The sequence below is a fragment of the Equus caballus genome, chromosome 8 (assembly GCF_041296265.1).
Source record: "Equus caballus isolate H_3958 breed thoroughbred chromosome 8, TB-T2T, whole genome shotgun sequence".
Lineage (NCBI taxonomy): Eukaryota > Metazoa > Chordata > Mammalia > Perissodactyla > Equidae > Equus > Equus caballus.
In genome coordinates, this window is record NC_091691.1 from 91835572 (window position 1) to 91907660 (window position 72089).

Genomic DNA, 72089 nt, shown 5'->3' on the forward strand with positions numbered 1-72089 from the left:
GAACAACTGAATCAAAAGTGTCAACTCAATCAGGAACCACAGAGTCCAACCAATTACGTGTTTTGTTTTGTTTTTCATTTGGAGAGGGTGCCATTCTCATGAAAGAGTCTTTCAGGCAGCACCATAAATTCTTAAAACTACTCAACTAGAGAGGTCTTATTCAGCCTTTACTAGTCTATATAGTATAATGTAGAGTGTAAAATGTAGATTACTTATAATCAAGAAAAATATTCAATTACCACTTCTGTTTTTTCCTTAGGTTTGAGAATAAACATTTAAAAGTTATTTCCCTATAGGATACACCTACTCTGAACAAAAATGCACATATAATAGATTTTTCCTTTTCTGTGTCCCATTTGATTAGCAAAACAAATGAAAAATGCTCATTAACTTCAAAGACATTGATAACATTATCTGTGTTTTAAAGGACAATGTACTTTGACAGATGAAATAACTCCAAGTTTATTTTACTCTATTTATGTCCTGTCCAGTGAATAAACAAGAGCATTTTGCAGAACTTATGCTCCAGATACAATTTAAAATACACAGTATAGACTTGCTGTGTCACAATCCTTACCTCGCTTCAAAGGTTCTAAATTAGACTCCCCATAGCTTTCCTTTGAGCCTCTTCTATTAACAAGATCCCCAAGTAATTCTGCTGAGCCCTAGTTAAAAATCACCCATACAAAATGAGTTTGGCTGCCATTCTCATTTTACAGATGAGAAAACGGAGACCCAGAGAGCAGAAATGACTTGTGCAAGGTCACCTAGCAATTAACAGCAGAATCATAAAAATCCAAGCCTCCAGGGCACACAGTCTAGTTCTGTTGCTAATACACTGATTTTACTATGTTGATTTGGGTTAAAAATAAGATCTGTGACACCAACTCCTGACATCATTAATACAGTACCCGCAAGTGAGCACAGTTTTTGAAAATAAAAGGGAGTCCTTGGTAGCCAGCAAAGCTTAAAGTGCTGAAAGAAAGTAGCACTGCTTTAGAATTGCATGTGGCAAATTAACACATTTTTCTGAACCACAGCCTTCAACTTTTCTGGGTCTCTGAAGAAAAACAGGAAAGGAAAAAAAATCACTTTTTCTTACTTTCTTTGCTGAACAATAATTCTCTGTAATATCTGGATTTGCCAGGTGCAGGGGTAAGATTATAATAAAGGCAGTCACAGATCTCCTCCTCTCAGTGATCAAAACAGAGTCTTTTGTTTCTTTGAGATCAGCACATCCTACCCTCCAGCCAGCTCTGCTGGGCGGATTGACAGGTTGCCTCATTCAGACACCCTGTTCAAAAGATAGCCTAATAGCAGTGTATATTGAACCATCTTCAGACAGCGAAAGAGACTGCAAGAGTGAGATTGTTGGCCCCATCGCAATTTGCATTCATCCCATACACTGAGGTGCTTAGGAGACAGAAGTCGGTAAATGAACAAAGATCTGGATATTTAAGGTCAGAAGTCATTGCTGGCTGAAGTATTTTGATAGGAAAGACCAGAAAAATTTATGTTGATATGTTATTTTACTCTATATCATCTGCTGGATGAATGGTAATGTATTTAAATGTTTTTAGTATGCACCAGAGTTACTTGGATTAGATTCTTCTCACGAAGGAACACTTTTGACATAGGAAGATAAACAAACCAACAAAACTGTAATTATCTAACCAGAGAGAAGGAGAAACAGCATTTCGGCTAAGTTTAATTAATTGTTTTGTCTAAATGACTGCCAGAGAGATTCTATTTGGAGCCAAAAGACTGGATTCTGGCTCAGGTCTACCAAAAGTAGCTCAGTAACTTTTTCTGGTTTATACCAATTTTCTCATAAAAAAATTTCAAAGTTAGACTATATAATCATTTCCACCACAAATACTGTACTTTTTGTTAATTACTGATTGATAATTTATATTAGTTATGAGATGTACAATTTACTTAGGAAGTCTTAAATGCAATAAAGCGGGGTATTCTTGCTTTTATGACAGAATTCCTGAAATATGAAAGAGTATAATGAGTCAGTGTGTGACTCAAAGGCTTTATTCATAAAATAAAAATAAAGAAACTGTATTTAGAAATGTATATATGTATAAAAATAGCCAGAAGAAATAAATAAGATGGTTAACTGAAAATATCTACATTACTGTTATAAAATTGAGTTGGGTTATTGAAGCAGTTAATTAAAAAATAGAAAAAAAAACTCTCCTTATTAAACATATCTAAAAGGCTGCCATCTAAAAAATTAAGATATTTTCCCTTGAGAATTCAGTGTCACTGTAACTGAGCAAAAGCGAGGCCATCTTATTTCACTAAATGGCCCCAGCCCCTCTTCTGTGTGACTACTCACTGTTGCTTTGCACGTACTCTCAAAAAAGCCACATGCTCTCCTATTTATGGCCTCTGCTTACGTAAGTACTCCCTGATAGCTTGATAAATTAAAACTTTGTTCTATGAGTTTCTCTCCCGGAGCATGCTGACCACAGGTGGGAAACACACCTACAAGGTATCCATCACAGCTGACAGAAGACTGGAACATTGTGATGCCTGGAGCCCCATCACACCTGGAGCCCAACATCCATGGACCCCCTCCTCACTGCCCATTTTCCCTTATATAACTGTCTCCAGATTCTGTCATCCTTGAAGATGGGTTTTTGAGACATTAGTCACCCATCTTCTGAGTTGCAGACTAATCTAATTAAATTCCTTTCTCCACTTGTTTTATTTAATTGGCTCAGATTGTGGTGAGCAGAGTGAGCCCATTGCTCAGTGTCATTGTTAGCTACGTACCAGGGGAAAAAAGCAAATAAACAAATTCAAGGCTTTAAGGAGCTAGGACCTATATTGCCCCTGTCTTGAATTTTTTCCTTGAAGCAGTAAAAGTTACGAATCTGTAATGAGACAGGAAAAATTTTTCCACTTTTGACTCACTATATTTTATTTATTTATTTATTTATTTATTTATTTTTGGTGAGGAAGTTGGCCCTGAACTAACATCTCTTGCCAGTCTTCCTCTATTTTGTATGTGGGGTGCTGCCACAGCATGGCTTGATGAGCAGTGTATAGGTCTGTGCCTGGGATCCCAACCTGAGAACCTAAGGCCGCTAAAGCAGAGCACATGAACTTAACTGCTATGCCACCGGGCCAGCCCAAGATCCATTATATTTTAGAATTTGAATTTAGATACACAAAAGAGAAAACATAAGATTTTAATATTTTGATAATTTCCAAAATAGTTTATCAATTTATATTTTGCCCAAGAAGTGCTAATCATTATGAAATCTGCAAAATTTAATAGAGACAAAGAAGAAATGGGTACTACTGAGATCATATGTATATATCAACTGTTATTAAACTATGCTGTATTAACAAAAATAACAAAGATTCTTATTCTAGAATGGGATGAAGCCAGCCAATCCTACCTCACCACCCCCACATCACCTTCCAAGTGAATTAGAGGCTCACTTTGGGAAGATTTTTCAAACTACACTGTTCTTCTCACCTCAAAGATCACATGCCTCTGCTCTTTTCCTCTCTCCCTCAGCGGTCATTGCGTAAGGAGAGATCTTTGGATGGTAGGTGTATGTATGTGAATGGATTAGGGCAGAAAATGATGGGGAGTTTAACTGAATTCCTCAAAGACTGCTCCCCAGAGTCTTTGGGATTTGAAAGCAATGTTAAATTTAGGTTGGGCTATAAGTGTTTGAATAGTGCATTTCTGATGAATTGTCAAGTGACAAGAAGTTTCCTTTATGTCCCTGCAAGAAGAGACTCTAAGGTAGAGCCCAACATGAAGAAGGTAGCTTGGACAAGTGCACCATAATCCAGCGATGCAGTGTCATACTGCCTTCTGCCCTAAATTTAACAAGACACCCTCAGAGTCAAAGAAGTTTTCAGTATTTATGATTTGTATGCAGTTGTTAGAGGATGCATTTTTTTAATTTGCCTTGAAGATAATAAGAATAATAGTAATATTAATAAGTGGTAATTGAAAACAACCTCTCAGAGACTATGGAACTCATAGGCACTGAGATTCAGAACTTTCATAAATAACAAACCGCAAAACACATGAAGGTCTGGTCAATATCTTCACTAGTTTCCAAGGAAAGAGTCAAAAGAGCTCTAAAGCACTTCAGTTTTATTAGTCCAAAGTCTATGTGGAAAACTGAGATTTATCAGGCAAAAAATGCATTTGACCTTAGTAGAGCAGCTAGACAGAGGCAGATTATAAAGTTGTCTTTAAATTGGCTCTTTTTCTGACCATTTTGAGACTGTAAATGCAGACTCAACTGGTTGAGATCTGCTTACAGAAACAGGAAAATAGAAAAATTAGCTGAGACTTGAAAGTAATTTCTTATGTATTTTGTGACTGTCCTCTGGTCAAGAAATTACCATTGCAAAAGGTAAAAATCTGGAATTTTCACAGCATCTGTTTCTGGATATAAAATGCAGAAATCACCTTAGAAAAGCAACAGAGTAGTGAATATAGTACCTACAAGGTACAAGGCCAATAAAACATACTTTAATATATGATAAGAGTATTTTAATCTATGTTTAGCACAGTTTGTCTCAGTCTTTCTTTATCCTGTGTTGATTATTACTACACTTTACTTAACAAATGAAAACCATAGTATGTATTCTCAAATGTTCCTGTTAGGTGGTTCACATTGAATCCAACATCAAATGAGCTCTTGTAATCTCATCTTTTCCATTGTTACCGACAAAGAGCATGTGCCTAGCCCTGGTTAGTAGAACCTGAATGAATCAGATGATAATATTCTTCCGAATTATCTCTCTCCAGAAATTAGACCATTGGGTATTTCTGCTTTCATAAACTAATCATATGCCTATGTCAAGGGAACCTGTATTGTGAAAACAAGATGGGGTTGAAAGGAAAACAAGCTTGCTTTGAATCCTAGTTCTGCCTGTTACTGACTGTAAAACTTCCCATGCTCACTTTTTGCCTTCAACTTTAGTTTTTTCAGTGTAAACAGAAATTCTACCATTACCACAAAAAATTCTTAGTGAGCTATGATTATGCACCATACTACGCCCTGGGCTACCTTAAAAAGCAGAAGAGTTTAGGCCTCTGCCTTCCTAGAATTAGGATTAGAGGAAGATTCAGACAGCCAAATAAGTAATACCACGGAAATTTAGAAAGTAATGTGGGAGCTTAGAGCAGGGACAAGTGACCTAGTTTATTGAGGAAAAGGAAGATTTCCACAAAAAAAATATATTAAAGCTAAGACTTCAAAGGAGGAAAATTGGAAGTTTGAGTAGGAGATAATGTCTCAGTCTGAGGAATCTAAGAGTGGGAGCTTGGAGGCATAGGAAGGACTAAAAATATTCAATTTAGCTGGTGTACAGAATTTTTTAAAAAGATGGGACTATATCACAGTGAAGAAAAATACCTTCCCTTTATAGTTCTTATGAGGATTAGATGTAATGTATAAAAAAATCTACCATATAACATTATGAATTAATTAACATGGTCATAATAAAATCTATTTCTAGGAAATCAGGATTTAAACTAGAACTTTTAGTATAATTTTGGAAAATCTAACTAACAACCATTTAAACTCACTTTAATTTAGTACCATGACTATAAATACCAACACAAATCTACTTAACATCCTTCATCTGTAATTAATTAAAATAACAATGTAAACTCATATTCCAACTTGGACTCACATTTCTCCAAAAAAAAAGAAAGGATGAGTGAATTAAAAGCCTATGTAAAACTGAAGAATTCATGTCACTCATTTTACTAATATGGGACTACAATAATTTGTTTTCATGAACTTAGAATAAATGTCATTACAATTTTCATTTATATAAAAAAGAATGATTAGAGCTGTAATCAATGCCATTTAAGCAAACAAACAAATATGCAATTCCCACTGGAATTATATAACAGGGCTAATCTGAAATTTTTGAGTTCATATTTTTAAGAATCTGATATAAATGAACAAAACCACAAGCTCCTCTTGTAGACAATTGATTCCAGTTTCTCGTCTGTCTCCCTTTTTGTGGCATAGCACAGGGGGCACAACTGTAGACTGATCTCCTTATTTTCAAGAAGTACTTGCACTGACTGTCGTTTGAAACAAATTTAACAATTCCCTTTTGCATTGTAACATCCCTTCTGTTTTTCTCTTTCCCAGCCCAACTATTAAAAAACACTCCTCACAGTTCTCTAACATTTTGGAGGTGTTTATAAAGCTATTAACAATCCTTTCAAGTTTCTCCCTCCAAAGTGATTCACTTTTATGCTTCCTTTGGAAAAAAATATTTTACATTCAACTTTATTGCCAACAAAACATCAACACTAGCTTAGGCTTTTATAATAATTAGAACCAAGATTACTTAAAATGTTGTCAAATTGAAGAAGTTGAGAAAAACGGGATTATTAAGCCAGAATCTATTTTTAATTCCAAACCCAAAACAATATGATTAAATCTAAGATGGCATTTAAGATAAAATTACTGTCAACGGATGATTTGACATTTCGAAAATTTTAGTTGGCTTATTTTTACATTGAAAGTAGTATAAGAAAAAGAAAGTGAAATAAATGAAGAGATTGTTTTCTTATTTACATCATAAAATATCAAAGTAACAGGCATTGAAAAGATCAAAAATAGGCAGAATAATAATGCTTTGTAAAAACTGTATCTTGTACACATGAGTAAATTACGACTTTAAGAAATTAACCTGCTTCCCGAAACATCATCACTAATAACTGTCAACATGTCCTAGGGAAGGAGGAAATTGGGGCAAAACTCTTTCTAGAAGAGCAACACTGATTAAAATCTAAACTAAATCAGTTGCTCCCTGCATGAAATATTGCTAACAGTAAATAGAACAATTTAATATAGGAAACTGTTTTTACTCTACAAAAGTAAACCTAAGCATATATAGATGTGTGTATATATATATATATATATATATATATATATATATACGTACGTACGTATATACACATACATATGTATATACACACATATATTTAAGAAATGCAGAATCAGATGATGAATAATTTGAGTCAATAGAAATGGTTTTGGGTTGTGATTATGTAAATTTGTTCTTTTCCATCCCTTTTTAAAACTTTTTGTTTGGAAATAATTTCAAACTTACTGAACAATTGCTAAAATAAGACCAGCCTAATCACTTGGAATTTACATGACCCAGAGGGAGTAAGTCGACAGGACCTTCAAAGTAAGGAAACGTAGGGAAAGAAAGTAGCAGGGAGGAGGAGAGAGAGAGCCTAGGAGAGAGAATAAGAATCTACAGAGAGAGATCATGAGAGGCATTTTCTGCAAGTGTGAGGTCATGTGTTTTGTTTTGAATTAGAAAACTACTAAGTTACTGAAAATTTTAACTTTTTTCCTTTTACTCTCACTGAAATTTTAACTTTTTTCCTTTTACTCTATACTCCACTTTTGGGATTTGGTTGCTCCTTCAATGAAGATTTTTATCTTGATACACTTGGAATGGAGACAATAGCCTCCCTTATGGGGTCTCCTACAGAGGCTCCAGCTGCAGTGGCATTGGGCCAATTTGTTTATTATAAACTTACCCCTCCTACTCGAGACAGAAAATTCCTGGAGCCTCCATCCTCAAGCTTTCCCACGGACAGCTGGCATTGGCATCTTCTTGGATTTTGCTGGAATGAAGTCATTTGACTCTTCCTTAGACAAAGGTGGGTCAGAACCTGCATTATAACAACATCTTCAGGTGATGCACGTTCGGGATGGAGAAGCATTGCTTTGGGAAAGCCAGGTGTTGCCTGCGGGAAAAGCTGGTACTGCTTTCAGGGCAGGTAAGGTATCATTTTGTTGTCCACATTGTGCTTTGTTCAGAATGGGAGGTTAACCAGAGGTTGAGTCCTAACTACTATAATCTGATTCTAAGGTCCCCGGTGTGAGGCCCTGCATAGCTGACCACAGGAAGTTGAGGGGTTTTCCTAACCTTAAGAACAGTTATTATTTATCATATGATTCGAGTTAGTGATCAGTTTTCTTTTATAGCCTCTGAGCTGGAGTATAATTACAATCTTCTATATCACAAACAAAACAGATTATGGAGGTTTCTTCTTTTTCCCCTTCTGTGGAATTTTTCAGCTTTTTTACTTGTTTGTTTTGCTTTCTTTATCGATCTATCTATTGATTGATTTACTGGTATCAATGAAATAGGAATGTGAGGAATAATCTGGGAAGAACTGATTGTCTTATTAGATACACAGTGATGAATACACATACACACACATGTGTGTGTAGATATATTTTCCTAATCTCAATTTCACACATTCGTTATTAAACATTCTTACTAATCAATTACTTTTTAAACCTTCCTTTGGGTGTAACAGGCTTGTCACCTTTACTCTGGCCATATGGATCTACAAAGTTGACATGCACAATTAGCAAAGCGGAAGTAGTTCCCTCAGAGGGAATTAATTCTCCACTCTTTCCCTACCTCCTCCACCTAATGTGGGTTTTTAACCAAGTAGTGTTGGTGTGTTCAGTAACTCCAGCTAGACAAGGGGTTTCTTGAGGAGAGAGACTTTGCTCTGTACTTCTGTGTGTGTGTGTGCTTGCTATAACAAGAGTCTTCTCTACAGTGTGTAGAACCTGGAAAAACTGATACCGTATGCTTTCTCACTTCACTACTCCTGATATTTTTGTAAAGATTATACTGGACTAAAACAGGTGTTAAAGACAGCTTTGAAGACAAACAAAGCCAGTTAAAAACAATTGGGAATTGGGGCATTAGGAAAAGGCCAACTGTTAAATCCATGGGCACCTTGCCTTTGTCAGTTGGTGGGATGATGTTTGTGGTACAGAGGAAATCCAAGCTTAATAAGAAGAAAAATACAGATATAAGTATTTCCTCCCTTTTCTCAAATGCCGGTAACTCAAGATCCCACAAAATTGGAGGAACAGAATGATAGACCTGATTTATCATATTTCAGTGTCCTTAATACCTGCTGCATTAGAGCCAATAATTGTGGTTTGAAGAGACATTGTGTGTGTGTGTGTGAGTGTTTAGCACTTCCAGTAGTTTATTTTTACTTAACATAATTTCTCTTAAGATGCAAACATGGGCAAAAAGAATTGACATAAGTGTTCAGAATTAATTGTGGATTTATGAAATAAATCAAATCTCTATAAAGCAATTCAATATACTCATTTGTACTGAAAGACAGGTAATTTTTCATTTGATGTGTTTGTTGGGATGTTGCTTACTTGTGCTCAGGGCGTACATTTATCATCACAGATAGTATGAATAGTAATCCCTGGATTAGTGTAACATGGCAGCTCTGGGGTTTTCAGTGGCGTCAACAAATAGCACTTCTTTTCTCTGAGTTATGCACTAACTGCTAAATAAGATCAAACTAAATAGTCAATAGATAGAGAATGAAAATTATCCTCTCATAACTTCTAAAGGCTGAGATAGAGAACGTAGCTTAGGGCAGCATTGATATGCAACATATTTTTGACAACTACCAAGCAAAGGCTTAGATCATTCAGAATGGTGGCATCCAAGCATAATGACTGCAACGCCATAAGAGACACACCTGCTGATCAGCTCTAGGAGGCTTGATCAGAATGACCTTGCTTTCTCCAACCCACTAGAAAAGTCAAGTAAAGGCAAACCCTCTGAAGAAAGTTTCCAAAGCAGTTACATCTTACCCAGTTACATCTTGGTCTCTGTAGAACAAGATGGAGAAACAGATCAAACAGTTTCCTCCGGGTTGCTCAGGACTATGGAGAAATAACTCCACCCACTCAAGAAGGAGGACCGCTGCTTTGATCAAGCAACCAGGTAACATGTGCTACATCTGTGAGAAGAATAAAGGCTAAGAAATGAGTTTAAAAAGGCTTGAGAAACATCCCTCCTGAAGAAAGAAATATCAAGAGAGGAGAGAAAAGTGTTCTTTTCCACAAATATCCAAATATCCCATCTTTAATGCTATGAGATATCTATAGCATGAATAAAATAAATAGAAAACCTAGAGGAAAACTAAGTCAAAGGAATGGAATATTGACCCATAGCTACACCTGCATGTTTAGTTGATCGGACGTTAATTTAATATAAAACAAAAATATTCTAAAAGTAAGGGTTAAATTCATTACTCCCCCAAATATAGCAATTCTATCAATTACTAAAATACCTGAAAATGTTGTACAAATATAGATATATAGCTAGGTATAGATAAACAGAGATACATATACAATTTTGTAACTAACATGTAAAATATACAATATTCTTTTATAAATAAGCTCTTGCTTTCTTTTACATCAACTTTGAAAGGCCTTTTTGTATTGTTCACATTTTTAACAATAATGATAACTCATATCTTTAAAACGTTTTAATGATTTAGTCAATGTCACCGAGCTAATATGCATCAGAGTCAGGGGTAGAAGACACAAATGATATTTAATAGTAACAAAGCAACAATTGCCAATAACCAAAGGGCTCTTGATATGTGATAGTTGCCGTACTGAATAATTTACATATGTTTATCCTTTAACACTTACAATTACCTATGAGGTACATATGGTTGTTATTCCATCTTGCAGAGGAGGAAACTGAGGCACAGAATAAATTTCTGTAGGTTATACAGAAGGTTGACTTACAAAGTTGGTCAAAGTTGGCAAAGTTGTTTCCTACTGTGGCATGGATAGCACTTCTTGAACCACTACGCACGTGTTCTGGAGTTGAACAATCATGTAAATGGATGGAGCATGGTGGGAGCCAGCTTTCTCAGTACTGGAATGGAAGATCACAGCGAAGACAGGGGGGAGGCTGGAATGATCCCTGTGGTTAAGGATTAGAGTTTGATACATCAGGATGAGCTCATGTTTAGCTTAATATACATACAGATGGTTACAGATACACACATTTATAGATAATGGCATATACACAGGTCAATATACAAACATATTTCTTTTCTCTGAGATCACCCAGCTCTCGGCTTGTCATCCATTCTGCCAGAATAGGAATCAGGACTCTTTGGATATGTGACTGATTCTAGGACTGGGACAAGGAATATCCAAAATAAACCTGGAGCAGAGAGTAGTGCCAAAAAGCTAGGATGTGCTAAAACCCACCCACCCACACACACACACACACGCACACATATCGTTGAGGCACGGGAGACAAAGAAAAGATTTACCAATGGCCAAAACTGGAACAATCTGAGCCCAAAAATAAAGTATAATTGGCTTGTAACTCAAAGTGTGCAATAAACATCCATGAATCAACACTGATACTACAAAGAAAGAAATTTTTGGTTGAAACTGTGAGGATGACAGGTGTTGTTCCTCCCTTGAGTCTAACCAGAAAGAAAACAAAAATATAACAATGCCCTCTCTGTCTCTTGCCTATGTTCCCCTCCCACCCTGTTGTCTTCAGTGTCTCAAACCGGCTTCGTTAGGAGGGAGAGCTTCGGGCTGCCAGGGTGTTTTCACTTTTAATGACTGTTTTCTTTTTGAAGAGAAAGCCAAAATCATCTACTGAGAGTGAGGTGATTTAAGAAATACAAGTGGGTTAACAGGACTAGTGTTAAGAATAGTTGTTGTGGGGAAAATTATCTCGATGTGACTGAGCTCATAAATATTTTTGAATGCTACTGAGGGTTGAGCTGAGGTTAGCGGCAGTTATTTATAATACTGCCCATTTTCACTGTAATATGAATATTTGCAATTGTGTTCCTAAATTGTTCAAAAATAATCTCAAAAGCCTACACTTAAAATGTAAGATTTATCATATTTCCTCCATTATGAAGTGCTCTCAACTGTAAAATGCACTGTCATTTTAACACCTGTTTTTCATTCATTCATCCAATGAATGTTCTACGACCTCGTGGAGCTTATGTTTTATTAAGGTGAGAGCGTTGCTAATAAAGTAAATAAATAATTATATTTATACATATTTCAGGTGACGATAATTTCTATTGAAAATATAGGAAGCAGGAAGGAATATAGAAAGTGCAGAGGCTGTGTTTTTCCATTGTAAATAGGTTGGTAAATTAGGTTTCGTTGAACTGGTAGCTTGTGGGCAAAGACCTAACGAAGGTGTAGGAGCAGCTATGCAGATTTCCTGGGGGACAAGTATCCAGGCACAAAAGAGCCAAGAATCCTGTGTAGCTGGAGCGGAGTGAGCAAGGGGTGAAGAGTAGCAGATGAGTCAGAGAGATTGTGGAGGTTCAGATATGTAGGGCTTTATGAGCCATCACAAGACTTGACTTTTACTCTTAATGAGATGAAAAACAATGGGAGGTTTTTGAGCAGAGCAGCAACATAGTCTGACATGTTTTAAAAAGATCATTCTAGCTCCATGTTAAGAATAGACTGCAGGCAAGTAAAGAAGGAAGCAGAGATATTAGCTAGAAAACTATTAACATAAAATAGGCAAGAAATATTTGCAGCTTGATCCATGGTAGAAGCAGTGGTGGGGGTTAGAGGTGCATTATTATTACAGTTTGATGACAGAGGTAAGAGAATGCAATTACCTTTGGCCTTGGACTAAGAATCTAGTATAGAGATGCTATTAACTGGGGAAACAGAGCATTGGGGTGATTAGTTCATTTTTTAAAATTTTGAGATGCCTGTTATACCTTCCAAGGAGAGATGTTGAGTACACTATTGCATATTTGAACCTGGAGTCCAAGGGAGAAACTCAGTCACTACACGTAAATTTGGGAGTCGCTGGCATGTAAATCGAAGCCATGAGATTGAATCAGATAAACAACACAGTAAGTGTATATGGGAAAGTAAATAGACCCGGGATAGTCCAATTTTTAATGGATAGAAACAGAGGAGGGACAAGCAAAGAAGTCTTAGAAGGATCAATTGAAGTATAGGAGCAAAATCAGTAGAGTGTAGTATTTTGGAATGCAATTTAAAAAAGTTTCTGACTGGACTGAGGGGTTCATGGCTTCAAATGATACTCTGGGTTCCGTTAGTATGAGGACTCAGAACATAACCTTTGAGTTAGCAGGGTGGAAGTCCTAAGATCTTTTCATAAGTTTTGGTGGAATGGTAGGAGCAAACGTTGGTTAAAGTAGATTAAAGAGAAAATGAGAGGAGAGGAATTGGAGACAGTGAGTCTAGTTCACCCCTTTTAGAAGTTTTTCAGTGAATGGGAGTGGAGAATTGGGGCAGTTTCTGGAGGCAGATGGGATCAAAAGAGGTTTTATAAAGATTGGAGATCTTCCATTGCTGAAGATAATGATTCAGTTCACAGAAGATCTGATGATGCACAAGATAGTGAGGGAAGTTCTGGAATTTTATGCTTGGAAGAGTGGGAGGGAATGGTATCTGGTGTAGCATTGCCACAAGCTAGATTGTAGACAGTGGCAGAAAATGCATCCAGATTAGCAGGACTGAGGGCAAAGATCAGGGATGGAGTGCATGGGAGGTGGATATTGTGACACTGGGAGCCTATAGATGTCCTCTTCTGATTGTTACTATTTTCTCAGTGAAGCAGAAGGCAGTCATATGTGAGAATAAGCTTAAGTTAGGAGATGTTAGATATTTGAACAGAGAAGACAAAATACAATATCACCATCCAGGAGCCTGGAGAACAAATGGATTAGGAAAATGTAGAAGGAATGGTGAAAACTTTAGTAGCTTTTGGAAAATTAAAAGAAAAGTTCTCTCCTATTAAATGTACTCATCAAACATGAAATTTTAGAATTATGTGAAGAAAGGACTTAGAATCGTGTGAATATGGCAATGCATATTCTTGAATATTCAGACTTCTCTATTTTACATCCTTCTGGTCTCATAGAGGCCACACTGAACTCTTCAATCAGAAGTCTGATGGAAGCCCATAAAGCAAGCTCTGAAAAACTTGGGCTTTGAGTCTGGTACGGCACTTTGGAGGGCCCTGTCACATTCTTCTAGCTTGGTAGTATTGTCTTATTGAATAGTTCATATTTGTGATTTAAACACAATTTCAAGGGTTTACAAGAACCCTGAATTCCAAAGGGGTGAGTCGCTATTGATTCTCATTTGTGCCAAAGAGATTTTGGGTATGCACAGGTGAACAAGCAGCATTTTAGTGAGGTCCAGGGAGCTCAGTGGGATCATTTAGCAAATGACAATGATTAAGGCAGATTAAGACCAGAATTAGGCAGAATTGATGCAGGTTAATATTTATGTTGCAAGCAAGTTATTATAACTCCAAGAAAAAATATATATAAAAAAGAGGGTTGGTCTTCATGCCTTTTTGCATTTTTCCCCTTAATGCTAAGATTTTAGAAAAATATTTTAGGGTCTATATAGAACTATACTATTTAAAAATGATCTCTAAGAATGATCTATTCTAAAAGGAATATGTTCTTGAAGTCACTTTAAGGTATCTTTTCAAAAAGTTATGCAAATTTATTATAGAGTTTGTCTTCCTGGACATTTTTAGTATTATTTTTATCAATTTCATGTATTTTCTGCTTAAATAAGGACACATTTCTATGACTCACCTATGTTTTCCGATTGACCAGTGTAGTTATCACAATTTATTTTTCATTTGTTTTAACGGTCTTTTGGAAGTTAAAATAAGTTGATCTCACATCTTTTAACATTTAATTTTAATACATAATAAAAAATGAAACAGGGGCCAGCCACGTGGCCAAGTGGTTAAGTTCGCACACTCTGCTACAGTGGCTCAGGGTTTTGCTGGTTCGGATCCTGGGTGCGGACATGGCACCACTCATTAGGCCACATTGAGGTGGCGTCCCACATGCCACAACTAGAAGGACCTACAACTAAAATATACAGCTATGTGCTGGGGGGATTTGGGGAGAAAAAGCAGGAAGAAAAGAAAACAACAAAAAGAAGATATGCAACAGTTGTTAGCTCAGGCGCCAACCTTAAAAAAAAAAAAATGAAACAAACATGGAATATATATGTCTTAGTCCATTTGGGTTGCTATAACAAAATGCCATAGACTGGATGGCTTAAACAGCAAACATTTGTTTCTTGTAGCTCTGGAGGCTGAAAAGCCCAAGATCAAGGTGCCAGCCAATTTGATGTCTGTTAAGGGTCTGCTTCCTGGTTCATAGACAGCTGTCTTCCAGCAGCTGCGACCCCACATGGCGGAAAAAGCAAGAGACTCTCTGAGGTCTCTTTTATAAAGGCACTAATCTCATTTATGAGGACTCCACCCTCATGACCTAATCACCTCCCAAAGGCCCCACCTCCTGTTACCATCACAATGGCAGGAGGTACATTCAGTCCATAACAATGCATATGCATATTTATATACATACATGTACATATATACAAACATATATTTTCACTCAAACACATATGCATGTCTATGTAGATATGTGTGTATGATATAGTATATATGTATGTGTATATATATGTACACACACAGTAGGCATGTTACAAATATAAGTATGACTAGTTTCCATAAATCTATTGATTGATATTTGAAATCCTTTCTTCTGGATAAGCATAAACTTAATCTTCATTCCCCTTTGCTTAGGGTTTTAAATAAGTCCTGAGGCTGCTGAAGCACCGCCATTGCACAGCAGGCACGGAGGTTATAGACATCCGGGGTAGCAGTCATCCGGCAACTGTTCACCCAGCACCTTGTCAAGACTCCTCCATGACTGCTCCACACAGGCCTCCACAGAATCCATTTAAGCCTCCACTTCCAGCCTGGTGGCTCCTTCTGCTACTTCCGTGGCACTTTTGTGCACTCACGAATCATCCGGCTGCTCCTAGGCCAGGGAGGTTGAGGACATTCAGTGTGGCTGTGGAAGGTCCTGTCTACCTAGACACAATGAGCAGTGCGTTTCTTCACTGGACTTTTCTAGGAAGTAAACGCAAGCCCCTTCTACTTTTCTCTCTTTCCTTTTCTTATTTTAAAATCTCATGGGCAATATGAAATGTGTAACTATTTAGATATTTCTTCTAAAACAGCAATTAGAAATATTAGCATAAAATATGCAACCCTCCTATGTAAAGTGAATGTCACTCTATAGTATGGAATTTAATATCAGTTTAATCCCCAGCTTCTCTTTAAAATACCTATCAGGGGTGTGTGTATGTGTGTGTGTGAGTGTGTGTGTGTGTGTGTGTGTGAAAAAGAGAGAGAGAAAGAACAAGTACATAGTGAGCAAGCACTGGTAACTGTGGTTGTGGCTTTTTAATTTTTGTTTTTTTCCCTACATCTTGAGGGTGTTTTTTTTTAAATGGAAGCCTCTAAACCTAATTAGACTCTCTATTTTTTTTTGCTGAGGAAGATTCACCCTGAGCTAACATCTGTGCCAGTCTTTCTCTATTTTGTATGTAGGACGCTGCCACAGCATAGCTGATGAGTGGTGTACGTCCGTGCCCAGGATCTGAACCCGTGAATCTGGGCTGGAACAGAGCACAGAAAACTTAACCACTATACCACAGGGCTGGCCTCATCTCTATTTTAAAATTTGAGATCTAATGCAACACATAGTAAAATTGCAAAGTAATCAAATGAATATTCAAGACATGAGACCTTTAGAATTTGTCTTTTTATCAAAGCTATATATGCATATATTTTATTGAGTTAAAAAACTGTTTTTTTCATTTATACTGTTTTACACTAAAAAACGCTTTTCCTGTGTCTCTCTTCTCATATATTTTATCACTTTTCTGGACATATTTTAAAAATAGCGTGCTTATATTGAAGTATCTTAATTTTCCACTTTTAGACAATGTCTGTTAACCAATTTGAAAGATGAGGATTAGCTCTCCTTCACTACACACCTCTCCCATGCCTACTGGACGTGCCTGTATGTTCCCATGTCTGTCCCACATTTTCCTCTATTGTACATTCAGAGCTGATGGCCAAAATACTTAATCACAGGTACAGCTCATATTCCTGCCAATCAGAGTGCACACAGCCCTGAATAACTGCATTGGCTATATCACTGCATACTGGTAATTATCATCTCTCACTCTATCTTAAATAGTGTTGTATCAATATGCAGTGTTTATATTAATATGATTATGTAAATGCTATTTTGTTGAGCCATGAAGTAATCATTGATGGCTTTTCCTTTCCTGCACAATCATGTGTTTTGACTGGAACAAATTATTGCCATGTTTTGTTATGGGTGTAGTATGTTCGGATATATAGTTTTCTATTTAGTTATTGCTAATTCAGGATAATTTCTTTTCATTTGTGAAAATCTCCTCTTAATTTGTTCATGAATTAAACATTCCACTTTCTTTTTTGTAAGAAACCTCTCCCAGATCCTCTGTGTCAGCTCCAACCCTTACTGGCCTGTTGCATAACTTTAGCTGGAAATAATTTGCCCTTGGATTTCTGTTTTCCACTGTTAATATTTTGAAGATTGAGTTCATTATGATTCTTTAAACTTTTCATCAATCTTTTTTCTTTTCTTCTCTGAGGAAGCTTGCAAATTCTTTTCATTGCTCACAGCATTCTAAAATTGTATAATGTGATATGGCTCTATTTTCAACTGTTGTACCAAATGCTTAGAAGGCCCTGCTAGTGGAGACACACAGGACACCAGGCCCCGATTCCAGCAAACATGGCTAAAGCCATAGGCTTGGGATATTCTCCTGTCAGAGGAAATATTTCATCATTTCTCATCATGGACTCATATCCATCAAAGCTATCCACCATTCTGAAAACTTGAAAGTTGTGATATCAGGGTAATTTAACTGCAGCAGAACAGTCAGAAAATCTTAATATTTGTGTAGAACAGACCAGATGAATAAGGCAAAACAGAGACAGGAAACAGTTCTGTTGAGCTTTGGAAGAAATGATCAACAGGCAGGCTGACTCCAGACGGATTACTTCCTGGACAAGCAGGGATGTCCCAGAGTCCTGCAGCCTTGTAAGTGTTCTCCACTTGATTCATTCTGGGGGAACTGATTTACACATTTCTCCACAGGAGGTTGGAGAATATGAAAGAGAATAACCTGAGAGTGTGTGTTTGGAGTATTTCTTTCTTGCATAAGGATGACCACAAAGCTTAATTAATGATAATAAGGGTCTTAGCAGACTGAGGTCTGAGACAAGAATGGTGGATAGTTTTGATAGACACTAAAACGTAGAAAGTAGTCCTTTTCCAGACTGTTGAAATGAGTCCTGATGAAGGAAGCGCAATGAGTCACCTGCCCAGGTGAGAACAGGTTGCATTCCGGAGGCTTCCTGTAAGGCACATCCTTCAGCTAGCGTAGTAGTGAGGGTTCTTGATGGGCAGCATCTTAAGCCAAATCTCACTTACTTAGGGAAGAAATGATTTGTCAGGATTTTGCATAGTTCACAGAATCTGGGAGGGTAGGAGATCTAAGCCTCAAGGGAACAGAGTGAGAAACAGTGTCCCATGGCATGGCACAGAGTGGGTCTCTTATTGCTGCTGTGACGAAATGGCACAGTCCTGGGGGCTGGCCCGGAGCACTCTCGCAGCTTAGGGAGCTTGGTGCCCCTGTGAGAATTGCTATCCTTGCTGCCTCTAGAAGGAGCCATCACTGCTGCAACCTCCAGTGCCCTGGCCAGCGTATGGGAACTGCACCACCCCTCCTCACCACCAGGCTCCTTTTTGCCAAGTCAGGCAGTGGTTTCAGAGCTACAGAACCACATCTCATGCTGGCAGCCTGGGGATAAGGAGGGCTGGGGAGCAAGACTTGACATGTTCAAATTCTCTTCATATTCTACAAGGCTAGAGTGCCTTGAAGAGGAGGGTCTCCAACATAGGAGAGGTGGACAGAAGCTGAGTGACCAAAGAGAAAACCTTTGATTACCCAGTTACAAGAATTTTGAATGTGATCGTTAATAGATGTCCTGTCAGTTCAAATCTATACTGTACTTAGCCATATGGGAAGGGTTCATTAACAAAAGAATCTTGAAGACTTTCACAGGACTTGTTGAGAATGCCTAAAACCACAATGAGCAATAAACTATTTATATTTTATTAAGTGGGTAACATAAACGTTAATATAAACAGCAACAGTGTGTAACAGATAGAGTAGATTTAACAGTAACACCCAGTTCATCCTCATGGAAGTCATTCTATGATAGGACCCAAGATCACAAAGCCTGCGTGTCTATAGAAATCCCAGGCTTAGAAGTTTTAAACATGCAACAATATGTAAATAGAAAATAAGAATTTCTTAAGAAATTTTTTAAAACTGGGGGAAAATAATATCAGTTTTATTTCTAAAGTATCTTGAAAATTGATATTTCTTTCCCTGTAATTAGAGGCAAAACTACCAGTTTATGTAAAAACACTATCTTTAGATCAGAAGAAGTTAGCTTAACTGGTTTACATGAATTTATTTAAAAACATCTGAAAGCTATAAAACTTAATTTGTTTTATAAACCTTTATTAGGCAAACAAAAACATGATAATTTTCCAAAATTTTCCAGTGAAAGTGACTACAGGAAAAAGATGAACCAGGTTACTTAATTCTAGTTTTCTAATCATTGCTACATTATTACCACTAATAATTTACACTCATATCTCATGACCCTAAATCATCACCATGTGCCTACTGTATGTTTACTATGTGCCAAACACCGTTCTTAGTGTTTTATAAATATTAGCTCATTAACACAGCAGTGCATGAGGTAGGTGCTATAATTGTCATTGTTTATGCCATGTGGAAATTGAGACAGAGAGTCTTTGAGCAACTTGCGAGTAAGTTGTTGAGCTGAGGCTTGAAGCCAGGCAGTCTGGCTCTAGGCTCATTCTTCTAAGCACCATACCATACTGCTGAATTTATGCTACAAGGTCATGATTTGCCATCCTGGCTTACACATCAGTGCTTTATAAGTCTGAAATGTGTGTGTCAACAATCTCAGAGTCAGAGCACATCAATAGGGGATAACCTTTGAGTTTCTGAGATTTGTAGTAGTTTACCTTTTTCTGGGAATGAAGAGAATTCACTGAAAGGCAGAAACCAAAGCCAAATTTGTAGAAGAATTTCAGAATCCTACATCAGTGCTATTAGTATCCAGTGACTCCACCCGCATTTGACAGCGGAAGTCAACCCCCTGGGGACAGGACATGGAGGAAAGCCCAAGCAGATGTTTTTCATTCAAATATCCCGTCTTCTTAGCTGCAATCATTTTCTCTTGCTGCATTTAGATGTTGTGAGTCTAAATTTGTCCTTTAAACAGAGTAGACACTGATTAATATTTCAACACAGCTTATAGTTTAAATATGGCAGAATTCATACTTACACAATCTCGTTCAATCTGAGCCCGAGTCCTTGTTCTTTCTTGCCTTAGAGTTTAGTGTGCTATTTGTTCTGAGGTAGCTTTGGTCTTCCTATAACCCTGGATGGTACAGGATCTTTTGTGATATCATGATAAATTTGGTAAAGTGTTTGAAGTGTTGAAGCTTCTCAGTGTTTCACTATTAAACTGTAGCCCCTATGTTTTCAGGATAACTGGAAGATCTCTGGCTTCATAAGGACTCTTTATGTAACAACCTCCTTGATTCTCCTGGCAGAGTTATGATTTCCTTTCTGTCTCTAAATACTTATCACAATGTTATAATTTTTTATTTTTAAGTTTCTATTACAAAATGATGAGCTCTTTTATTGCACAGATTTGTTTGAGAATACAAAGAAGAAGACAATATAAGGATCTATAAAATTTAGGAGAAAAAAGGGCTTTTGGATACTAAATAATACAAGTATTGGTATGATTTATAGTTATAGTCACTTAAGTGTGCACTGCATTTTGCCAGAGTAGACAAAACCTGAGCTTTTCTACACAGACTTAATAGGAGACTGATTCAAAATGGTTATTATTTAACTTCTCTTACATTCCATTTATAAGTATGTTTTCTTATGATAGCCATCTTTCCAAATATAAGGTACACAGTTCTAAATAAATCATTAAATGAATGTGTAAAATATTATAGCTAATATGAACATGACTTTTAAGCTTTTTTGCCAGGACCATTTCTTTTTCTGTTAGGTGTAATGGTGAAGAAGCTTTCTACTAGAGAATCCTTGGAGTAAGATTTCTTTCCTCATTTTCTTTTAAATCTGTGTGTGTGTGTGTGTACCTGCTATAGAAGGGAGCTAGAAATCAGGAAAATTGTCATTACCACTATTATTTTGAATTTTTTTTGACAGTTTTCTAGTATGATTCAGTTCAACAAGTATTTATCGAGAAACTATTATACATAAATAATTATATTTAATAATATATGGTCTTATGTCTGAATTGTATCTTCCCAAAATTCATATGTTGAAGCTCCAATCCCCAGTGAGATGGTGTTTGGAGATGGCACCTTTGGAAGGTAATTAGGTTTAGATGGAGTCACGAAGGTAGGGCCTTTGTGAGGAGATTAGTGCCTTTATAAGAAGAGACAGTGGAGACATTTCTTGCTCTCTCTCTTTACCATGAGAGGACACAGGGAGAAGGTAGCCATCTGCAGCCAGGCAGAGTCTTTACTGGGGAACCAATTGCCTGGCACCTTGATATCGGACTTCCAAGAACTTTCTTCCAAAACTTGGAGAAATAAATGTCTACTGTTTAGGCCACCTGGTCTATGGTGTTTCATTACGGCGGCCCAAGCAAATTAATATGCATGGGATGCAAGATTAGGCATAATTTATCTCTCTTCTCAAGGAGCTCGTTGGGGCTATAAGTGGAGAAATAACTATGATACAACAGAATAGATAGGATTTGTAAAAGAAATATGGATAAGATGTTGCTAGAATTTATGAATTAAGTTGGCATTAGCAAAAGACTTTGAAAGTGAGTAGGATTTCTCAGAAGATATGGAGTAAATATACTTCAGAGAGAAATGGATGAGCAAAACCATTCCAATAAGAGAGTAAATAGATTGTTTAAATAAAAGTAAATAATACAATCTGAGAGGACAGTGAGGAGAGAAAAGGCAGTATGTGGGTTTTAAGACAAGAAGACGACACATTGAGGAGAATTCTAAATAAGAATGATTTGTATTTAATTCTGCATAAGATAAATGTTATTGGAGGCTTATGCATGTGGATATGATATGATTCAACATGCAGTATTCACACCTGAATTAGGCAAAATGTAATTGGAAAGAAGGGGAAGAAACAGAGGCAACAGTGAGAGTGAAAAATGAGGATCTGGGTTGTGTTGGTGATGGTGAAAAAGCAAAGGAAGGAGCACATTAATAAGAAGTATCAAGAAAATTAAATATGTAAGATGACAAAAAATACAAAAATAAATGTAAAGGAGTGATATGAGCAACATGGAGGAGTCAGCTGTTCCCTTTGTCTCTCCCCGCTTTGAACTATAACTAAATGGACATTCATTGATCAACAGAAGAAACCCACTCAGCACAAAAGGACGTCTGAGAGACATAGCTGTACATCTGAGAGTAAATTGACTGGCCCTCCAGGAATTAGTGGAGATGGGTGACCATTCCCTGCCCTGCCCCAGCAGCCCCGTGCACATGCGGGAACAATTTCCAGCCTAGCACGAGCACCCCAAAGGTGGGAACACCCACTGGCTGACTCTAGGAAGAGGCACTAGTAGCCCTTAGCCCACTCGTGATCACTTTCCTGGTGGGGGGAGGGAGCCCACTGTGCCCCTGCCGCCCCAAGGAGAGACCCTAGCCTGGTCAGGTGAGGAAACCCCACCCATGAAACACAGCGGACCACAGAAGTGTGAGCAGAGATGGCAGCAGGTTTGCATGTAGGGACAAGTGCACTCCAGGCCCTTGCGAGCACACATGGTACTGCTGAGCCCCGCAAGAGGGAGCATGCCCTGTGGGGACTGTAGGAAGAGGTGGCAGCAGCCCTTAGCCCTCTCGTGACTGCTTCCCTGGCAGAGAGGAGCCCACAATGCCCCTGCTGCCCCAAGGAGTGGCCCTAGTTTGGTCTCAGAGGAAGCCCAGCCCACCAAGCACAGTCTACACAAGCACCTGAATGCTCCCCAGGCCAACACAAGCACCATAATATCCCCACAGCTCCCAGCATCACAATCCCTAACTTCAAAATATACTACAAAGCTATAGTAATCAAAACAGAATGGTGCTGGCAAAAGAAAAAGACACACAGATCAGTGGAACACAATTGAAAGCCCAGAAATAAAACCACACATCTATGGATAGCAAATCTCTGCCAAAGAAACCAAGAAAATACAATGGAGAAAGGAAAGTGTCTTCAATAAATGATGTTGGGAAAACTGGACAGCAACATGCAAAAGAATGAAAGTAGACCATTATCTTGCACCATACCCCAAAATTAAGTCAAAATGGATTAAAGACTTGAATGCAAGACCTGAAACCATAAAACTCCTAGAAGAAAATACAGGCAGTACTCTATTTGACATTGATCTTAGCAACATCTTTTCAAATATCATGTCTACTCAGGCAAGGGAAACAACATAAAAAGTTAACAGATGTGACTACATCAGACTAAAAAGCTTCTGCAAAGCAAAGGAAGCCAGAGCAAAATGAAAAGACACCCCTCAACTGGGAGAAAATATTTGCAAACCATTTATCCGACAAGGGGTTGATCTCCAAAATATATGAAGAACTCACACAACTCAACAACAATAAAACAAACAACCTGACCAAAAAATGGACAGAGGATGTGAAAAGACAATTTTCCAAAGAAGATATACAGATGGCCATCAGACATATGAAACGGTGTTCAACATCACTAATTATTAGGGAAATGCAAATAAAAACTACAGTGAAATATCACCATACACTGGTCAGAATGGCTATAAATACCAAGACAAAAGCAACAAATGTTGGAGAGGATGTGGAGAAAAGGGAACACACATACACTGCTGGTGGGAATGCAAACTAGTGCAGGCACTATGGAAAACAGTATGGAGATTTCTCACAAAATTAAAAACAGAAATACCATACTATCCAGCTGTGTCACTATTGAGTATTTATCTGAAGAGCTTGAAATCAATGATCCAAAGAGATTTTGCACCCCTATGTTGATTGCAGCATTATTCACATTAGCCAAGAAATGGAAGCAACCCAAGTGCTCTTCTGCAGAGATGAGTGGATAAGTAAGATGTGGTATATACATAAAATGGAATACTACTCAGCTGTAAAAAAGACAAAATCATCCCATTTGCAACAACGTGGATGGACCTTGAGGATGTGATGTTAAGGGAAATAAGCCAGACAGAGAAAGACAAATAATACACGATGTTGCTCATATGTGGAAGATAACAAGTACATGGATAAAGAGAACAGATTAGTGGTTATCAGAGGGGAAGAGGGTTGAGAGGTGAGTGAAATGGGTAAAGGGGCACATAGGTACCATGATGGACAAAAATTAGACTACCGATGGTGAGCACAACAAAGTCTATTCAGAAATTCATAACTAATAATATACATCCAAAATTACACTATGTTGTATACCATTATGATCTCAATAAAACTACTGGAAAAAAAATAAATGTAAGAAACAGCAGGATGTAAAGCTAATTCTCTGTTTCAAGCCATTATGTATCCATGATGTCACCATTCCTGTACTATCAGGACCGACCATGCACTACATGCCCAAATGCTCTCTCTGTCTGTCTGTCTCTCTCTCAGACACACACACACACTGCCCTCCCTAGAATGTCAGGATAATAATGGGAAGGCATAGGAAAGATTTAACAAAAGAAACTTTGGAAATTTAATGACATCATAAGACTTGGTAAAGGAAGCTGAGGTAGCATGCCAAGTCCAGCTATAGTTAATAAACTAATCTATGAAGCTTATGTGAGTCAGCCCATTCTTTCACGATATCCTTATTATATCATTATTTTTTCTCTAAAACCACTCATTCTCTGCTTACCTATCAATATGGCTAAATAAAAAAAATTACTGATGAAACCAAATGCTGGTGAGGATGCAGAGAAACTGGATCACTCATACATTGCTGGTGGAATGTAAGATGGTACAGCCACTCTGGAAAAGCATATAGAATTTTCTTACAAAACTAAACATGTTCTATCCATACAGCACAGCAAATGTACACTTGCGTATTTATTCCTGAGAAGTGAAACCATATGTTCTCACAAGAACCTTATGCAAATGTTCAGAGCAGCTTTATTTGTAATAGCCCCAAATTAGAACCACCTCAAATTTCTTTCCACATGATAGTGGTTGACAAATTGTAGTACATCATACTGTGGAATACTACTTAGCAATAAAAAAGCATCAAACTAATGATGCACATAACAACTGGGAGGGATCTCAAAGGAATTATGCGAGTGATAAAAGCCAATCTCAAAAACTTACCTACTATATGCTTACTTTATACAACATTCTTAAAACGATAGAAATGGAGAGCAGATTAGTTGTTGCCACGTATTAGGGAAGGGTGGAGAGAGAGATAATTGTGGCTATAAAAGGGTATCCTGGGAGAACCTTGTGATGAAATTGTTCTGTATTTTGTTGTGGCGGTGGTCCCATGAGTCTATGCATGTAATAAAATTGCATAGAACTAAATATATACACAAATAAGTTCATGAAGAATTGATCAAACTTGAATAACTTTGGTGAATTGTATCAATGTTAATATCCTGTTTGTGATACTGTACTGTGGTTTCAGAAGATGTTACCATTGTGGAAACCTGGCTAAAGGATACACTAGATTGCTCTATATTATTTCTTACAACAGCATGTGAATCCACAATTATCTTAAAAATAAAAGGTAAAAAAATATATGTATATATGTGTACGTACACACACACACACCCTTCCCACAAACAGACGGCAATAACAATAGCAAACTCTGCCACCTGGCCATGGTAACTATAAACCTCTGCTGCAGCCTGGAAAGGTTGACATCTTTTACAATGTGAAAAATAGATACCTACCTATTTATGGGCTAGCACATGGGCTCTATAACAATGTTGGATCAAAAATGAATACTAGAAATTTTAGATTGTCCTTTTTCTTATATAAAGGAAAGGAATTGTTAGAGAAAGGGGAGAAGAAGAAAATAGTGGAGTGGTAGATTTAAGAATCCTCTGTCTCTTGCAATTAGCTCACGTCATCTCATACCGATATTACTGAGCCACTATTTTATGCCAGAGACTATTTGGTTGAGGCCATAGACACATGAGTAAGATAATTTCTTGGTCTTCAGTAGAGTTATAATCTAGTGTGAAGTAATGGTTATGTGGACATATGTGTGAAATGCTACAACTGAGGCTTGAGAAATGTGATATAAGGACTTACAGAAAATATTCCTTATGGCTTTGGGGGATTGGGAGAAGTTATCAAAGAAATATACTTGTTATGTATACAGTTAGCATTTTTTCATGCAGTTGAAACTGGCAATAAATGAAATGAGAATTCAACTCAAAAGAGTAAAGGGGGAAAAAGAACATAACAGTCCTATGAAGCGAAAATAAATGGATAAACCATACATTGTTAAATTAAAAGACAGAAGATACAGTTAGAACTGAACAAGCCATTCAGGATCACTATTTTTGAAAAAAGTTTAAGCAAACACATTGAAACTCATGACTACTATGTTGAATAATGCTGCTTGGCAATTGTGTCGTATTTCCTTTCTCAGATCCTGTGGTCTTCCAATGAGTGATGCATGCCCCTCAGTAATAGGAAATTTTGCAAAGAGACACTTGATCTTGGGTAGTCTTCAAATCCTCTACTTCCACATCCACTTTTTCTTAGAATTGATCTGCTCTAAGACCCTTGCAGTTATGCCAATTCTTCTCTCCCTTTCACAAGCACTCTTTTCCCAACTGACAAAAGAAAATGCATACCTCTCACAAATCATAACTGTTAGTAGAGCATGAAAACCTCCGGGAATCAGAACAAATTTATAATTCAACAATTGGTGTCAGGAGAGCCTTATTTAACAAAAGGACTGCATTTAATAAAAACCGCTTGATAAATATTCCTGTTAAAGGCAACTCACAGCTTTGGAAATTGAGCGTTTTAGCCCATTTGAATAACGTTCTGAGTTTAGTCTTATTACAGAACTGGGTGAAACGAGTGACACGATTTTATTTAGTGATCTTGCCTCTTCCGTCTGCCATTCATGGTAAAGGGTTGACATGGTTACTGGAAGGCAAGTCCTGAGAGAGGACGCAAAGGGGACATCCAGAGAAACAGTGAAGGCAGCCATACTGTAGTTCACTTCAACTCACAGCCAGGCATCAAGCTTCGTTTTCTGTCTCAGAATTAGAACATTCAAGAATTGCAAAAATGATGTTTAGAAATATCAGTCTGTTGAGAAGTTTCCTTCCTGCAGCTCAGTAATTGGAAAGGGCTTGGAGAGTGTGTTCACTCAACCCATGATTAATTCTGTGTTGCAACTGCACATTTTTCATGACTTAAACGAGCAAGAGGGGAAAACATTCAGCTTTCCTTCCAATAAGTCAATGCTGCAATTTTCAAAAATTGGATATGTGCTAGTCATGTCATCATTTTATAGGTTCTAGAACATTTATTCAGATGTGAGAAGAAACAGTTTCCGTTAATTTTTTAAATTGCTTGTATCATGGAATTCCAGGTATAAATGCCCTATCTTCCCATAATGTGAAATTCATTCTTCCAGGACCTCAAGCCCAAATACTTGGGATCATCTTCAAGTTATTTCTTTTTTTCACAGTCCATATTCAAATGATTAGAAAATCTCTTTAGCTCTTCTCCAAAATATCTCCAAATTTTGAACATTTCTCACAACCTTCTTCCCTTCTGCCATAGTCACAGCCAGCACCCTGCTTCAATGAACAGATGATGTCATAGTCCCAGCCAGCACCCTGCTTCAAGGAACAGATGATGTCGTAGTCCCAGCCAGCACCCTGCTTCAAGGAAGAGATGATGTCATGTTATCGTAATGCTTCCGGATTGAGCTCCCTGCTTCTGCTTCTCCTCCTCACAGTTTCATCTCAACAGAGTGGCTGGAGCAATCCTTTTATAATATCGGTTGGCTCTTGTCCCTTTATCTAATCCCTTTAATACTATCCCAAAATATTTAGAATCAAATTCCTTAAAACAGTTTACATGTATTGCAGATTTTGTAATTTCTACTATAGAGCAAATACTAAAATTAGAAAAATGAACTGGACCCTCTTTCTTTTCCGAGCTTATCTCCTGCAATGCTCACCCTTTTTCTCTCCATCCCTCTCTACGGGCCTCCCTGATGTTCCTCAAATGTGCCAGGAATGTTGCTGCCAGGAATTAATTTGCCCTTCATTCCTCCTCCTCCCAGATATTCCCATCTTCCAACCTCACTTCTTACTGACCTGTGTTATTTGGGTAAAGGCTAAGGTTTAATAACAAAGAGATCTTAAGTAAATCTACTAAATGAGTAGGTGTTTATATCTGCCTCATATACTTTCTCCCAACTCTAGGTGCATCATTGCTCCACATCATTGCTGAGGGATCCATACTCTTTCCATTTAAATTCCTTTTATTCCTTTTCAACACTCTTGCCATTTGTGTAGATAAACATGGAGAAAGAGAAAATTCAGGTCAAAAGGATTTGCTTTAAAAAAAAGTATGGGGGCTGGTCCTGTGCTGTAGCAGTTAAGTTCACATGCTTTGATTCAGCAGCCAGGGGTTCCGGTCCTGGGTTCAGATCCCAGGCATGGACCTACACACCACTCATCAAGCCATGCTGAGGTGGCATCCCACTACAAAATAGAGGAAGATTGGCATAGATGTTAGCTTAGTGACAGCAAAAACAGGAAGACTGGTAACAGATGTTAGCTCAGGGCCAATCTTCCTCACCAAAAAAAAAAAAAAAAAGTAGGATGGAAATTGCATGCATTACTTCCAGTGATATTTCACTGCAAATAGTCATATATAGTTACCAGGGTGATTAGAAAAGGCGACCTGTAGCTGGACAGCCATGTGTGCAGAAAGAAGGGGGAACTGGGTATAGGGGTAAGTAACCAAGGAACCTTCTGCTATATGGTCTTTGCTCAAACATACCTCTTGGGAGAATCCTTCCCTTACCATCCTGTTCAAAATTAACCCTCTCCCCCACTCTTTCAATTTATTTGTTCGTTTGTCTGCCCACTGCTACATTAATATAAGCTTTGTGAAACCATGATTTTGTGATTTCCGAATCCCCTACAACAGTGTCTAAAATGAGCACAAATAGGTAATCAGAATAAATAAATCATTTAAAAATAAACAGAAAAAATATCAAAGTATCTGCCTCAAAACAAAGAGAGTTCAGTAGCCTCCAACTTTACACTTTTTTCTATTAATAACAGATAATTCTTATCTTAATGGAAAATATTCTATAGTTTAAAAAAATTGAAATTTAGGACCTGCCTTGTGGTCAAACCAAGGTTCACAGGTTCAGATCCTGCCCTGGACCTAAACACTGCTCATCGAACCATGCTGAGGCAGCATCCCACACACAAAAAATAGAGGAAGATTGGCACAGACCTGGGCTCAGGGACGATCTTCCTCAAGCAAAAAGAGGAAGACTGACAACAGATGTTAGCTCAGGGCCAATCTTCCTCACAACAGTAAATAAATAAATTGAAATTTAATAATGTCAAAAGTGCATGAATTACAAACCCTAACACAAATTATACTGTAGGCTATTTAACTAATGAATAACAAACACAGAAGCACACTCCTGAAAGATTCAGAGAAAACTAATGATGAAGTGGGAGGCGGGCTTGGATCCCCTCCACGTTCCCACTAATGTGGGCTGTGAGTCACTGCTGAGTGTAAGGATGGCATCTGACTGGTGAGTGATGTAGGAACCGTGGTAAGTTTTGAAAAATGCGGGGACTAAATGGATTTCCTGGCAGTGTTGACTCTGTGTTATATAACTGTGTGGAGTTGTGGATGCCTCGTTCCTAGGGCCTCCTCAGAGATAACAGAATTCGATTCACTTTCTGACCTTTTGATCTGGCCTGAACATACATACCGATCATCCTCCTTCTGCAAAGGTGAGCAGTCTGTGAATTGATGACAGATGAATTGGATTAACTATGAACCAGCTCAAAGGCAGGATTTCAGATATAACATTAACATACAGTTCAGAGTGCTTACCTATGTTTGAACTGTGTCATTCATTTATGAGCAGTTTCTATTATAGTTAGAATTAATTCAGCTATTACCCATCGTTTTAGTCATACAGGTATTTTCAGTCTGAGCATTTAACATCCTTTCCTTACAGGGACAACCTTCACTTTTTAAACAGTGCAACATTTTAAGTGCGAAGAGTAATTATCAATCAATCAATACCTTTTAAATTATTTTCTCATCAAAATGACGAGAATAAATAGCAAAACTTGAGTGGCAGAAACAAATTTAAAATAACATCTATATTTTTTCTGATAAGCATAATTTTTTCATCCATAGTCTTAAATTATTTCGAACCTTCCCTAACCATTCTAGAGTTTTCAAAAGAATTAATGGTTTTCCATCCATCACATTATATTCTCAGTTTAGCAATGCTAATGGAATTATAAATACTGTGAGGTAGTAAAATAATGAATAAAACATTAAACGTCAAAGAACGGTTACTGTAGTCCATTTGAAAGTTACACACAGTTCTCATCTGTTTGAGCTGTGCTGTGTTACCAGGAGGTACTTTAAAATATTTCCCCAAGTCAACTATTTAAGCTAAAAAGACGCAGCAAAATATGGTCGTGGAATTCTCCTCGTCTTCCTTCTCCTCATCATTATTTCCCATTAGGCTTTTGAAAATCATAATTCCTAAATCTGAGATACCTCCTTATTTTCATGCATTATTGCACAGAAGTCTACACATGAGGGTGACCGCACGCACATGCTGTATGAGCAAGGAGGTCTATTTTAGCTCAATATTTCTGAAACTTGGCTATGCACGAAAATCATCTAGAGTTTTGTTTGCTGTTTGTTTTCTTATTGATTTCAGCCTCCACCTCCAGAGATTCTGAGTCAAGGAGCTTAAGAAAGAGCTAGGAAATAAATATCTATAAAAATTCCTCAGAAGATTTGATGCACAGTATTGGGAAGCACCCATGGAACACCACCTCTGCCGTGATCTGCAACTGTTATCACCTGTAAGTTCTTGATTCTGGATATGAATTAAATCTCTACCATTCACACGGATGGATTTAAACAAAAACAGCAAGGAATGAGAGTACATGGCCTCATCTCTAGGTCTTATGGTCACTAACTGTGCAAGAATGACTTTTGTTGACCAGTAGGATACTACATTCTTCGTTCCTTTGCTTCGATGGTATCTGTTTACTGCCTCAAGAACTATCCAAATTATCTTGGCCTACAAATCAACTCCCCCATGACCTGGTCATCTGGACACCTGCAGATTTTATTCTTTCCCTGATAGCTAGTCATCTAAACGCTATACCAAGATGCCAAAGGGGATCAACACATATCTTATTTAGAATTTTAAATGGGTGTTTAATATTTTCTCAATGGCAGCAGTCGCCATAATTCCAGATAATCGTTTCATGTTTTAAACTGATACTAAAAGAGCTCTTATATTTGTGCCAAATTTATGTTATATTGTATCATTCAGTATTGTGACAACGTCTAGGTGATACTGGAGATGGAAGTCTGTATTTTAACCACATAAGAGAAAAAGGCAGTCAGAACTGTTCTTCATCACATTGTAAACTAAGCAATTACTTAGTTTTCTTCTTTAAATTAATTTTCAACATTTTGAAAAAATTGTGAGTCCTTTACTGTATGATTGATCTCAAAATTCTTCTAGTATTTTGCATCATAGTCTGTGAATATAATTCAGGTGGTTTCAAGTACATATACTGTCCAGTTATTACATATTAATCCTACGAATCTTATAGACCAACTGATAAAATATTTTAAATATCTTGGCAGACTAGATATCTTTTAACCATTTTTTTTTGTTATTCACAGTATCCATTCACATGCTAATACCCCTAAAGGAGGAAACATTAATTAAAAATTTACTTCCTGTTTAGTTAGTGGAATGAAAATCCTGTGACATCTGATTTTTAAAACTGTAAGATTAAAAATAAGGAGTATTGATGTCATTTCTAAACAGTTAAGCCAGCCAGTTTTTATTTTTATAAAATGCCAACTATTAAACTATTGTCAGGAAGTGAACTGCTCTGTAAGAGGAAGAGTCTTTATTTTAAAAATATATGTAGATAACATGTCTTTCTTGCTTAAAATTCATTTCTTCCAGCACAGAATATTTTGTTTTCCCTTTCGCAAAATACTGGTGTTATGAAGACTGTGTGTTTTATCAGCGACTACAACAATGAAAATAGAAAGTTTGTATTCATTGTCTCCAACACCTCTACCCCCAAATTTCAACTTCGGAAAATTTATAACCTAAGAAAACTGAACATGAAGATTCTTATCTTATGGTGATTTAAGGGATTTTGTGGTTAATTTTGATTTAACTTTATGTAAATTTTGGTTTATACACCGACTTTAGAAGCTTAGCCACGTCAGATGTGTCTCCACTTTAGAAAGCACATGCTTCTTTGTAATAAATAATCACAGAACCATATAAATTAGCCAGAACTAATAGATTGTTCAGTTTAGCTGTACATTTCTGAAGAGAAATATGAAAAATACTCTGGGACATTTTCTGAATGACTAAGTTGAACTGTGTGAAAGTATTAGACAACTGAGACTGAAACATCCTCGTTGCTTCAGTATCTCATACGCTTCCTGATCTCATATGGTCAGTAATATGATCATATTACTCTATTCCATGCTAGATTCTAGTCTATTTACATTGCATGGCCCATAGATAAACAACTTAAGAATAAGAATAAGCTTCTTTGAAACAAGAACCTGTAAGACAACTGTTCACTTTTATGTACTCTAATAAAGGTTAGAATTTTTAAGGGAAATGTACTGTTTACAGAAATTTGTGTAATTCCTATATATGATTTATATATGTCTTCCCAATATTCCCTGCACACACTCAAAGTAAAAAGGCTATGAAAAATTTCTACTGAAATTTGAATTAGTATTGATTAATTAATATATATTGAAAGCTAGATTTTCTTCAAATTTATTGTCTTAGTTACAAAGGATGTTCATATGGAAATTAATCAGATTTAGTCACAAAGGTAAGAGTTAACTGCTAGAAAGTTTCCCAAACTATAACTAGTTACATTTTGCTGCCCTGAATTAATAGATGTTAGTGAGCCACCTGCATCTCTCTCTACTTTGCTCTTAGTAAAAATGGTACATTTTACTGTCGAAAATTTCAAAAGTAGAGAGAAGTGTATCATAAACCTATGTACACATCCTCCTAGGACACATACACTTGATTGATTGATGTATCAGATGCTATTGATGACCCACACAGATGGCTCATGATGTCAACATACAATAGCCCAAAGTCTAACTCCCACCCCCTGTATGTCTTGGGGACTTTCTCTTGCCACTAACGTCCTTTTTGGTGCCCATCTGGCAGGGCAGAAATGGCAGGGAATTAAAGTCCTCTCAAGAATTGTCTCTCGACTAGTGACAGGGATTTGGTAGAATAACAGTGAGACATTTTTACCAATTTTCAGAATTTTCCCAGTGAAATTCAGCTCCATTTGCATTCAGTAGCTGTGGGCTTTAGAGGTATAATTTATTGCCTTCCTTACCTTTTTTGTCTCACTTGCAACTTTCCTGCCTGTACCTCCCACATAAGCCACTTGCACTGGAATCCTAATCTCAGGATCTGCTTCTGGGGACGCTTGACGAACACTGTTGCTCATCAAAGTGCCCTTTATTTATCTTTGTCAATTTTTATTTTTCAATCAAGGAATAACATTTGTACAGTAAAAATCTAAAGGAGCACTAATCTTAAGCATACGCCCATAAGTTTTGGGAAATTCTCAGCTATTATCAGATCAAATATTGAATCTGTCCCATTCTCTTTCTTCTCCTTGAGAGTCCAGTTACATGCGTTCGACTAGCTGACAGTTTCCCACAAGTCTCTTAGGTTCTTTTCTGTGTTTGCTCTTAATCATTCTTTCTTTTACTGCAGGTGTATACGCCATTTTATAATTCCCTTTATGCTCTCCTTTTCTTTTCTCTTTTTTGTTGTGTGTGTGTGTTGGGGTGGGGAGAGTGATCTGTCAGTTCCCTTCTATGAGTAATATTGAAATTAATTAATACATTTTGCCCACATTCCCCTCCCCATCACTCAGATTCTGATTTGAAATAGTTGGCTTTTTCGCTCACTAATGCCACTGCAGCAGTCAGTGCGTTAGTTTCCATTTACTCTCCCTCGTCTCCATCTCCTTTCATTATTTTGGTGATTCTACTGTGTCTACAATGTCAGAGCATGTGACCTTTACGCACTTGACTCTTTTCTTTGTAGACATAACCGTACTTTATTTTCACAGGTAAATATCTACTCAGTGATCACCAATGTTCCTTACGCAGATGTCTCTGTAGCTATTTGGGAAGTCTGAGACATTTTCTCGTATATTCCCCAGGAAACTCTCAGAAGAATATTATTTTCTGTATTCCCTAATATTCATAACACATTTTTTCTGGTCTTTACAATTAAAAGTAAGTTTGTCTGGATATACAATCTCCGGCTTATGATTTCTTTCCTTGAATATTTTAAGTATGTGTCTCTGGTATTTTTTGGCAGTAAGCATTGCTGTTGAACACTGATGGCAATCTGATTTTCCTTTTTCTCATAAATGAACTGTTCATTTCCCTGGATGCCCAAGGGGTCCCCTCAGCCTCTTTAAAATCAAATAGTTTTACTTAACTACGTCATGGTGTTGGCCATTATTGGCTGATTTTTCAGGCCTGTAGCCTTTCAATACGTAGATTCAAGTATTCTTTAGTTCCAAAACATTTTTTCAATGATGACTTCTAGATTATGCTTTGTTCCATTGCTTTATATTTTTTTCTTCAGGGACTCCTGTTGACTTCGTTTAACCTATTAGTTTTTCTGCGTTTTTATATCTTTATTTTTCATTACTTTTCTTTTTTTTATCCATTTTATCTTCAATTTAATTTAAAACATTATATATAGTATTTATTCACTCATTTAGTTTTTATTTCCAAGTGTTTTATCTAAAATTCTTCCTACATTTTGTCAGCTCTCTATTCAATGTTCATTTAGTCCAAACATCTTATTTTTGAGTTTTTCTAATTCTAATTTGTACTTTTCTTTCATTTTCTTAAATTCTTATTGTTTGTTTTCAGATATTAAGATCAACATTTTCATCTATTTTTCTGATATGCCATTCTAGCATCCTTTAATTTTTAGCAGGAACATTAATCTGTTTATTTTCATTTATTGGTCATATAACAGCTATGTATAACCTAGTGGCATAGCTGTTAAGTTCGCATGCTCTGCTTCAGTGGCCTGGGGTTCGCTGGTTCGGATCCTGGGCATAGACCTATGCACTACTTATCAAACCATGCTGTGGCAGGTGTCCCACATATGAAATAGAGGAAGATGGGCACAGATGTTAGCTCAGAGCCAATCTTCCTCAGCAAAAAGAGGAGGATTGGCGACATATGTTAGCTCAGGGCTAATCTTTCTCAAAAAAAAAAAAGAAAAAGGTTAATTGCAAACTGTTCTCTTATTCTAATTTCTGTGAATTAGGCATTCTGTACTTTTAAAAGAGGAGCATGGGCCAGGATATACTCTCTGGCTTCTGTACTATCATGGCCCCTTTTGGCTCTTCACCACATTGGTTGAACACCAATTGTACACATTCAATTCCAGAAAAAATAAAAGGAGAGATTTTTTCCAGTTTATTTTATAAAGCTGGTATTACTTGGTATAAAAATGAGACAAAGACAGTGCAACAAATGATGCTATAAACCAATATCCCTCATGAATACAGACACTAACATACTCAATGAAATATTAGCAAATAAAATTCAGCAAGTATAAGAAGAGTCTCCACCATGACTGGGTGAGTTTCATGACAGTGATACAAGACTAGATCAATATTTGAAAGTCAATCATTGTAGGCCACCGTATTAGCAGACTTAAAAAGATAAAGATTACATGATCATATCGATTGACGCATGAAAAGCATTTGACAAAATTTAACATCCATTTATTACAAAAAAACTGTCAGAAAAATAGGAAGAGGCGAAATTCCTCAACTCGATAAAGTGAATATATATAGAAAAGACCCTTCAGCTAACATCGTCCTTGATAGGAATGACTGAATGCTTTCCTCCTCCAATTAAAATCATTGCAGAAGCTGGCCTGGTGGCATAGTGGTTAAGTTTGTATGCTCTGCTTCGGTGACCAAGGGTTCGTGGGTTTGGATCCCAGGCATGGACCTACATACCACTCATCAAGCCATGCTGTGACAACATCCCACATAAAATAGAGGAAGATTGGCAGAGATGTTAGCTCTGTGACAATCTTGCTTGAGCAAAAAGAGGAATTTTGGCAACAGATGTTGGCTCAGGGCCAATCTTCCTAAAAAAAAAAGGAGGGTCTCTCCTGTTGTCAACTCTAACATACTGGAATGCTGAACTGACAAGTGGGATCAGTGTAAGCAATCAATTAAGTGTTAAAGAAATACACTTGCCCTTTCTGAGACACACCTCTCCTGCTTTTCACTTCACTTTTATGTGGGCATTAGCTTTTTTGGCACATAATGGCTGTCTTTTTCAATTTTCTTTCTACACTTAGCAGAATTTTTTTTTTTGAAGGCAACTTGAATGCTGAGAATGCAAAATTCATAGGGCTCAGACTGCATTCATACCATTTAAAGTTTGCAAGGTTCTCTTGACTCCCAGTAAAATGCATGGTGAAATCCTCTTCCACTTGTATCTGCTGTTTCCAGAATACGCACCTCTGCTTTCAGGCTCAGTTGGTATCTCTTCAATTAGGGGTACATGCTTTGACTATTTGTTTTCCTGATTCTCCAGTTCATAAATCCATTTGTGCGCTGCCCACTTCCTCTAACAGTTGCTAAAATGATGTGGTCTTGCTGCTGTTAGTGGTTTGACATTACCCAGCTCTCCCCTCCAAACACACACCCCTCACCGTTTGGAGTTTGCAGGAGTATCTGGGAGTGTCATTTTGCAGCAATTATTGGCTGTGACTTAGGTGCTATATTGTAGCTTTGTTGTTCTGGTTGCTCTATCTACATTCGTGGAAGGACTTATTTGGGAAGATTCAAGATGCTGCTGCTGCTACTGCAGCCATCTTGTCTGATTTATGATTTGTGGCATTTCTCTGTGATGTTATACACTTGTTTCAAATCTTAGGTGATCAAAGAATAAGATCAAATATTTTTTTCATCTTTCTTAAGCACTTAGCTGGAGTTCAGTTTTAACGTAAAAGCTGAGATGGCCCACTAGAAAAAGAATATACAGAGACAAACACCATAAAATACCTTTTACTCTTTATTTGTAGACAATTTTAGCTCTCAACTATCTCCAGAGTTTAAAAATATTGGCCTTCATCATAGGAAAATGGCTATGAAGTTTGTTATCAAATAATATTTTTTGAAAATAATAGTTTTTAATCATCCCGCTAATTTAATTAGTTGACATTAGTGGAGTACAGTACTATAGAGACAACCTGTGCTTCAAACATGCTAATTTATCATCCTGAGTGTCTTACTTTTATTAGGAGATTTAAATGGTGGAGGGGGAGCCTGAGTCAGCAGGCATACGCTGCAGTCAATGTGAAGAAATGCTTACATTTTCAGATCTGTCTCCTTGAAAGGCAGAAAATTGCTTAAAGTTAGCTAGGAAGAATGAATGAATCCTTGACTAAAGCAGCGTTTCTAAGGCAAGTGAAATTCCAGAACAAATTACAGTGCAGAGAGCATGGAGGGATGGTTCTCATTTTTCATTTCACTTAGACTTTCACATTTTTTTTTTACCCAAGTAAAAAGATTTAGGAAAAAAGAAAAAAAACTAACAGAAAATCTTAAAAATTACAACCCAAAGCATAGACGTCAAGAACAGCAGAAGAGTTGCATGGAAAATATTTTCTGAGCTGGTCCTAATTATATTTTGGCTGCTACCTTACCTCTGTTTCTTTCTTTTCTGTGTGTTTCAGACTCAAATTTCCCCAATACCTCTGAACTGCATCTGAGAATGGTTCTGCCTAAGTGTCGGCTTTCCTTTTCCTTCACTTTGCAAATTCAGCACCATACTGCCGTCAAATTTAAATTCAGGAATTTTCTAAAAGTTTTATAAACCTGCATCTTGTTTTTTCTCTACATTGTGATAGCTCATTAGCTTATTATATAGTATGTGTAGCTAAGATTGCATAAACAAATTCCACAAATGATGTTGTAAGTAAGATTTATTATGCCTTTTAGTGAAAATATATACTGTTCTCAACCAACATTCTAATCCACCAGTAGCTCTAACTGTTCTGTTTTTATAGGGCTCTAAATCTTAAGTGAGAAAAATTTAGGTGGGTCCTTTATCTTTCTATGACACAGAGAGAAAGCAGACTCCTTTATTGTCATCCTCATGCACCAATGTGTGAACGGTCATAAGATTACCTGCTATGGTATGACCAAAATGTTCCCTGAAACAGACAATCTCTAAAGTCCCTAAACATATACAAGAAAACAAATGCCTTCTTTTAAACTTGATAATTTGTGTGAGTTAAGGGTGTTGCTATGTAAATTTATTCCAAAAATACTGCCATTCCTCAGGATATTTCATCAAATATTTTTCTTAATTATCTCCTTATGTTCACTTAATACACTTAGTGATGGAGTGCTTTTCTATTTAAATGTGGATTTCATTGTTGGAAGGGAATGAGGAAAACTAATTTTTATGAAGTGCTTATTATGTGCCAAGTACATTCCTATTACATTAATGTTTAATACGTTCCTTATGACAAAGCTTTAATGTACATATTTTTTACTTTTTCTCAGATGATGAAACCAAGATTCAGAGATTTTAGACAGCATGCTCCAATTCATCCAGCAGAACAGGCATTCAAAACCCAGATTGTCTCTAAAGTTCATGCTCTTTCCGTTATGCCGTAATGTTTCATGGAAAAAAGCAATCTGAAGTTGGGCAAATGAAAATTATATTTTTGTCAAAGACAATCTTTGAATATGATACAATGCAATACTTTGTTTCATGGCTTTTATATTAGCTTTGGAATAATGTTCAAAGTCAACGACTTTTAACACATTTTGAACAGCACGACCATTGATTCCAAACGGTTTTTGGGTCACACGTTCTCATTAAGAAATGATGGCAGCCATGGGTGCTCCACAGAGATTTTTTGCATACTGTATCAGGAGGTACACTGAGTCTGCATTAAGGACCCTTGAAATAAATGAACATTATCCAAAGGCATTTAATTTTAAAAGACACTGCTAAGTTATCTTGTCTGTCTTGAAAGACCATGCTCCTTTCTAGTCACAGTTTAGTTTCTATATTTGATACAATCTATAGAAAAACGTTTATAACTCAATCTATTGTCTTCAAGATTCATCGACAGTCTTTTGTTTGTTGTTGGTTTGTCTCTGCTGTTCACCTTTGGTGTCTGCTACTGTTTACTAATAGGTTGGGAAGGGAAGTGGGGTGCCCCACTGCTCAATAATATTTTATATGTATAACATTACATAATAATGTATTCTTTATGGCTTCTTGCGAAGTTCCGGTATAGGATTTAATTGAAATTAATGGCTTAATGAGCTTTGATGATTTCACTGTGGATTTCATCAATTCAACATTGTAATGCCATTAATATAGATAATTGAGAGCTGTACATATGCACCTTGCAAATGCATGTAAGTTTTACAGTTTTTAGAGCTATCAGAAATTTTACACATCTTCCAACCCACAAATATGTTCTGCTGTCATAGAGGGGGCTAGTTCATCCCTGCAAAATATTAAATAAAGGAAAGGAAGAAGACACGTTTTTCAGGCTTAAGGAGATACACTATTGTTGATTATCACAAACTAAATTAAATGTTGTCTCATCTCAGTGTATAAAAATACCATCATCACTATCACAATTTAGCCACCTTTTCTGTTGTTCTGGTGTTGTATCAACAAAAATAAATAGTTCTGTCTGCGTTGTCTTAGGGGAGCTCAAATGAGCCATGGGTGGGATGGACTCTAAGGGCTAAGGATATTGCTCTTGTGCTGTTACGCACTCTATCTTCTCTATGTGGGGTAGAAATATGTCAGTGCCAGTTCTTTTACCAGCATCCCACTCATCATCGCCAGTCTTTGATATCACAGTTAAAAAAATAATGCTCATGAAGTATTTGCAGCCTCATTTCATAAAAAGTAGCAGAAAATGTTGAACCTTTTCAACATTGGTTTTAAAATTGAGCGTATAATAATATGTTTTAATAACTTATTTTTTTCAAGTAGTTGGTGTGCGTGGCAGTGTGGGCAGACCCTATAATTTTTATGACTAATGGCAAGAATTTAGCTTGTCTTAGATGCATTCTCACCCTACTATGAAAATTTTATTCTATTTCATTTGATGGAAATATACTTATTGAGATTATAAAACCCAAGCAGCACAAAAAGGTGTTTCTAATCTTTCTTTTTCTTGCCTTCCTTTCACTTTTTTTACACACTTAAAATATTTTAGGAAAAATAAGCAGAAAGAAAAGCTTATCTTACCCTACTTTTTTCTTTAAAAAAGTGCATTCATGAGAAGTATTGCTATTTTTCTCTTTTATCTTAAAACACTCTGTGATCATGGTATTTAATGTTTTCCTGATCGCGCTCCTATTTCAGTTTTAGCATCACAGTCCCACACTGTATTGTATGCAGATCATTTGATTTTTTATTTTTTTTCCGTATTCACCCCTTTCACATTGTCCTATTTCTAAAGTTATAAATATTGAATTATTAACACTTTCAAGCTGTTTTTTAAAAGAATAGGCATGGTGATTTGAACATCCTGCAAAAAAAAGGCTTTTTATCTTCAGAGAGAAAAGAAAAAAGCCATCTGGAAAATACAACTCTGTGTCTCCAGGGCCATATACAGAGAGAGAGTGTAAACGGAGAGTTAGTGAGGGCTGTGAATAAAAGAATAAGAGAAAAAACAATGTAAAATATCATGGTTTTCTTATTATGGGAACTATTTCAGTGTCCATAAAATGTATTGTATATAATGTGAATAATTTTTTTTGAGTACGTACGTTTACCCAAAGAAAAACGAAATGTCCTTTACCTCTAGATGTCTGTGTATCCAGAGTTAGAAATGCGCTGAGTACAAACATTTTTCTTATTACTCTTGAAACTCAAGAAATGAAAAGAGAAACAATTCATTTTTCAAATGCCCATTCCAAGTTGTTTTTCTTTCACTGGGATTTTCCATCTCTTTCAACATGGACACGAAGTAATATTTATAGTTGGATATGAGAAAAGAAGAAAAACTAAGTGGTTAATATGTTTAAATTGTAATGTCACTAAACAAAGGCAGAACTCCAAAGATAGATCCAGATATTGTGGGATCTGAAGCTCATACAAATCAGGGGCTCTCTTTAAGAAAAACAGTGAAACAGATGGAGATAAAATTAGATACTAAAGTGAGTATATGGTTAAATTAGAGGAGAAATTAACAAAAAATAAAAATGTATAAAAGCGGACAACCCAAACATCACAAAATTCTGACTATATACATATTTAATTAAATATTCTTCTGTATATCCATTTTTCCTTCATTTTTTACTGAATATTCTTTGATTTCCTCTTATTATGAATCATCTTTAAAGTATAATTGTCTATAAGAAGAATAAAAAATAATCTGGTACTTTTAGCATAATGAAGTAAACCTTTTTTTTTTTTTAGTTGACATTCATAAAATGCATAACTTGAAATCCAGAAGTACTTGGTGTTTGTAGGAATACTAAATATTTGTTTCCTACAAACACAAGGATTTTCATAAACTCTATTTTGCATGATTCCATCAAAAAATGAAACAAACACATGGTGTGTTTTTATACTCATAGATGCTACATTACTGTGTACATTTCTGACAGGAGAAGGCTTCTATTTTGACTAGGTGTCGGCAAAAACCAAATACTCTGCTTAAAATTTTTCAGGGCTGTTAATTGGAAGAATTTTCCACAAGACAGCTTCTGGTTCCTATATTTCAAACATTGTTTCTCCTCTACTAGCCATACTTCTGGTGCCTGTGCATCACAAGTTAACCTCTCCATAATTCCAGTATCATTCATCCTCCTCTTCATCCATATCGTGTTTACTTATTTGTTATAAGTTTATTATAATTATTATTATAGGTTTATTATTTATTTCTCAAATTCACGTCACAAACTATAATGTAAATTCCACAAGGGTAAATTTTATCGTCTGTTCAATGATACATCCCAAGATCCTTAAAGAGTGCTTGGTGTATGACAATGACTAATAAATACTTGATGAATTAACATAATTGCTAGGAATTCCCATTTTTTTCTAGGATATATCTATATGTTTAGGATTGATCTCTTGTGTTATTTTTTCATTATTTTTCTGTATACCTCTAGTCATTCTGCATGTCATATGTAACTCTACATGTCATTGATGAAGGGAAAAAATAAATGCCAAGTCATAAAAGAGAAGTCAAATTGTCCTCGGTGTACAAGCAGAGTTAACTTTGAGAGGCTAAACTATCATCTCTTGCTAGTCAAGTACATTGTGTCCTAAAAACAGATGTTGAAGAATATTTAACTCATTTGCTTTCCATTGAGAGTCTTACTTTAATTAAATGGATGATAGTGATGGATATTGAACTAATTGTAAATCATGGATAAAACAACTCTCTCAGTGAATTTTGTTATGCACATTTTAATTAATTTCATTAGTCAAATCAGATACATTTGAGATTGACAGAGCATTCTCATAGGTGTAGTAGTTACCTTGACCAATAAAACCGAGGAGAAATTGGTAGATGCTTGCATTATGAATGCTTTGTTGCCATTTAAGGGACTCAGTGTAATTGATTTGGCCTTAGAAGCTTTTGTCATGAGTTTATACTTGAGCTATGGTTGCCACTGGCAATACATTACTACCAAAATCGAAGTATTTCTTGGAAATGTATTATTATAGATTTGCTGCACATATTCCATTGTTTTTCTTGGGCATAGAAAATTTCTTTCCTTCTTATCTTTCAGAATTCGAAAACTGGGAAACTGTAACTCATAGTCTGTTTTAAACTGATAGCTGTGATGCCACTGGAGGCTTAGGTAACACGGGGTTTTATAGTCATCACAATTTATCTTTCCAAACATGCTTACTAAATTTTCCTCAGTAAGTTTTGACAATCGTTTTCCAAATTCCTGTGATGTTTTTATGTTCAGCTATTTGAATTTAACATATATGATCAAGACTATGTTAGTGGACTATGCATTTGTTTTTGGCTTGGCATAATATTTACTGTACTTATATTTTCTCAATACAAAGTTAAGTGTACTTGGATTCATTCTGGACTTTCTCAGCCATTCTATACTTTTGTTTTAGATGATTACAGTTGAAATTATGATAGATTTGAAATAACTAGAGCAGTGATGATTTACAAATATTTCTCTCTAAATATTTATATATTATATATATTTCTATATCCATAACTTATCTATATCTAACTAGAAATCTTTTCTTAATTTGGACACTATTTTCACATTTTTAAGTCAGTAGTCCATAGAGCCATTGGGACAAAGAAAACATGTTGCATAAAATGATTATTCTTCTATACAATCTAGATTCTTAAAAAAGCAATGGTAATAATATAAACAAGATGACCAGTATAGAAGGTTTTAGCAATAGGCATATTTTTATTTTTCCATTTGATTAGATTTCTTACTGGATTATCTAGGGACAGTTTTACTTCTTCCTATTAGTTGACAGAGGAAAACATATAAATAGAAGTACAGAGGCCAGAAAATGACAGCGAATGTGAAGAATTTTCATTATTATTAGGCATACGTATCATGGGACTCGAAATTTGAAATAACCATCTAATTGCAAGAGGTAACTGCGAAAAAGAAGAAGGGTACTAAGGTAGTGTAGCTGACAACAAAAGTTCTGTAAGATACATTACCTTCTAGTTTGGACTAGAGAGAAAAACCCACAAGTTTACTACACAGTGGGACGGTGCTAGTACAATAGGATGCATCCTATTTCCGTAAAACCAGTAAGACTTTTGGAGTTAGGATAGTGTTTGTGCCATATCAGGCTATTCAGTCTACCATAGAGTGGCTTCTGGCTAACTTTAAGCTCCAGATCTAAACAAAATTTGTGAAGGTCTGAAAATGTACTGAATTATTTTAAAATTACCCCAATCCATATTTATTTATCCACCGAGCAATAAGAACAGACTGTTTTGAATTTGCTAGGATTAAGCTAGAGTATGAAAACTTTCCAGTACTGCTGTTAAAGGATAAATATTTATGGATTGGGACAAATGTGTATCTGCTACTGTTTGAGAGGTAATTTTTTATGCGTTTGCCTAATAGAAGATTGATGGTGACTTCAAATATAGTGCCTCTTTTTTTTAAAACCTCAAATGTATTTGGGGATTATTTGGCAACAAATCAGGCACTTAATGATGTATCAGTCTCTACAAAATATGGTTAAGATAGCATGAATTGTATCCATAGCATTTAGGGAATATACTTCACAATTAGGTGACAAGTAGAATTAATATCCATCTTCCTGGTCCTTGTTGGCTCAACCAAAGAGATTTAAAGGTGGCAGCAAATCTGCCAACCTTGGAAGGCTCACTGCCCTATCAAAAACCTTATAAAATGTCTGTTAGAGTTCAGATGTAACCTAGGTGAAGGAACTGATCCAGCGTCTTACATCAGATCTTGGGGTTGCAGAGAAGGAAAGCTGGGCACCTCAGCAGTCAATACTTAGAATGGAGGTTATATAAATAAAAACACAATGGAAAGAATGCTACCTCCTTAGGCAGAGCTGCTACAACAAGGTTGAGAATCTCTCTAAATAGGTAAAGTCAAAGGATGGAATAGCACAAAGTGAACAGCAATGGAAAAAGGAAAGATAAGTTAGACATGAACAGAAACATTGCAGATTCTTGCATTGATTGATGGTCCTGAATGAAAGGCCAGAACTATAATCAGAGATATAATTGAAGAAAACTATGTTGAGCTGAAAAAAAGAATTTTTATCTTCAAATCTAAAGACTTAACATAAAGCAAGCCAAATTATTATTACCTTTTAACTGATCAACACCTAGACATACTTTGGTAAAATATTTGAATCTCACTGAAGCCTTACTGGCATCTCAAACAAATTGGTTAAATTGTAAAGGAAGAAAAGTCTGATGGCACTAGACTTCTCCATATTAAATGCCAAAGGCAACGGACTGATTTCTTCAAAATGTAGAGAAGAAAAACAGCATGTGACTCTCAAATGTTATGGCTATACAAGTTTTATTTATGTGTCCAAGTACAAACAAATGTATTTTCAAATAAGCAAGGACTCAGGAATTGTATATTCTGTATGCACTTTTTCTGACAAGTCCTCCACAGATTAAAATAATCTGAAAATTTAGACAATCCATTGTTGGAAATACATAGAGGAATGGAGAAAAAAACAATAGTACCATCAGTTTTTACCACATCCTCTCTTTATTTTTACCTACATGTAGTATGCAAAATTTAAATCAGCCATTGGAGCAGAGATCCTGGATATTTGGAGAACAGGGTCCTTTGTGCCCACTCTGGCTCCCATGAGCTGCGTACGAGCTGCTCCAAGAATGTACACAGCTGCCTTCCAGCTGAAGAAAGGGGAAGAGGAGTGTGCTAAGAGCTAAACTTGACCAAAATTAACTACAATTTACTGTCCAAGGCTTCCCCTAGAAGTCGCGAGACATCAATAGACTCCAGAGTTCCAAAATAGTTACAGTAGACAGATTCTGCCAGGGCGGTTGTTGTCTAAGTGGGAGACAGATTCCTGGTGCTTCCTACTCCACCATCTTCCCAGAACCCTCTTCTCTTAGTTCATTTTATGAAGAGAGCGTAACCTTGAAAATAAACGGGAAAATGACAGAGCAGTTTCAAAAGTTACTAGATATCTAAATGAACGCAGATGAAAACAGTGTCACTAAGTCCCATGAAATTTAACCTAGAAGAATAACCATATCTTAGCTAAGTAGTTTCCTGAATTAAAATTCAGTTAAATATTAGAAAAAGACTGACTCAAATTCTTCATATAACACTGTCAAGGTGTGTATAACATTGGAAATATATTTGATAGGATTCAAGGTCCATTCATTATAAGTTTGTGCAAATAGAATATAATATGACTAAATATTTTAAAAAGCACATCCCTTTATGTTAACAGGAAGTAAAAGAATTAAACTGAAGCGACACAGCATTTTCAGAAAAATTGAATCAAGGCAAGAATATTTGCTTGTAAGGACTGGAAGTTCTAAATCATAGCATGAAAGCAAGAGAAAGGATTATTAGCTATTGGAAAGAAAGATAAACTGTTATTTGCAAAGATATGATTGTCTAACTGAAAAATCAAAGGAATCAATTGAAAACTTTCCTTAGAACCAAGAGAGCCCATGAGGTCGGCCCGGTGGCATAGTGGTTAAGTCCGAGTGCTCCACTTCAGCAGCCTGGGGTTTCCAGGTTCAGATCCTGGACATGGACCTGGCACCACTCATCAAGCCAGGCTGTGACAGCATCCTACATAAAATAGAGGAAGATTGGCACAGATGTTAGCTCAGTGACAATCTTCTTCAAGCAAAAAGAGGGAGATAAGCAGGAGATGTTAGCCCAGGGCCAATCTTCTTCACAGACAAAAAAAGAACAGAGTCCAGTAAAACAATAGATTCAAAATGTGAAAAATATCAACAGTTCTGTAAGCCAACAAAAAACTGAGCTTGAAAAAATAAATAAGATAATAAAAGCACGTTTTAAAAAATTCTATTCAGTTTGAACATTTATAGTTAAAAAATGATTTCCTAAATTTGGAAATGACTTTCGTAATGCAGCTATTTAAAACATGACCAAACGAATGATAAGGCATGTTAATAAATGTTTTACATGAAATATAGTTTTAAATATAAATACACAAAATTACAAAGTCCTAGAATGTTATGCTCATAATTTGGGGAAAAAATATAATTTTACCTGATATTTATGAAGAATATATTTTATGTGAAGCAACTGATTCATCTTTCATTTTACAGAAAATTTAATGAACTATAATTTACTTATAAGAACTGTGTTAACTTTAATTAAAAATATCTGTAATGTTTTGCTGATTCCTAAGATTTTTAGATGAACATCTAAATCTATATTATGTTGAAAGATTGAGGCTATATGGAAATGGCCATATATTCAAATATTAACAGTATATAAGTAAGTAAAAGTAGGATGAAACACTTACAACACTGTTCATAGTATGAAATTATAACAGTTGCTTTATTTTCCCCAGTGAAGTCGACAGCAAGTTTACCAGCTGATAGTGATAAAGGCAGAGATGGAGTACAGGCAATTTGAGAAGAAATGAGAAAATTTGAAATATAATAACCTGGAAGAGAAGAAAATAATAGACTAATAACATACATTATTGTTCCCAGGCAATATTGGAGGACCTTTATAGTCAGAGTGATTGTATCTGGAGTTGGTTTTGTTTTTGTGTTATTTCCTCTCCTAGCCAGATTCAGTTTCATGGGTACAGATATGGAGTCAGTAGGAATTTCAAGTTAACAAAAGTTGTATTAGCACAAATTAAATATAATAAGAAAGAGAGAGCAAGAGTTCTACAAGAATTTATGCAGGGAAAATGATGATGGTTGTCCGTCAAACTTCAGATGAGACATTAAGAGTATGGAGAGATGAGGGAGGGTGAAAATTTTGAAGGATAAAAAGATTCAGGTCCTGGTGGGACCGAAAGATTGTTGGAGTCAGAGCGTGTGAGCTGGAAACTAAGTGTCTGTGGGACACCTGAGCTTTTGGTGGGTTACAATGTTGGTAAATTGCAAATTCCATGGGAGCGGCCATGGCCAGGAGTGGCTGAGGCATACTGGAAGGTACCATTATTGGAGAAGAGCAAGTTGAGGGACTCAGAATCCTGGGCAATAGGACATCCTCAACATGGATATGAAAATCACCAAAAAATTATGAAAGCTGTCATATTGAAGAGAATAATAATGAATCAGAACTAAAATCATCCAGGACGAGGAGGAGGCAGCACCCTGGGAACGTGCTCGACCGATGCGTCAGTGAGGGACCGTGAGGCTGGTGAGGAAATCGGCCCTTCTCTAGTCACTACCACGGTGTGGCATTAATTCTGAAAGCTAAAAGTCTCTCCACTCAAAAAGCTGCTTTAGGTTTTGATCCCCTGCACACAAATTGCAACCTCTTTATAGCTCTTTAACTTGTATTTCCCTGGGCACATATTGCAATTCCTGAACAGATTTTTTTTTCTTGACAAATATCATATATATCAATGATCCTTTTAACTAGGCTTTTTGAAGTTGCTAACCAATGACCCTCAAGTCCGCTTGTGAGTCTCCTCAACCTACTATCTATCCACCATACTGCATCCTCCCTGTCAGTCACCCGAGATCCTCGCACCCTGGAGGCCACAAGAAAATCACCGAGAGGATCTTAGCAGGGCCAGCAAGAACATCAACTACACGAGGGAGCACGGGGAGGGTTTTCAGGAGGGGAATGTTGCGGAAGGTTCCAAGTAAAAGTGGTGTATTGAGTAGTAGGAAGATTAGAGTACTGGAACTTCTTTGGTAACTGAAATGAACATGGCTAAGGAGCATTTTCCAATATATCCTGATGTGCCGAGAGAAGATAGAAGTGGAGACCCTGTGCATGTGTGGGGACAGGACTACCAGAAGCAGAAGTTTTGGAGCTCCCCCTTGACTCCTGCTGATACAGTCTTGTAGAAGGGGAGTCACACGCCAAGTACTTCGTTGATCCCTGCTGAGTAGGAGCCTACTCTGAGCATAACTCTCCCGCGAAACTGTTCCAAGCTTCACACTGCCCTTCCTCGTGATAGTCCGCACGGCATCTGCTTTACTCTGCACAGGCCGGTACTCGTTTAACTGACTTTAATAAGGTAAGAGAATTGGATAAAATTATCAGGTGTTTGTGTGAATATCTATATTATTTAGGGTAGTCTAAACAGCTATAATAAAGACCTCAACAAAACAAAAGCTCAAACAAAATAGAAGGTTTTTTCTTGCTCATATATCAGTCCCTGCTGGGTGCTGCTAGTTGTGGGTGGGTCTTCTCCGTCTGGTGGTTCAGGGACCCAGGCCCATGGTGTGTCTGCCATCTTCAACTGCTTATTTCTAAGGCTTCTAGAGTCATCGCATTTCTAGGCTATACAAAGCAGGAAAAAAGCATAGCGGAGGAGGTTGGAGAAATTGTATGGATTTTGTCTGGAAGTAATGATATTCCATGATACTCCCATTGTTGAAAACAGTAATATGGATGTCGATGCCTAATAGCAAGGAAGGCTGGATGATGTGGTCTAGCCACATCATCTCTAGCCACGTCTTCTCTAGGAAGACGAGAAAACGCTTTTGATAGACAGCAGTCTCCAAAGATATTTCTCAGAAGTTCTTATTAGCTTCTTTAGTCATTTTCTACATAATTGAAAGAATAAAGCTGTTTAAATAACAAAAAAAGATGCCAAATTACAGTCAATGCATCTTCACTATACATGCCTTTGAGATGACTCTCTTTATAGATTTACTGAATGAATGGATATTGCATCTTTAATATCTACTTTTTTGTTTATTTTACCCGGAGACAAAGTCATGTAATTATGTTTCTTGAGTTTATGTCTTTTCTTTGTAATTCAATTATCAGGCTTTTGAAGGCAAGAGGATTTCTTCTTCTTTATATGTATAATGCAAAGATTGAGCCATGCAGTAATAATCTCTGAATGTAACTGAATTATCCAGAGCTGCTTATTTTTACTTTTCAAAGAGAAAATTGGTGATTTAAGAGCTATTTATAATCCTTTGATGTGGTTATAAACTTAAGTGGATTCTAGTAATATTAGAAGTTACCTCTAATCATCATGGAGTGGGATCGCATGATTAAAACATTAATTTTTGCTGATATGTTGCTGATCAAGAATTAAATCACAATACAGCAGAACCAATTTAGTCATAAAAGAAATAGAAATAACTGCAACATAAAAAGGAGACGATGCTATTCAGTGAAACAATTTATTTTGCAGCTTTATAATGGTCCCTGTGATCAACTCTAGGGCAGAGATTCCTGTTCACTTTGCATCATGGCACACAGAGCAAGTGATGATATTTTTTGTGGCATCCTGGTGTAAATGGCAAGGCTTTTCATGTCCACTGGAAGTCTGACCTAGCTGCCCTGTGGTTTGCGTAGCCAACATTTCAGGAGCCTAGATGGAAACCTCCGTTGTAGAAAACATCGCCAAATCTCTTACCATTGTGATGCTAAATAGATAGCCTCACAAAGATGCTTGGATGCTATTCCATAATTAAAAAAAAGAAAAGAAAAACCTTACACTGTGTATATTGTCTTGTTTTTGTCTAATGGGTGATCATCATTGAGAAATATACTCAACATTCTCTACCCATTGGTATATAGTAAGCAATAAAATTAAATAGTAAATTAAAATTCTAACATAAACTTGTTAGTTTAGACTAAGCATCACAGGATGATTTACTAACCATTGCTAAATTGTCTTCCTGCTTTAACATGGCTTATTTCATAGAGACCCAGGCATGCTTATTAAGATTAAAAGAAGTTTTGTAAATATAATTGCTATTAACTCAGCAGAAATGAAAAGAAGATTTGTCACTCTAAACCATATTGTTGATGTTAGGACAATTTTTTCCTCACAGAGAATATGAGTCACCTGACGGTGGCATCTGTTGTTGGCCCAGGAGGCAGGTGATGGGCCAGTGGTGATGCCAGCTTGGATGCATGAGCTCCTGGAGGCTCTTGAGTGGGCCATGGCCCAGGTGCCCTCAGGGGGCTGATAGCTCAAGCTCTCCAGGACCAGAACACATGCAAACAGTGGATTTCTTGTGTGTAGATGCACGGACAGCAGGCCCAGCTGTTCTGAAGCAGCGAAGCCCCTGCTGACATGAACCTCATGATGATTACCAAGGAGAAAGCTGCTGAAAGATTTGGTGCAGTTCTCTAGGTCACATCATGGCTCAGAAAGGGACATCACTTAGTCACTGACAATCACGTCAGGAAAATGATACCAACAAGTCCTAAAATTCAGTAAATTATATAAAAATATTAGAATGGATTATGAATTATTGACATTAAAATTTATATCTAACATTTAGTAAACAATTTTGTAATACATCTTTCAGTTTATACTGAGAATAAAAGAGAACACATTTATTTATACATTAGTTTATTTAGGTGATAAATATTTTGAATATTGTCCCTTTATATGTTTAGATTAAATAAGATTATTCTATTCACAAAAATATGACCATCGCTTTGTTAATCAAAATACAGCCTGCCTATCTCCATGAATCAAAAGGCACAGACTTAATTAACTTTGTAACCCTTGTATGATATCCCATTGAATAGTTGTTGTGTATTTAGTCATTTCTTTATTGAAAAATATTTTTTCATTTTTTGAAAATTTTTTGTTTGATTTTGTCACCTTCAATATAACCAATTTGCAGTATGCATTCTTCAACTCACATTTTTCTATTCTAGCATCTTTATTTCTTTGGAAAGTTTCCCCAAGTAACATTCCCTGGTTGCTTTCTGTCGCTTCACATCCTTGTCAAGAATAGTTATCAATTTTTTTAAGTTTTGCCAAGATGATAGGTAAAAATGTATTGTCATTGTTACTTTAATTGAAGTCTCTGTGTTATCTAATGGAGCTAAGCCAGTATTTGTGGAAGTATTATCTATTTAGATCAACTCTTCTGAGATTAACCTAAGTCATGGGCTTAATTTTTTTAAATTTCATTTTAGTCTTTTTTTGGTACCGTTTTGACAAACTCTCTCTAAAGATGAATATATACCAGTTACTTCTTTAATGCAGTGCATATATTTTTTTCTTTCACTTTATTTGTGATGTATTCTTCATGCAAATATACTATAATTTGTATTTAAAGTTCTATTTTTCCCCTTATGATCACTCTATTCTTTGACTAGCTTATAAACTGCCAGCCCCACAATGTTATATAAATATTCTCCTAAACAATTTTGCTATTTAATTTTTAAATTTTTCATATTTAATATATAATCCACATAAAACATGTTTCCATATTTTTTTAAGATGAAAGGCTATTTCTCTTGCTTCTTTTTGAGCAGCTACTTTTAACCACATCCTGTATTTAATAACTTTTTATGTGTCACTGAATTGAAACAATATCTTATCCTACTAGTATCTACATACTATGTTTGGATCAATTCCCAGACCCTCTATTCTGTGCAACTAATCTATCCATTTTTTTTCTTAAGACCATTTAAATGCAGTCCCTCATAATATACTTTAGTATCCTTTAAAGTAACCACTCTCCCATTTTTCCCTTAATTTAAATTGTCTTATAGTGTTCTGACGAGAATTGTAATAAATTTATATGGACATTTAAATCATTAAAATCATGATTGATTGCTCTGTTAAGGACTTCTTACTCTATATTGATTGAATAAATTTTGATAGTTGTCTGTGTTTTCATATAGGTCCCCTACTTTTCCTATTTAATTTATTCAGGACTATTTTACATATATGTTTCTACTTTCATTAAAATGTACTTTTCATTTGAAATTTAAAGTGTTTCTCACTAAAGTGTTAAAACTATGGATTTCTGTATATGCATCTAGTCTGCAGGCACATTAAAAATATCCAGTTCATCATAATATGTTGGTAGCAAAGTCTTCTAAATTTATAATCACAAAATGCAGCTAAATTTATTTTGCTAAACTTTAATTGTCTCACCTTATTACATTAGATAGAACCCCCAAGATAATATTAAAAATCTTAAATGACTTTTATTCTTGATTTTAATGAAACTGAAATCAGCAGTTTATCATTTAGCATGCTGTCATTTGTAGAATTTTAGCTAATAATCTTCATAATCTTCCATTATTTTTTCTAAATTCTGATGATACTCATTTTTAAGTTAGGAATACCTTTTTTTTTCACTTCTCTTGATGTAAAAATATGGAATAAGCATTAGTATAGCGTGTATAGATAATGCTGTTACATGAGTAGTTTAAAAGTTACATGAATATTGCATCTATAGAATACTAACCAAAAGGAAGCACACAGATGCGCAAGAATTTGTATACAATTTAAACCAAAGGTGTTTGGATTTTAGCTTAGGAGGATAAATCTTGACCAATTTAGGTTCCATAAAGCTTTCAGCTGTCCCAGATGCTTTATGAGTTGAGGGACAAAAGTACTGAGCTCAGAAGTCATTTAAAACATTAAAAGCCACAATATGATTTAAAATGAATAAAGATTTATGATATCATCTTGCAAAATAACCGTTACTTTTGAGGTGTCCTTTTTCTTTTTTTAGTTTTAGTGAGGAAGATTGGCCCCGAGCTAACATCTGTTGCCAATCTTCCTCTTTTTGCTTGAGGAAGATTGTCCCTGAGTTCACATCTGTGCCAATCTTCCTCTGCTTTTTGTATGTGGGATGCCACCTCAGAATGGTTCAATGAGCAGTGTGTAAGTCTATGCCCAGGATCCGAACCCTCAAACCCCAGGCTGCCGAAGCATAACTCAATCGTTATGCCACTGGGCCGGTCCCTGCTTCTGAGTAATTTTATGCATCATCTTTGCTTTAGCAACTATCAGAAGATTCTCCAAGATATTAAAAAATACTGCAGAATTTTGTTAAGATTCTTTAAATTTGTTCCAAATAAGTTCTCTTTATTCTGAGAAGGTATTTTTTGTATCAAATCTTCCTTAAGAGAATTCAGTACTGCTGTCTTTCTCTTTGTAAAAAAATATTTTTCAAAATAAATATACATTTTTAGGAAAAATTAATCAAAAGCCCAACATATTTTTAAAACTTTTAAACTTTAAGACTTGCATACCGTGGAAGACTTTTCTCAGCTGAATGGGTGGATAGGAGATTTTCTCCACTAGATAGTTATTATTTGATATCTTCTGTACTGTTTCAAGAATCCCTTCTTGGAAGGCTTTCTTGAATTTTCATCACTATTTCAAAAATAAGGTAAAAAAAAATAAATAAGGCTTCTAAGAGTGACTATTTTAAGTCATTCTTCACAGCAGACATAACTTAAAGTAGGAGCAATTTTCTCTGAAAAAACACCGAACTCATTCAAACCATTTTAGTGATTCAACTGGATTGACACTCAGAGAATATAATTGTGTGGAGGGTGCCAAATAGTTTTTGCACAAGTTATAAATATTTCTAAATGAATTGTTAGAACTTTAGGAACAAAATCAATGTATTGCCATTGGCTAAATACCATTTTTTAAAATTAATTTTAAATATTCAGAATACTGTAGGTTTGTTCATATTTTACCTAATTGCCTGCATGAGCAAAATGTGTGATACACTGTAGTTCTAAAATATTGAAAACACTGTGACATCTTTATTTTCCAGTAAGTGTGAAGGGCACATTAAAATAGGTAATTTGAAGAAACAGAAATAAAGCAATTAAGCACATAAGTGATCTTTCCTAATTCACATGTTTGGAATTTGGAAGAAAAAAAAAGCAAAGTCCTTGTTCGTCATGTTTAAGTCTGCTGTGACCTGGTAGTCACAGCGAAGTCAGTGTCTCACAACCATCTTTCCTCATTATTTGATTTTTGCTCCCCAGAATCCTAACTCTGATTATTCTGCTTTAGAAATAAAATAGATGTGAAATTGGCTCAAAAACAACGACCAAAACCAGTGAAAACAAGTGGAACATTTTTTCAGAGAGAACAACGAAAATGCTGCCCTAAATCAACAGAGTAATGTAAAGATAATAGCATATTGCTGCTCTCATTTGCTCCTCTAATTGGGCTGCATTTATGGAGTTCTGCCCCGGGTAGTTTTAATAGCACTTGTTAACCATCGTCATTTATCAGCCACCTTATTACAGTTCAAGATGGAATTGTAATTGAAACACTTGAACACGTTAAATTTGACAATAAACTCACAGTCCGATAGGATTTGCTTAATGAACTTAATGCAATAAAATTTTAATCGTTGTCAGGCATTTATAGGATATATTGTCCAAAAGTTTCTAATTTTATAATCAGCACATAATTAAGGAAGTAAGAGGCAAGTGACAATTAAACATAGAATTATTCCTAATACTATGGAAATAGTAATGATTTTTCTTTCCCTCTTCTTTTTTTCTTACCCTCTGGATAGGTGAATTTTTTCACTGCCTGTGAGATGGAATTTGTGGGGCAAGAAGAAATTTTGCTTAACTCCAAATATCTTATTCACTGGCCACAATGTCTGAATATTTATGCTAATACATTACATCCAAATTATTAGATCTTGGAGCCAAAGGCACGGCATTTGATTCACTGCATACCATGTTCACATTAGTTAACATCCCTGGGCATCAGTTTCCTTATCTATAAAATAGCTGTCACTATTTATTAGGTTGTTGTAAGAATTTGAGTAGAAAGTAAGCACGTAATAAATGTAACATTATTATCATTATTATTTGTAGTTTGCAATTTCCACTTAAGCTATCTCATTTAATCTTTAAAATACAGTAAATCAGAATAGATATTTTTAGGACAATTGGCAAGAAACTTAATTAACTGAGTTAGGACTCATGTCAGGTAGCGTGACCTCGAAGGATTGAGGGATAAATTGTGAATTAAAAGAATCTTTAGAGTATGAAACACTAGGTATGTTCATGTCAAACACTGCAAAATCGTCCTGGTTAACTGGGTGGAAAGAGAAATTCATAGGCAGCAAAAGAGTCTACAGTTGCTGAAGTAAAACAACATTGTCTGAAAAGATAGATGTTGAAAGCTAAATATATTCATTCATTCATTCATTCACTCACTCATTATTTAGCAACGCCCTCCATCCCCTTCCTGGAACACAGAAACTCAACTGACCTTAATAATGAGGGAAACTCACCTTGTTTGTCTCAGGGCAGAAAGGTTAAACAGATAAATTTTTGGTCTAATGTTTATGATTATGTTTCTTAAGTACGTCTCTGAGCTCTCCATACTCTAGAAAATAAAATAGACTTCACTAGAAGACTATACTGAACATGTCATCTTTTTTTTTAATTTACAAAAGTGCCACATGAACCATTTTCTTTAAAATTGTTTCAAGCAGTGTTAGCCGCCTACAGACAGTAGATGCAGTTGATTCTCTTTATGGGGACACACGCGTGTATATGCCTTCTTTCTGTATCCGTGCCTCTAGCCAGATGAAACCGCTGATAGTTGGGATTCTCTCTATTTCTGATTCTGTTTGCATTTTTATAAACATATAACTATGCAAACAAATACTTTTGTAATAAATTTTGTAAACAAATACTCTGAGTTTGGTGATGACTTGTTCCCTTAAAGATAGAGTTTGGGAAGCTTTCATGTCAATAAAATATTTATTTTTAATGTGTCATATATCTTTGTGTGTATTTGTATATAATGCTGTGTAGCATAGTTTATTTGAGCACTTACATAGAGGTGAACATTAAATTTTCTTCCATTTTTTGGATGCTGCCAGTCACCATTTTTAAACACGTATTTTTGAGCAAAAGCGCATTTCTCTAGCATAGACCTCTAGAAGTACAATTGCTGATCCCAATGATATTTATATTTTAATTTTAAAAGATACAGCCATATTCTCTTCAGAAAGTTATTAGCAGTTCACGGTCATTATCAGTCCCACAAAAGCATATCAATGCTCAAATCCCTAGCAATGAATATTACTAAATATTCTAATATTTGACAATCCAACAGGCAAAAAATGATGTTAATTGATGCTTTAATTTGTGTTTACGTAATTATTAGTGATGTTAAACATCTTTTCACATTTGTTGATTATTTGTATTTCATATTTTGTGAAGTTCTGTTAACACCTGTATTCTATTGTCTTTTTATTTTTACTGAGCAGCTTTCTATGTATTTACATATGTTATGATTTTTATGTTTTTGACAGGAAGAGTTCTTCAACTAAACAGTTATGAAAATATTATCCTAGACTTTTCATTTTCATTCATATTAAGCTTTTGTATTTAGATATTTAATCCATCTGCAAATTCTGTTTCTGGTTGCTGAAGATGGTAAATTACTAGTCATTTGTCCCAGATTCAATGACTAAATAGTTCATCCTTTTACTGCTAAAATGAAATGACGTCTTTATCGCGTACTAACTCCCATGGATTCTATATTGTATTATATTGATTTATGTAGATATTTATGAACAAAGCAATGTTTTAATTAGTAAAGATTTGTGGTTATCTCGTAAGTAACAGCTCTCTTCAATTTTGTTTTACAAAGTTGTCATAGTTATTCATGCTCATTATATCTCCCCAGTGAATTTTATGATAATCTTATTTAGTTACGTGTAAAACCTTTTCATTTTGTTTATTTTGGTTAGCTTATTTGGAGAGAATTGACCTCTTTACGATATGAGGTCTTCCCATCCAGAAACATACATGTCTCTTCATTTGCTGACATTGTCTCTCATGCCTTTCAATGACAGTTGACACATAATGCCTATGGGCATTAAACTGCTTTTGTGAGGTGTATTGCGAAGTACTTACGAGTGAACTGTGTTCTCTAGTGATTCTGTCCTCAGGTGGAGGTTCTTTCACCTATTGACATTTCCACCTCATTTTATGGTGTTTGTTTTTTCTCAAAAGTTTGGTGGATTTTGTTTGTTTGCTCATCTTTTCATTTTACTCTGTGAATATTGTGATATCCTGCTAAATGAAGTGTCTGTCATTTGGTTATTTGGTGTCAGATACCTCTTATGCTACTAAAAATGTTTATTTTGGCATAGATTTTAAATTTTCCTAAATTATTTCTTAATGGATAGCTTCCTTTTACTTTCAATTGTTCTCTATTCATCTCAATTTTGAATCACATATAATATAAAAAGCACATTTCATTTACTTTAGAGCGCCTATAAATATTGTATACAATTTGTTATTTTTTCAGAAACAAGTATATTTTTAGAAAGAAGCACTTTATCTTTAATGCTACTTTTGCATTTGTACTCTGCAGATCCTTTTAGGCTTCGTATTTTCTTTTATTTATTTTGAACTACTGCAAATACATTTCAGCCTACGGTTTCACATAAATATTGGGGGTGGCTGTTATTTGGATTACTTCACTTTTTACAGATGATACAAGAGTCTTATTCCTTAGAGCTGAGATTTGAGGACTGCATTTAGTGAACTTTTATTGCCACTTTAGAAAATTAGTCGTGAGAAGAGGACTAACTTGGATTCGGGGGATATTCTGAAAAGCAGTTTTCTGTACTTTGAAACTTCTTGAGCAGATGCAAATATTTCCACGTTTGGTTATTTTGATGTCTCTAGTCAAGGTATAGGCTAAGATTTTGTGATCCAATTTCTTTTATTTCATGCTTCTTTTATTGAAGATTCAGGAAAATGACTAGTTCTCTTGAGATTTACTCCTCTCACGATGAATGCACTTCTGTGAAAGGATGAGTGTGGGACAGCCGTTGGAAGCTGTGTAGATGAGAATTTCTCTGCCAAGAGGTTTCGTCTTTGGTGAAGTTAGCACAACCCAACAGAGCCCGTCTGTTGCCGGTTTACAAAGTTAACATGACCACAAATATGCTTTGTTTCTCCTGAAGCCTTGTCTGCATCTGTCACCCTCAAAAATAAGTTGGAGTGCTCACCTTTTCAGGAGAGTAGTGTCCATGATTGAAAAACCCAGGTGACATGACTACATTATTTAGATGCTGAACTCTCCTATTGGTTTAATATTTGTTGTGTTTATGCTAAATTTTCCATCCTTGTCACAATAGCTTACGAAGATTTCTGATCTACATAAAATAGCCTTCAAATGGATTTGGCTTTTATTTCCTAAGACTCACCTTTTCCTCTACCCCTGGCTCTCCAAATAGCAGTCATTTGAGTTGTTCTGCATGAGTCTCTACTTATGGCCACAGCACACTTAGGTATACGCATGTCGTTTCTTGATTAACTCTCTCAATCTGATTCCCTCCATAATATATTTAGGAAATATATATATATGTGTGTGTGTGTATGTGTGTATTCATATATAGAGCAAGAGTAGAAACAGGGAAATTGTATTAAAATAATGGGCAATATGACCAGAGTGAGATGTTAAGCACATTTTTTGCATATGAATTGCACAATAAAATAAACCAAAATAAATAAAGAAATAGTTTGTATAAGCATAGATGTATAGGTAGGTAGGTAGGTAGGTAGATAGATAGATGGATGATAGGGGGTTGACTGCAAATGGGTATGAAGGATCTTCGTAGGATGACAAAAATGCTCTAAAATTCATTTTGGTGATATTTGCACAGTTCTGTAAAGTGACCCAAAAAGGCTTAGTGTACACTTAAAATGAGTGACTTTTATGGTATACAAATTATTCCTCAATAAATCTGTTTTAAAAAGATCACTCGAAATCTTGCAATAAATATAAAATAAAAAATTAACGTCTGTTCATTAAGCAGACATTTATTGAGTACATACTTCACACCAAGAACTTTGCGAACAGTTTTAGACTTGAATATGAATAAAAGTTCTTATTGACATAGACACTTTCAGCCCCGTAGGAGTCTATTGATGAGCCTGTCAAAGGTATTCTTTGTTTCTATTAGCAATTTGATTTTAATCTAGTACTTCCATTTATCTCTTTCCATCTCTCTGGTGAAATTTTCCATATGTTCTTACAAGTTTTTCATCTTTTCCGCTAGTGTCTTTAACATATTAGTCATAATTATTTTAAATTCCCTGGCTGATAGTTCCAGATTCTGCGTCGTATCTGACTCAGGTCCTATTGATTACTTTTTCTATTGATAGTAGATTTTCTTTCCTGTTTTCCTCCTTGCTTTTGTATCTTTCTGAAAATTTTTGGTCAAAAAGTGGATGGTATATGTATTTATTCCTGGCAATGAACATATCTTTTCTTCTGCTATGGCTTTGAAGGGCATGGAGTCGAAATTGGAGTCTATCTAATCAGGATTTGTTATGGTGGTTTCCTACAATGAACTTCAAATTCTTCTATCATTGCCTTGTTCTTAGGGTGGGGTCTACTTACCACAGGATTTTTCTTATTGTCTCCTTCACTCTCATTGTTAGGCCATCGCTTTGTATGTGCAGTTCACAAAGGGTCCCTCTCCATGCCCTTGCCCCTCTCCTAGCAGTAGAATGTTGTTGCTTGTTTCTCAGTGCTTCTAGTACGGTGGAGTAAGACAAAGAGACTCTTGTCATGGTTCAACCTCAGGTTTAGGAGGATCCTGAGTCTTAGAGGAAGGACTTTTTTCAACGATCCTAACTCTCCCCTAGAGGTTGAGTATTTCTAATGGTATGTGCTCAATACAGTGTTGCTATCCATTTTCTCACCCAAGGGTAGAGACTCCTTTTTTTCCTATTCTCTTCTTTTGTCCTGGGAGTGATAAGGTTTGTTTCTATACCCCCTGAAAAATACTTTTCATCATAGGCAAGAAAAATGCAAGTGAGATGTATTATGTTTCTCACTATGATGTCTACTTTTCTCTTCTAGACTTTCTCCATTTAGGGAAGCTTCCTTTGGTCTTTCTCCAATATTTCATTGTGAGCTTGCAGTGAAGGACCATGGAGAACAGTCTATAAATAGATGCAAACACCACTTTCACCTACAGCTCCCTGAGGTTCTATACTCTCGTGGACATTCACACTCAGCTTTTTGCAATTTGCTTAAAAAGAAAAAGTAGCTAAATTCTTCCTAGTTGCTTAACTAGCAGTCCCTTTTCCTTCCATGCTTGTTCCCATGTGAATCAGTGTTCATGTCTCCATCTCTCCTTAGAGGTACCTATCTTTCCTATCAGGCTGGTTGGTTGCCCTGTTATTTCAGCAATCTGAGAGCTCTATCAAAAGACAAATTAAAGGATATTCAGCAGTACAGATGATCTAGCTGAATTTGGAGTTCCTGAAATTTTATTGCGTTAGTAGACATGATGTGTACTGTTTTTAGTAGCTTTCAGTAATCTGAGTGTAAAAAGAAAGGCATTAGATGATAGCATCCCCCGGTACTGTAATCAATGCTATGGTTTTGCTGGGCTGGTGCTTTGATATAACAGTGGTACAAAGGAGAAATTGCTGAGAGATTGAGAAGGAAATAGAAATCTCAAGAGATTAGGCAAAAGACAAGGTTAAAAGGCCAATGAATTTGTAGAGAAGACCCAGGAAAATTCAATGGACAGAAATCGAGGATATAGAAAGAAGAGTGTCAGCTGAGATATTTTAGATAAATAGGTTTTGTTTGATTTTACTATCTGGGGTGCTGTCTTGGGAATAAATAGTTAGCAAAAGTCAAGTGCAGGGAAATGTCTTAGGGATTAAGGAGTCCCAGGCATTTGTAAAATAAATTAGAAGATGGATGGTCTACCTAAACAATGGTATCTCCTAAATATCAACAAAACCTAGGGTAGGGAATGACTGAAAGACAGGTACCAAAATTTTGAAAGAATAGCCATGGAATGAGTGATGGTAACAAATGCAAAGAGGTAGACGACATGGACCATAAGTTCAGGATGCTGCTATAGAATTGGGAGTGCTGAATCAACAGAACATTTTCATTCCTCTCCTGGTTTTTATATATGTAATGCTTGAGATACTGAATAATTTTGTCAAGTGGTGCAAGAAAAGTGAAGTTTAAGGGGAAAATTAGGTCTAAAACTTTCTGTAACCTAGGAAAATTGGTCTTTACCTATGGATAGGGTTCCAGTCAAACCCTCTGCATCTTCTTGTAACACGAGGCAATTGAAAAAAATAAATGTAAAGGAATAATAATAATAAACAACAATATCAGCAAACTGAAGTCTATTCAGTGAAGAATGATGAGGATAAAAAGAATTGAAAAACAATGCATAAAAGAAAATGAATTAACTGGGTATGTGTAATATGTGAGAAAATAAATTTAAGAGATAATAGAGAGGTCATGCATGTGAAGAATGCATTTTGCCCATACAGCCCAATGGAATAGAACAAAATATGTAAATTTGAAATCGTGAAGATATATATTTTAATTAAAAATGCAAAACCATTATCTAAAAATGAATTGCACAACAATTAAATGGAATGTCTCAGAATTTCATCACAGCATTTGCATAATGATTGAACATATTTCGGGGCTGGCCTGATGGCGCAACAGTTAAGTTCGCACCTTCTGCTTCTGTGGCCCAGGGTTCACTGGTTTGGATCCTAGGTGCAGACCTATGCACCACTTGTGAAGCCATGCTATGGCAGGAGTCCCACATATAAAGGAGAGGAAGATGGGCACAGATGTTAGCTCAGGGCCAGTCTTCCTCAGCAAAAAGAGGAGGATTGGTGGCAGATGTTAGCTCAGGGCTAATCTTCCTCAAAAAAAATAAAAAGAAAGATTGGACATATTAGTATACATTAGTATAATGTATACATATAGTATAGATTAGTATAATACCCTCAAGGTTCATACATGTTGCAAATGGCACTATTTTGTCTTTTTTATGGCTGAGTAGTATTCCATTGTGTACATATACCACATCTTCTTTATCTGTAAGGGGAAGGGGGTGGGAGGACTCTTAAAGAGATAAAGGGGCACATATGTATGGTGATGGATAGAAACTAGACTTTTGGTGGTGAACACAATGCAGTCTATATGGAAACCAAAATATAATGATGTATACCTGAAATTTACACAATGTTATAAACCAATGTGACCTCAATAAAATTTGAAAAAAAGAAATAAGGAGAAAAAGATTGCACAGGTGCTTGTTACTGTTAGCTCACGGAAAGAAGAGCAGGATTTAAATTTGCTGATGTAAGTTTCAAAGAAAATAAGGAAGTCTTGAAGTCTTCATGAGTATATCACCAATTAGCAGGCTGTTTGTCTCTGATGCTAGTGATAACCCTACATCCTAATAAACCTTATTACATCGTGCAAGTGTGTTAGGGACAGACCTTTATTCCTCAGACAATTCATCTGTGAGTAAAACAATTTTACCTGTCATGTTAATGTACTGGAGGCACGATGGCGTTTCCTGCTGTGTTTTCCTACAATGCGTTTTGAGGATAACCTTTGCTCATTGGAACATCCATCAAAAACAGGACAGACAGTAATTGCTCTCAACTCCAACTCATTAAGTCATCAGTTCTGACTAATCAGATTTTTAAAAAATATTTTGCTGATGAGCACTGAACATTACTTTATATTGACCATGATGGAATATTTATGTAATTACAATTTAATCTGACATGTCACTCATAATTTTCTGTAGTATAATCAATTCTTCTCTTGAATAATGCAACTCTTTGAAAACTGAGCTACGTGATTCAACTAAATACTATGATTCAGCATGTTATTCACCCTGGAATCTTTTTGGTCCACGACCAACAGACTCTAGTCCTGTACAGTTCAGCTGTTCCCACAGTGACTTCTGTATTATAAATTCTATATTTTCTATTTAGAATAAAAGTGGTTAATAAAATTTAGTTTAAACAAATTCCCAAATTATACTAGGTAAATTTAGTGATAATTTATGTAAGCATGAATATCAAACCAAGTATCCTAGAGTAACATAATCAATATGTTAAATCTCCCCTATAAGATAGGCATAACGAAGATAAAGGACAGAAATCTGGCACATTTGGGTTTAACACATATAACTTCATTAAGTTTTACTACCAAAAGCTTATTACCACTCAGGGTAATTTTGCTAAGATAAGTAGCACACTCAATCTTGGCTAAACAAGGGTAAAGTGATACAAAGCGCCTACATCACATTTGGATATTTTTTCATGTAAAAACATTATTGGAATTGCTTAAATGCTTAATTATACTAAAAGGGAAGTGTCTAAAGCTAAAACAATCACACTATAGTTGAACATATGCATCAGTAAAACAGTTTAAGTCTAAACAATTAACTGCATCCACATCCTTTAAGATCTTATGGGAAGGGCTGGTGGATTGTTCTTAGACTTTTTGTGAAAGAAAAAATATGAAATCTATTAAAAGGATAGTGAGATGGTTCATGGAATCTGAGAAAGAGTTGAAAATCCCGAATAAGGCAAAGGGGAAACTCAAGGTAACGCCTCTCATTTTATAGATTGGAGTTAATGACCCTGCCCTACCAGACAGCTATTTAGTGTTAATAGGACTCATCTCCCACTTCACAACTTTGTGTGGATCAGCTTGGGACAATAACCCAGAACTGAATCAACTGCTCGAGGTCCCACTCTGTGTGGAAGGAGAGTGGTTGCAAGATTCAAGAAACTTGGCAGATACGCCAGTAGTATGAGACGGATCATTCCATTGATTGATTGCTTGATTTCTTTCTTTTTCCTCTTTTGAAGAAGATTAGTCGTGAGTTAACATCTGCTGCCAATCCTCCTCTTTTTGCTGAGGGAGACTGGCCCTGAGCTAACATCTGTGCCAATCTTCCTCTATTTTATATATGGGACACCTGCCACAGTGTGGCTTGATAAGTGGTGTGTAGGTCAGTGCCCATGATCTGAACCAGCCAACCCAGGGCTGCCAAAGCGGACTATGCCACACAGTTGGCTCTGATTGCATGCTTTCTTAATGTAAATTATAATATTTGGAGAGAAGTGTGTAAATATAAGTATTATGTGCATAATTTTATACGTTATTAATTATTATTAAGGTATATACCAATGATCCACTTTGCAGGTACAAATTTTGAATGTGGCTACAGTCCTCTTTTATTATAGAGATGTTGAAGAGAAGCCAAAATAAAGGTCACAGTTTGAGTATACCTCTGGATTAAACACCCCTAGCCAGGTAACTAAAACTTAAAATGTCCTGATTTCCCTGAAATGCTCATTTAAGCTTTCTTTATGTCAATGCTACTTTGCAGCTTCCTAGCCAATCAGCTACAAACAACTAAGCTTATGTATGCAGCGCGACATACTCTAAAAGGAATGTGAGCTTCTAGTAACCAGTCAGGAAACAGTGCACTCCCTCATTCATGCTTTATCGACTGAGCTGTAAACACTGCTGAAAACAGAGTTTTATAACCACTTTCGGTTTTGAAATTTCCCTGTTTGGGAGCAGTTTGTTTCTTGCTCAATAAAATATTCACATCAGGTAAAGCTCTCTTACTTTACTTTTGACGGAGACAACCCTACCCTAAACTGTTTAAATTAGTGTTTGCTTGATTTTCCTTTTTTAATTTGTTTCATCAACTGCCAATATAACACTAAACAACATACATGCATGCAGTTTTGGTGTATTTCCTTTCCTCATGACTGTTTGTTGGGTTCACCAGTATTGTATATAACTCTTTAATTACTCTATAGTTCTTTTTCAACGTGGCTTTGCCAATTTTTACTTCCACAAGAGATATTCTTATTACTCTATGCCCCGATAACACTTGATATTATCAGTTTTTAATTTTCAACTATTTTCTCTTCTTTTTGTAGAAAAGCAAAAAACTAAACCCAAGTTTGTCTGGATTTGCTATTACTCTCAAGGAAAAAGCAATTCTTCATTTAGCTATTTTTATTTTCATTCTCCATTATGTTTTTATTTTATTTCTTAGCTTGTTTCTTAGTATTTTGTCAGGTCTTCAATGATTTTAAGGACCTGATATTTCAAAACAGCGTTAGAAGACTTTTAAAATGTATTTATTTCAGGGTTCATCCAAATCACCCACCTTGTCGCTGCTAGAAATAGGAGTCTGGGGCTTTATTTCTCACAAGCAATGCTTTTTCACCATTGGAGGTGGTATAATGAAGTCATATAAGTAATTGTATACTTTTCTTGAATCTTTTCTTTCATATGTATGGCAAGTGTCTTTTAAATCCCTCCTACATTATTTTTTATAACAGCTTTACTGGGATATAATTCACACACCATAAACTTCATCCACTTAAAGTGTATGATTCAATAGTCTTCCTGTATTTACAGGATTGTGTTACCATCACCACTATTTCATTTGAGAATATTTTCATCAAGCCCCTCCCTCCCCAAATTTTTAAAACTCCATGCCCATTCAAAGTCACTCCTCATTCCCCTCTGCCATCAGCCCCTGGCAACCGTGAATTTATTTGCTGTCTCTATAGATTTGCCTATTCTGGATATTTAGTATAAATGAAATTCATACAGAATGTGTTTTTTTGTGACGGGCTTCTTTCACTTAGCAAAATGACTCCAGGATTTGTCCATGTGTAGCATGTGTCAGTACTTCATTACTTCTTATTGCTGAGTAATACTCCACTGTATGGATGTAACATGCTGTATTTATCTGTTCCTCAGTTGATGAGCATTGAATTTTGCCCACTTTTTGGCTATTTTAAATAATGGTGCTCTGAACATTCCTGCACATGTTTCTTAAGGGGGCTGACATTGGTTTGTAGGTGCTGATTTTACAGAAATCTATAGACATTCACAATTTACTAATAGATATTTTCCCTTTCTTAGGCACTTTTTGAACCAAATATAACCTTTTACATCTTTAGGTTTTCAAACACTTTATCTTTCTGGCAATTGATATGATTTTAGTTACTGTCGAATAAAGCTGCCTTAAGATGAGTCGCTGTCCCACTTTTCTACATTCGTAATCAACAAAATGTTGGGCCGTTGTGATATTTCTCTGTCACCTTCCCCCACTCCCAACTTACCCTCTAACCCTCAGGTCCCTGCCCTGTGCTGCTGTCCATTGCAGTAAAAGCTAGGTGCGCTCTGTAATTCAAACGTATAGTAGCAGTTTCCAACCCATTGATTAACTCTCCAGTGTGCACGGAGATATTTACCTTCTCAGAGGAAAGCCCATCATTTCAGAGGATCGCCCTGGGGAAGGGGGTTTCCTGGCTGTATTTAGTGTTTCTCCTGGTTTGGCAGCTGTGCTGTCTACATCATAATCACCCGGCCAACTGCCTTGCCAGGAAGCTCTTGGATGTTAACTCTTTTTGCCACATTCTTTTATAGATTTGTCCTGGTCTTTCTCTTTCCATAAACATGTAAAATCTTCATATTGAATTAGCTTACTTCTATTGCAAGAAGACAATCTGTTTCTGAGTGGTTGTAAAAATATTCTGCTGGAGGAAATGTAAAACCAAACAAAAGAAGAAAAAAAACACACGGACCCACCTCTGTTAAACCATTTTTTCAATATGTGACTGAAAAGGGCTATGTATTATACAGGCCAAAGTACTTTCTATTTTTCATCTTTAATCCTCAAAACGTTTTGCTTGCCTTATTGAAATTTCTAGGTCTTGGACAATGTGATCTAGAATAGCCATATCATCTCTCATTGTGTTTTCAATATTTCGCGATTAACTAAGATGTTTTCTCTAGATTTTGGTGGATATCATTTAACATTAAGAAACTCACTTTCTGGGCTGGCCCCGTGGCCGAGTGGTTAAGTTCGCGCTCCGCTGCAGGCAGCCCAGTGTTTCGTTGGTTCGAATCCTGGGTGCGGACATGGCACTGCTCATCAAACCATGCTGAGGCAGCATGCCACATGCCACAACTAGAAGGACCCACAACAAAGAATATACAACTATGTACTGGGGGGCTTTGGGGAGGAAAAGAAAAAAAAAATAAAATCTTTAAAAAAAAAAAAAATGGGGTCGGCTCCATGGCTGAGTGGTTAAGTTCGCGCGCTCCGCTGTGGCGGCCCAGGGTTCGGATCCTGGGCGCGGACATGGCACTGCTCATCAGGCCACGTTGAGGTGGTGTCCCACTTCCCACAACTAGAAGGACCTGCAACTAATATATACAACTGTGTACAGGGGGGGTTTGGGGAGATAAAGCAGAAAAAAAATAAAGAAATTCACTTTCTAACCCTAATTTCATAATAGTTTCTTAGAATTTCAGCTTTTTGAATGATTTTTTTACATCTACTAATATAACCATATTTTTAAATTTATTCTGGTGACAGGCTGAAATAGATTGATTGCTTTTCAAAAATCAGCCCTGTGTTTCTGTAATACACTCACCTTTGTTGTACTGTAAAATAATAGAAAATTCAGGTTGCTAATATTTTGTGAAGATCTCTGTATCTGTGTTCATGATGAGTCTAGTCTGTGATTTTTTCGTTATACTGACATCAGTGTCAAGTTTGATGTCAAGATTACGCTGGCTTCATAAAAAAATCTGGAAAGTGTCCTTTCTTTATGCATTCTATTGAATATTTTACATAGGTTCAAGATAATTTATTCCATCAATATTTGGTAGCATTTATTGTTCATGGTATCCAGGCCCATAGGCTCTATATTGATATCAACATTTCTATTCTTTATATTGTAATGTACGTCTTCTCTTCCTCCTCCTCCTTCTCCTTCAGCTAGTATCCTCAAGAGTTTATCAGTTATTTTGGGATATTCAAATCATTAACTTTATCTTTCATTGATTCTCTCTACTTTACATTTATTTTATTTCAGTAATTTCTACTCGTATTTAAATTTTTATTTTCCTACGAAACTGCCATTCTACTTCTAACCTCCAGAAAAAGATTTTTAGATCACTGATTTTCAGACTATTCTTTTGGATATGTTCTATATATAGTCCTTCAAGCACTCTTATAACTGACCTCACATATTTTCATATATTGTATTTTCATTGTAAATCAGTTCCAATGTCTTTTCTAATTCCAACTGCACTTTCTTCTTGATCCACGGGTTGCTTAATTTCCAAAGATATGCAATTTTTTTAATCTTTTCTTTTTGTTGCTTTAGATTTATAGCTTAATTCTACTGCAAGAAGTTCAATTACTCTGTATGATTTCACTACCTGGAAATACACTTGACTTCCTCTAGCATCTAACATAAGATCAATTTTTATAAACATTCCATCTTAACTTGGAAAAAAAAATTGTGTGTTCTCTAGTTGTTGGTTTCACTGTGCTATAAAGACCAAGCCATTTATGTTTAATCATGTTGTCCAAATCTTTTACAAATTTACTACTTACTATTGTTTTTGTTTTACCTGATAATGACAGAAAGGTTACAATCTCCCGTTATGATTGTGGATATTCTATTTCTATATTTCGTTCCTTAATATTTGCTTTATAATTTTTGAGGTTATATCATTAGATGCATACACATTAAGAATTGTTACATTTTCCTGTTGAATTGAGCATTTTATCATAAGAATTCCTCATTTCTAGTAATGCTTTTGGCCTTATAACCTAGTGTAGTTGATGTTTATAAAGCTATACCAACTTCCTTTTAATTGGTGTTTTCTATCTTCTTACTTTCAACATTTTGAACACGTTCCCCACTTTTTTGTAAGAGCACAGCTGGGTTTTTGTTTCTTAAGAGAATCTGGCAATTCTTGTCTTTTAGTTGAAACATCAGATCATTTACACTTCAATAATACTGTTTGCTTACTATCTCTTTTCTATTCATCCTCACTATTTTATATTCTTTTTCTCACTTTTCTTACCACCTTTTGCATTGATTATTTTTATCTACATTTTGTATCTATTTCCATGTTAGTCATATATTATTTTAGTTTTCTTTAATGATAAACCTAGGTATTACAACATACACCACTGATTAATTTAAAACTCTTTTAAATTAATACTTTTATGATTCTAAGTCAATTTATGGATCTGTGCTTCTGAGGAAACTTTTTATTACCAGTGCACCCTGCCCCTGACTTACTTGCTATTTTGGTTGCTTATTTTATTTTTATGTATATTTAAAACTCTACAAGATATTGTCATTACTATTTTATTAAGTCAATATTAATTAGAGTAACACAGATTTTTACCTTTTTTTGTTTCTCCTTACTTCTTTCTACATTTCTGAGCTTCCATCTAGACTAATGTTCTTTTTTTTTCCAATAATGCCTTTTAGTTCTTTTTTTCTTTATTTCATATCTGCTGGTGACACGTTCTCTCAGGTATTTTCTCCTGAAAATGTATTTATTTCACTGAGTGGTATGTGGTTTTTTTGTCCACCACGGATCCAGATAGGCTGGAGTCCCAGAAAAGTAATTAACTCCTGCAAAGCTCCATGGAAATCAGCTAAGGCCCAATGTGAGGGCATCAATCTTTGTCAAACTTGGTCTAAGACTCAAGCCACCCTAACAAACCTGGGGTGCTTTATCAACCATGAATGCCAATGTGAATCCTGATGCTGTTATGTCACATAGTTGCATCCACAAGCCTTGGAAACCCAAGCCTCTGATGATAGCCAGGGAGGGACTTGTGATTAGTGTAGGGGAGGAAGACATTTCCTCTACCTTCTCTGGGTTCGTCTGGCTGGAGAACAAATTAAATTCACATGAGACAGAATAGCAGGAGAAAATTAAACAAAGCTTTATGAGAACCATGGCCCGGGGCCTTTCTTCCTGAAGGAAGAAAGGGCACCGAAGAAGCAGGGCGCACAGAGTGGTTATATACCCCCAAACAGGATATTTCACATATGCTTGAAATGTCCCTCCCAGAATAGTCACAAGATTGCCCTGTCGGCACAGCACTTGATGGACACAGCAGGTAGTGGGTCTGCTTTCGCGGAGGGTGTAGCAGAAGGCAAGTCTGTTGTCTCGAGCTGGGTGGTCACAGGTGAGTGCAGCAGTCAGTTCCTAGCCTAAGGAAAGATGCTTAATCCTTAAAGAAATGCCTATGTTGGGAGGGGGAGGGAAGTTGCACCTTTATCTCAAGGGCCTTTGTTCTTGCCATAGGGAATATCTAAAGCAGATATACAATGCATGCTCAACGGCCTCAGTCAGGCCCTTTTGGAAAGACAAGGTCAGACTGTACAGACTTTACACCAAATGGCCTCCTCATGTACTCCAATATATCTTATTGCTTGCCATTTCTATTTGTCAATGTATACCTGGGAGTTGCTCAGGCAAGCTGAGCAACTCACCAAAATGGCTGAAACCACCACAGCTGAAATATCATAGCCAGCTGACGACAAAGGAGGATGTTGGGGGTGGGAGGGAGTCAGTTACAGGAGGTTACCAGACAAGCACAATAAACAAATGCAGATTTAAGTCCTTGCTTTCCCCATTGATTAAGAGTTTCTAGAGATAAGGTCAAAGAGACATATCTTGGGGTGGCCAATTCCAGGCCCCCACATTAGCATCCACATAAAAACTGAGCTGTTAGGACCCAGCTGCAATCACGGTTCTGCTATACTATGTTCCTGTTGAATCCTGACAAGGGAGGGGAGAAATGCCTTCTTTACCTTGCAACACAAAGCTCCAAGCCCAAGGATTGAAATGGTCTTCCTAGACTCAGACATCTGCTGTTGTGTGCTCTATGATTCCCCAGTGTGATAAGGCGGTGAAGAACACAGCCCTGCCATTGATTCTTTCTCTGCAATGTTTCCTGATGAGCACCCTCCAGCAGTGCTGCTAGGGAGTTACTCTTGGCTTCATGGCATTCATCTTTTTTTTCTGTCTATAGAATTCTGAACCCATAGTCATTTTCTTTCTGTACTTTAAAGGTAAAATTCCAGTATTCTTGACATCCATCGTTTCTCTCAAGATATGTGCTCAAACATATTGTTGCTCTATTAAAGTTAATCTCTCTTTGTCCACTGTCTGCATTCATGATTTTCTTTTTGTTACTTTTGTTCAGTTTTATGCTTAATTAGAGGTATATTTCATTGATATTGTATTTATATTTTTCCTTTTCTTTGTAGATTTTGTTTTAAATCTCTGGCTTATTTTTTTTCATAACCTTTGGAAAATTCTCAACCATTCACTCTTTAGATGTTACACTGACTTGCTTCTGTCCTGGCTGATCTATTTCAAGTAATCTCTTAAACCTCAGGTTTAATCATGCAGGCTCCTACACAAAAGTTTGTGTTGTTGGAGAATATTACTGTGACCTTGGTGGTCCTGACATCCAGTTCTCTCCTTCATGGCTCAGGTGTAAAATCTCTCCTTCATGTCTCATCTTCTCAGCTTTCTTTTCCTCTAATTGAAAAGTGGATCCAAAAGCTAGCTTCTCCCTGAGTTTCTTTCTTTTTGAGGTTGTGTACTATTTTAATATCCTCATAATAATTTTTTTCAGCATTTTAGTTGTTCTTATCAGGTAACATGGTTCAAATTACTTAGTATCTCAGTATGAGCAACATATACCCTTTTGACTTTAACAATCTAT

The 72089-nt window shown here is 36.1% G+C and overlaps 1 long non-coding RNA gene across 2 annotated transcripts; it reads left to right on the plus strand.

Annotated features, from left to right (window-relative positions):
- Positions 1-7174: 7174 nt before the first annotated feature.
- LOC138925435 (uncharacterized) lies at positions 7175-32799 on the plus strand. Of its 2 annotated transcripts, XR_011441601.1 has the most exons (3): positions 7202-7816; positions 27677-27898; positions 30843-32799. It is a non-coding gene; the product is annotated as an uncharacterized lncRNA (long non-coding RNA). The 2 variants fall into 2 exon arrangements; XR_011441600.1 differs by lacking the exon at positions 27677-27898 and having other exon boundaries at positions 7175-7816.
- The last annotated feature ends 39290 nt before the right edge of the window (positions 32800-72089 follow it).